We start from the raw sequence: 72,089 nt of genomic DNA, 5'->3' as shown, positions 1-72,089 counted from the left end.
GGAAAATGACTTTAGATTCACAGAAGGTCTCTTCAGAGTGGGTGTCTCGATTGTGATACTTTTGGGGTGTTTAAGAGGGAATACAACGACGTATGGGCCTTAGGGCGATGTGGTTTCATTCTAGAATCTTTTGGGGTGAGCCTTGGTTAAGGATCATGGAATTATGGCGAGGATGAGTGTCAACTTGAGGGTAATTCAGAAGGAACTCGGAGAAATAGGGCAGCCTAGTAGTAGGTTGGATCAATAGGGTAATGGTATGCTTGATTCTTTTGGTTCTTATGATGTGGTAAGTCTCTACATGTGTTTTGTATATGTACTCTTGGGTTTGGCGACTCGCGTGGCTTGGTTGAATTAGAGAGATTCAGTTCTGACGGCTTGATTGTGTGCAAATGGATTTCAAAGTGCTCTCGAGGATTTCTATCACGGTTAGAGGTGTATATTTCCTATCGGCGTGAGGAACATGTTCCGTATTGTGATTTCTTCCTGGATGAGATCAAATGGAAGTCTCATGGCCAATTGAGTATGTAGTTTGCTTGCGACTCAGAGTTGATTATGAGATTCTCGGACTTTTCCTATGATGGCATGATAGATGTGGCGGGTTATGCGGGATTGAGACTTGCATGTGGAAGATCACAGGTCCGTTTCGAAGGGAAGATCATAAATTCTTAGACAGTATGGATAGTTTCCAAAGTTTAGATAAATGCTATAACTATTTGGTAATTCTTGGGAAGGGTGCGCATTTCAGAAGGTGCACTACGTTCAGACTTGCGGATGCTTCATTGGTATTGCAGTACTCGCCTGGTTGATCGACTGCTGATATTCAGATTTTGCTATGTGGCACAGAAGAATTATAGAAGTATTCCTCATGGGATGATCATGTATGAGAGATGTGTTAGACATTCTGGCAATAGAGTTGGGATTGGATATGGTGATTCATGTGTTCTATAGACTTGGAGACCAGAAGTTCTCAGAAACAGATCATTTCGTGGTTGTGGAATGTGAATGTGTGGCCAAATCTAGCCAGGTGATAGAATGTGTTATGGTTCAGTCGTTGTGGACTTTCGGATGGTTATGTATCTATTTGTGGATGACCAGAGTGGATTTAGGGTCCATTTGCATGCCCAATGAGGATGTGTATTCTATACCGGGTCGGATTAGTTGACTTTGTACTGCAGTTGTTGAGGGATGTTCCATTCGGTTAGAGTTGAGGTTATTCATGTTCTGAGATTTTCTATGAGTTACCCTTCTATGCTACGAGGGGTTGGGATCCGTTAGTTATAGGCACACATGATGCGGTCCTATTTGGGCCTTATAGGGGAATTTGAGAGAGATGGATATTAGAGTGTTGAATAATTGATTGCACATTTGGTTATGTTCTTTATGGACTGTGGTATTGTGTTATTGGTTCCTCTGTGGTTATGGTCATGCACCTTGGGTACTTGGGGTCATATTGCGCGTGGTTGTTGATTTTGGGCATGGTGGCTTGAGGTATTCCATATGGACAGTATTTGGACGGGGTCATGCATTGTAATGGAGTTATGTTGAGATATGATCCTTTGTGTCAGATTCGTGTTTCGTGGTTATACAGTGTATGATGGACTCATGACATTGTGGTTATGGTGGTATTTGTTGAACTTGCGGGACGGTTCTCTCATTTGAGTCATTTTCCATAATTAAGTATATTTGAATTGTTTAGTATTGGTTATCCATTGATTGCACGATTTGTGGCTCTGTGTAGTATTGGTGTGGCGTGTCAGTAGAGTAGCTTGTATTTGATAAGAGGAGGTCGTCAGACCTAGAATGAGTGCTATCGGATTTGATTACGGTATATTTGAAAGGACAATGTCGCTGATCGGCTTAGAAATTGGCTATAGTTCTTGTCGAAAGAGAGGGAGCTCCATGGCTTGTTGATCTGATGAGTAGTTAGGAGTTTCTGCATGTTTCTTTCATCATCGGCAGTGTACGAATGTTTTTAAATGAGGTTTTGTTTGATATGAGGTTTATTACCGGCATTGGGTTGTTTTGAGCAACTACTGTGATCGAAATATTTGCTACGAGTATGCGAGTCGTGTGGTATGTCATGGGATTAAATCTTGGGTTATAGTTATGGCTTGATACAGCTTGTTCAGCCTCATACAGTGTGTGGAAGAGAGATTCGGGTTTTGTAGGAATTTCCAGGTGTTGGAAATTGGATTTTGTGGTTTACGAGATGAGGTTGAAGTAATAATTTTCAATTATGTTGTGTTGTCAGGACTATATGGAATAGGGTAATGTGGAATCACCCCTGGGTATGTGCATGATAAGGCTATGCGGCGGTTTGAGGGTTTTGGAATGACTCTAGGTACAGTTGAGGACGAACGTATGTTATGTTTAAATGGGGGAGGATGTAACGACCTGACCAATCATTTTGAGCATTTGCACTTCGCTTGGTAGTTTGAGGGCATGAGTAGCTCCATATGATGTATTATGACTTATGTGAATCGTTGGTTTTGGTTTTCAGGTTATTTGGAATCGATTTGGAAGAATGAATTTCATGATTGAAGCTTTAAGTTAGAAGAGTTGACCAAGTTTGACTTTTTTAGTATTTGACCTTGAATTAGAGTTTTGATGGTTCAGTTAGGTCCGGATGGTAATTTTGGACTCGGACGTATGCCCGAATTTGTATTTGGATATTTCTGGAAGGTTTCGGCACAAATTGACGAAAGTTGGAAATTTAAAGGTTTGGAAAGTTCATAGGTTTGATCGAGAGTTGACTTTGATGATATCGGATTCGAAATGTGGTTCCAGGAATTGGAATAGATTCGTTATGTCATTTGGTACTTGCATGAAAAATTTGGGTTCATTCCGGGTTGATTTGATATGTTTCGGCGCGAGTTTTGGAAGTTGAAAGTCCAAAGTTCATTTAAGTTCGAATTGAGGTGCGATTCATCGTTTCACGTTGTTATGTGTGGTTTGAGGCCTCTAGTAAGTGCAAGGTATATTATGGGACTTTTTGGTATGTTCTTAAGGGGTCCCGAGGGGCTCGGGTAAGTTTCGGATAGGTTTGGGTTGTGTTGCGCTTGTTTTATATGTTTCGACGTCGTTTCTTCAAGCATAAATGGTACCACATTAAGTAAATGAGCTCCAAATTTTGTTTTGATTGAATCATTAGATCCGTATAGTAATTGCGGAACTATAGCAACTGGAATCATCAAGTTTCGACATTGTATGAGGAATTTATGGTTATTTTACTAAGAATTGAGTTGCGAGATTTTGCAGATTAATTACGAAGTTGCCACTGAATTCGTATTTAAAATTCTGCACTATTTGCAAATATTGAAACCAACATATCTCCTTCATTATAAGGTCAAATAGACTGATTGAAAATCCTAACGTGACTGGAATTTCACAAAGAATCTATTGGAGGCATCAAAAGTGAGTTTCGGGATAGTTTGGCATGAGAAACGAGGCAGAACAGCTGGGCGGAAGCATATAAATTAAGGGTTTGTTCATTTGGTCATATTTTAAGTTGGGGGAGCTCGGATTTGGACGATCTTTGAAGTGATTTTCAACTCATAGATTGGGGGTAAGTGTTCTCTACTCAGTTTTGATTATATTTCATGAATCTATCTTCGTTTTTGGCAATTGGCTGATGATTTCAAAAGTGAAATTTGGGGGGTTTTGTCTAAAATTTCATAAAGTGAATTTTTGAGTTTTGAACATCTATTTGGAGTCGGATTTGAGTGAAACTAGTATGGTTGAACTCGTAATTGAATGGGTTGTTGTATTTTATAAGTTTAGTCGTGTTTCGAGGCGCGGGCCTAGGTTAGACCTTTTGGTTGATTTTAGGCTTTTGAGTAAATATTCGACCTTTATCAATTGGAATTGTTGTCTTCGGCTTTATTTGACATATTTGAGTTACTTTTGACTAGTTTTGAGCCGTTCATAAGCCAGTATGCGCGGGATGTCATTTTTGGAGCATCAGTTGGCATTCTCGGTGTTGGATTTGACTTGTTCGAGGTAAGTAACACTTCTAAACTTGGTGCTGAGGGTATGAACCCTGAATATACGTGATATGTGTTTGGTGTTGAGGTGACGCACATGCTAGGTGACGGGCATGTGGGTGTGCACCATGTGAATTGTGACTCGGTTATTTTTATGGTACTCTGTAGGCACCTAATCTTATTTGTATCCATGAAATCTCTACATGCTAGAGTAATTGAGCTGTGATCCATATTAGAAATCATGTCTAGGCTATATACTTATCCTGTTGGGACCCACTAGGGTCATTTCTACTGTTGAGTTACCTATTTTTATTGAAATTACATACTCAGTCATACGCATTCATCTACATATCATATCTTAGTCTCTGTTACCATTTATTGATACATCACATAATTATTTTTGGGCTGATCTTTCATGACATTGTGAGCCCGAAAAACTAGAGAGATTGATGACTGAGTGAGGCCGAGGGCCTATTTGTGAGTAATATTTATGGGAGCGGGCTGTACGCCACAGCATGTTATTTTGATTTATTCCATGATTGGCTTATTATAGCGCTTGGGCTGAAGGAGCTCCTCCGAATTCTTTACATACTCCCAGTGAGCGCAGATACCTGCCGAGTGCGAGTGCTGAGCGATTGGGATGATTGTGTGATTGTAAGGACTGAGTGGATGTAAAGACTGAGTGAATGTGAGGACTGGGTGCCTGGGAGGACTGAGTGAATTGATATTCTGAGAGTGTGCATATGGTTTTATCACTAAGTTGCATCGCATTCGACATGCACACTTGACATACATGCATAAAGATGTATTTTTCTCATGTTGTACGGTATCACGTCATTCATGATTTCTCATACATATTGACATGTAGGCATAGAGATGTATTTTCCTCATGCCATTTGAAAATGAAACATTTACCTGTTGAAAGCTTTAGAAAAAATTACAGTTTTCAAACTTACTCATACTTTTGATGTTTTCGGTGAAATATTTGGGATTTACTGTTATACTTGTAAAGCATGCCTATTTTTCTGTAACTGTGAATGAGCCGAGCATCATATCTCTCAGTTACTTAGTGTACCATTTTTTACTATATTGTTATGCATTGTTGTTCGTTATTAGAGTTGGACTCTGGCCCTTGTCCCAGCTCGTCAATGCTTTCAACCTAATGTTAGGTTTGTTACTTATTGAGTATATGGGGTCGGTTATACTCATACTATACTTTTGCACCTTGCGTGCAGACTTGGATGGTGACGTTGTTACGTATTACAAGAGCTAGCATTGAAGACGTACCGACATTCCGGTTATAGCTGCCTCTTGTTCATGGTAGCTCTAGACTTATGAAAAATCAGTTTATGTATAATTCGGATAGATGATGTATTTATTTTACACTACCTTTATAAACTCTAAATCTTAGAAGCTCATGATTTGTATTACCAGTCCTTGGGAAATGTATAAGATTCATATTTTTTTATTTATTTATTTGTCTCATTAAATTTCATTGAAATTGGTTTATTGTCAATTGGCTTACCTAGCGGATTGGGTTAGATGCCATCACGACTAGTTGGATTTTGGGTCGTGACATTCTCATGTCATAAAAAAGATAAATGCAAGGTTCAACAATCTTATCTAGTCAAGAGTGAATACTTCTCCATGAGAAGCTATTGCGGATAATAATTTCGATGAAATATCTGCTAGAGCACAAGGCATAAAACATGTCACTAGATTGCTTGTGACAAAACGTAGTGTGGAAGTTTTCCTTGTGGACATTGAATATCACCTTGAAGATATTTTCTCACACTTGGAAAAGAAGTTGGTATGGTAATGATATCATCATGTATCCTTTAAAGGCAAAAATATTTCATTATCTTCTTATATGTTTATTACAGTGAGTTTGCAAGTCCTTAAGTTAGTCACAAATTTTTTAACGGACTCCATGCACTTTCTGCTACTTCAAATTTTTACTAAGGCAAATATTTTTCCTCCCTAGTTTAAAATTTGTCTTTTAGACGGTGCTTATTCTTAACTTTGGGTAACTGCTTTAGACTATCGATCAACTTAAGAGTTTTCAATTTGCTTAAACATTTTCCAAAGTTTTAACTTGAGATTCCACATGTGATAAGTATGGCATGTTCTCTTGTATGGTTCTTTATTTTACTATGCTCCGTGGATTAAATACATAGTTTTACCCTTTGGATGATGACAAAAAGGGGAGAAAATATATAGTATAAAACTTGCCATATGAATATTTTAGATAAGGTGCATAAAGGCAAGGGGCATGACTAAGAAACCCTTAGAGTAAGGAGAAGCATTTACTTGCCATGGCATTTATACGCGAGAGAGAAAGTTCAACATGAGCTCGATATTTCAGGGAAGTAAGCAGTTTATCGAACTTATTGCTTATAAGCTTTTATTAAGTCTTCAGGGAAGTAACTAGTTTATCAAACTTATTGCTTATGAACTTTTATTAAGTCTTCAGGGAAGTAACCAGTTTGTCGAACTTATTGCTTATGAGCTTTTATTAAGTTTTTGATTAAATTTTTCATGTCTTGCACCCCATGGTTTGCCATCATCAAAAAGGAGGAGATTGTTAGAAGCAAGGTTTCACATATTGATTTTGATGATACCAAACCAACATAAGTTTTAATCAAAGAACATTTACTTGCGGTAAATTTATTTTTATACAGGTTTGTTAATTGAGGAAGGTTTTGGACAAAAAGGAAAGAAGATGTACGAAGACGTATAAGGCAACTAAGATCTAACCAAAATTAATAAGATCTGAACGTGATAGAAATTCTCTATATCAAAGTCAGAAGAGTCAAGAAAGGAAAGTTTTGATATATATTTTGGAATTTCAAGAAGCAAGTTTTGAGAAGGAAAGTCTGGATGCATGGAACACCGACAAAGAAAGATAAGAGAACTGTTTAAAAAGAAAATTAAAATTTGTCCTAGATTGATTGCATTTAAGAAGAAGCTAGGCGTGTGAAATAAATATATGGATTGTTGTCCATGATACGTACTCAAGCCTTCCTAAATTCAAAGTGGGAATTTTTAGTCAAGAAAAGTCTATATGGAATTAAGGTATTGATTTACTACACAACCATGGGAGAAAATATTTTTTATATTAAAAATCTACTGCCTTATGAAAGGGAGATTGGACAGAAGATTGGCACTCATCTAAAAAGGGAAGAAACTTGAAGTGGAAAAAAGATTGGTACTACACTCAAAAAGGAAAAGAATAAAAAGGAGATTCAAGAGAGATGGTTCGATGCTTGATAAGGAAAAGTACTAAAAGGAGGCTTGGTACTGCTATTAAGGAGGAATATGATCTAGAAAGTTTTTTGCTATACAATTGGATGCCTTAATATAAGAAAGTGTACACGACTTATGGAAAGTCAATCAAAAGATTTAAATATGCGCACAAAGAAGGATCTGCAACATTAAGTGTCAATTTCAAAGAGTGAAATAACTAGTCAAAGTCTAGAGATTAAGGAAGGAAAACATTAATTATGAGAAGGCAATCAAAAAGGAAATTGGCTCTACATTAGAAGATGATATGCTGACTCACACAATTTGTGGAAAGAATATATGAAAGAAGATTCCTCAAAATTCCTTAAAGAAGGAAAAGCTATTTTCGACACAAGGTATGGAAATATTCTTCCTGTGAGAATATAGCAGCAACTACAAAGAATTCAAGGAAGAGATTGTCCAAAAATGAAGGAGATTTATATCTTAGAGAAGTACCATATGGAGCAACGGTGAGAGATTCAAGAATACTATAAAAGAAGTTTTTTGACAATGAAAAATGTATCAGCTTCGCATACAATTTTCCTACTCTTTCTACACCTTAGTCAAGAACTGTATTGAGAGGTTGTGTCATTGTTAGTTTCTTTGGTGAGCGAGTGAAAATCAAAGTGTCGTTGTTGGTGAGCGAGTAAAAACCAACCCTTTGTTGTTTGTTTGTAAGAGAGTGAAAACCAATCCTTGTAAACGTTGGTGGTAAATGCTAGAAACCACAAAAGTTGTACTCAACCCAACTTACAAAGAGCTCTAAAGGATAACACTCTTGCAACCCAAGAGGACTGGATTTGGATACCACATTGATTCCGAACCAGTATAAAATTTTCTGATGTCATTTACTTTATCGTTCTCATATTATGTTCTGCACCTTAAATATTTCTTATAATTTGTACTTGGTTAAATTGAAGGACGAACGGTTTTGTGAAGACCGTCTCCATATCAGTCAACTAAGTCTAAATATAGATGATCAATTTTTTAATAAAAGTACAATTCACCCCTTCCCTCTTGTACTTTCAATTGGTATTAAATCATGTCTCACATCTTTATTTTGCTTAATAACAAGTGAGAAAAGATCCATGGCAGGTTATTCAATTACTGAAACTGTACTTCAAGAGGGTTACTCAACAAGAAGGCCAACGTACTTCAATAGTCAATACTATAACCATTCGAAAGAAAGAATGAAGGTTTATGTTTAATCAATAGATTATCAAGCTTGACTAATTATTCAGAATAGACCAAGGCCTATTCCGAATAACAATGATAGAAAGAAGCTTGTAAAAAAGGCATCCATATATGACTACACAAAAGAACAATTGGATATTATGCAAACAAATGCTAGAGCAATCAACATGCTCTATTGTGCGATCCGTGAAGAAGAATATAAGAAAATATCCACTTGTGAGACTGCTAAAGCTATATGGGACAAATTGAAAAATATCCATGGGGACACGATCAAAGTTAAGGAAATTGAATCCAAGTCACCTCTTAAAGAATCTGAAAATGGTGAAGATCGAGAAGATTTGGCCGTGATACCCAGGACAGAAAAAAAGAAGAGTAGAAAGAAGCAGAATAGAAAATCTCAATCCATCTAGAACCATCAAAAGAATCACAAGAATGAGGTTCAACAATAAGAGAACGTATGCCTCTACAAATGTGATAAACCTGGACATATGAAATCAAAATGTCTTAACTTCAAGAAGAAGAATCATAGAATCTCAACTTGGAGCGACAAGGATGATCAAGAAGAAATGACAAACATATGTCTCAAGGCTATATAATTTTCTCTTCGTTAAATTGAAGGACTAACGATTCTATGTAGATTGTCTCCGTATCAGTCGATAAGTCTAAATATAGTCGACCAATTTATTGATAAGCGTACAATTCACCTCTCTCCTCTTATACTCTCACTTATGTTTTATGGTAACTATAATTTACCAATACTTTATGCTAAACCAAATCATATTAATTATCATAATTAAGTTATAAACTAAGGCAAAAATGTATTAACTAATTATGGTTTAGTGATAAGAATATATTTGAAAAGAATCATGTATTCATTATTTAGTGACTTGGTGTAAAAAAAACAAAAAAGAGTACAAGTAAATTTTTAACTATGAGCAATTATAATTGAATGAAAATCAATTCTAGATTTGTCACGACCCGGAATTATCACCCTCGTGGTCGTGATAGCGCCTAATATTTTACTTACTAGGTAAGGAAATATTAGCTATATTTATTAATGGAAATAAACTGCACGATAGAGAAAGAAAGAAGTGAAATTTTTCCTAAAGCCTTATAGCCTCTGAAAGATACCGAACCTCCAGACTCTACCTAACTTGCTCATGACTTGTGAGACCTAATCAACCTAGTTCTCTGATACCAACTTGTCACGGCTCGGAATTCCCACCCTCGAGACTGTGATGACGCTTAACATTTCACTTGCTAAGCAAGCCAACGTTAGTTATATTTATTAACCATTTTTAACAATTCAAATCAAATAATAATAATAAAACTGAATAGTCTGAAATAGAGTGAATAAACTAATAAACAGCGTAATCCAAATACAATCCTAGAACTGGTATCACGAATACATGAGCGTCTAGAGTACTGCAAACAATGGTCTGAATAAAATACATAACTATATGAATCAAAATAAACAGGTAAGATGATATAAAAGGGGACTGCAGGGCTACAGATAGCGTGCAGTTATACCTCCAGTCTCCACTGATAGCTACATTCGAGTAATCTCACTCAGCACTGCTGAGACCAACTTCGGTATCTGCACAAGAAATGTAGAGTGTAGTATGAGTACAACCGACCCCATGTACTCTGTAAGTGCCGAGCCTAACCTCGACGAAGTAGTGACGAGGCTAAGGCAGGTTACTTACAATAATAATAATAATAATAATAATAATAATAATAATAATAATAATAATAATAATAATAATAATAATAATAATAATAATAATAATAATAATAATAATAATAATAATAACAGAAAAGACAGGAATGGAAATAAAGCAGTTAACGCATAACAACAAACTCAAAACCAACTACCAGAGAGCCCATAATAATCAGTCTTATAAACACATCTCAAAATAAAGAGGCAAATCCAACAGCCACAAACAAATACATCATAAACAATCCATTGTAGCGCGAAACCCGATCTTACCATATCATCATCTATCAATATCATAATCCGTCCTTATTCCGCCATTTTAATTCATTATCTTTCAATTTTCGTTGCGGCGTGCAACCTGCTCCCCAAACAATTTCAATCAATAATAGTAATTCAATAACCAAAATTTATAAGAATTTCGATATCAAGAGAGTAAATGTATGAGGCGATGAAGAATCACATAATAATCAAAGAATTTCTAACTCGAATGTCTCAACCTTACCAACTCATCGGTATCTATCAATTAACAACTCATACAAGTGAAACTACGTTATTGAAGGCAACAAATATTACAAAACTATTAGGTAAGTAATACATATGACAATTTGGATATACAAGTAAAGCAAGTAGAGATAGGTAGCAAGGAAGCATGAAATCATGGAAGGGATGGACAATTTAAGACAAGGATAACTAAATGACAAGTAACAATTATGGTATGGAAGTCAAATAAGCATGTAGCAATTAAGGAATAAAATAAGATATATTATAAAGTAACGAGAACATGGAAGCAGGTAACATAAGGGTGTATATACACTCGTCACCTTGCATATACATTATTTCCCACACAATTCACATAACATGTAGTTCAAGGTTTCCTAATTCTCTCAAATCAATGTTAGACCCAACACTTACATCACTCTGCAACTCAAACAATCAATCAACCATGGCCTTGCCTTTTGAGAAAACCTCCAAACCAACCAAATTTAGCTAATTATTGACCAAATTATTCAAAATAAGCTTTAGAAACTACCCACAAATGAAAGAGGTTCAACTTTGATCATTTTTTAAAAGGTCAACAAAAGTCTCGATTAGTCAAAACCAAAGATTCTGACAAAAATCCGATTACCCATTCACCCCCGAGCCCGGTTAGGTAATTCTTTTTGAACTCCGACCTCAATTCGAGATCTAAATCTCAGTTTTACAAAACCCCTAATTCTACCCAAATCCCTAATTTCTACCATGGAAATCCTAAATTTGATGTTGAAATATCATGAAGTGTAATGGGTAATTGAAAAGAAATGGATTAAAGTCACTTAGCAATGCATTTAGGAAGAAAAGCCTCTGGGAAAATCACCAGTTCTGAACTGCCTCAATCTTCTTAGGATCCACTTTAATGCCCTTTGCAGATACAACAAGTCCCAAAAAACTATTAAGTCTAACTAAAACTCACACTTTGAAAAATTGGCATACAACTGACTAACTCTCAAGGTCTAAAGTACCACCCAAAGATGTTGCTCATGCTCCTCGCGACTGTGGAAGTAGATCAAGATATCATCAATGAAGACGATCATAAAAGAATCCAAATAAGGCTTAAATACCCGATTCATCAAATCCATAAATGTTGTTGGCAAGCCAAATGGCATCACTAGGAACTCATAATGCCTGTACCGAGTCCGAAAAGTTGTCTTAGGGACATCTGATTCTCTAATCTTCAACTGATGGTAGCTAGTTCAATCTTCAAAAACACCCTGGCACCTTCAATCTAATCAAATAAGTCATCAATCCTCGGCAAGGGATACTTGTTCTTAAGGGCGACTTTGTTCAACTGCCGATAATATATACACATACTCATTGAACCACTCTTTTTCTTCACGAACAACACGGGCGCACCCTAAGGTGAGACATTAGGTATAATGAATCCCGTATTAAGCAAATCCTGCATCTGCTCCTTCAGTTCCTTTAACTCAGGTGGCGCGATACGGTATGGTGGAATAGAAATGGGCGGAGTGCCCGGAGCCAAGTCAATATCCCTGTCGGATGGCATCCCCAGCATGTCTGCAGGAAACACCTCTGGGAACTTACGCACAACAGGTATTGAATACATGGAAGGAACTTCCTTACTAGAATCACGAACATAGGCCAAATACGCAAGGCATCCCTTCTCGACCATATGTCGAGCCTTCACAAAAGAAATAACTTTGCTAGTAGAATGTCCAGGAGTCCGCCTACACTCTAATCAGTGAAACCCCGGCATGGCTAAGGTCGCCGTCTTGGTATGACAGTCCGATAACATCAAAGTTCACCATATCAAGAAGTAGGAGATCTACACTAGTCTCAAGGCTCCCAAAAGGAACCATACACGACTGATAAACACGATCTACAATAATAGGATCTCTCACAGGCGTGGACACATACACAGGAGCAGTCAAAGAATCGCGAGGCAAAATTAGATATGAAGCAAAATAGGATGCTTCTTTCATTCGTCAGTATGAGGTAGGTAGAGTCCTTTGCTCGTATGCTTGGCATTACTATAGTCGCACCAGTCTTCCTTCCTTTTTAGTGCACATGAAACGGAAACCATAATAGAGACTACCCACACGGTGATCAAAACTCTTCCTTCTCTGCTTCACTGTCAATTGATTGGTGCATGAACGAAGCTGTAACAGAGCATGTACGTGACGATCAAACACGGCTTTGCCAGCTGCCTGTGATAGGAAAAAGAAAACTTGATCACATAGTTCGTGCGGGGCATTTTCCACCTCGCCTTTGATCTTTTCCTTGCCGTGTAGGTAAAGCTAGAAGAGCCTCATTGGCCTGACAGCTGACAAGAAAAACCTTCCATTCTTATGTTTACACCATTTCTCTCTTTCTCGCATTGACCAGACAAAGGATTCAAATAAGCATCCCATGGGGCAGCCATTAGGAATAAGTAGAGCCCAGATCAAACAGAATTGAAGCATCTCTATGGCAAACCAGAACAATACTTGTGGTGAAGGTGTCAAATGACTCTACCTCAGGTCTAGCTGGGAATGCATAAAAACGAGGCTGGGCCCCATCACTCTGACCTTCGCCCCTCGGGCGACCCGTAGCTGGCTGGCCTCCACCTCTAACAACCTGATCCCTGTCTCAAGCTGGTTGTGCGGGCGGTGGAGAAATCGATGCCGGCATGATAGAACGAGAACCCTATTGAGGTCTGCTGCTCGTCAATCTAGGGCAATATCTCCTGATGTGACCTATGCCCCCACACTCAAAGCACTCTCTCGGCTGCTGAGATTGCTGAATTTGAGACTGACCTTAATAGCCCAGATAGCCACTATAGTAACTCTGAAGCGGTGGTGCACTGATAATAGTTGAAGGTGCACTGAATGTTGGCTGCTCAGGACAAGACCCACAAGAACCACGACCACCAGAAGCACTGTGGGTCTACCTGAAGAGCTGGTTGAATCGGCATATGAGGATGGCCTCTACAAAAAGAACCTCTACCTCGAGACAAGGCATCACTGAAACCACTGAAATGATGAAAACCACCGAAATGACGGGGCCTCTTATCAGATGTCGACCCTCTATCCTGACCACAAACCATCTTGATCCGTCTAGCAATCTCTACGGCCCTCTTGAAAGAAATATTATCCTTGTCTCCTTGGCCATCTAAAGCCTGATGCCGAAGGTAAGACCATCAATAAACCTCCTCACCCTCTCTCTAACTGTAGGAATCAACATAGTTTCATGATGGGCCAGGTCCACAAATCTAGTCTCGTACTGGGTGACGGTTATGCCACCCTACTGAAGGCGCTCAAACTTCCTACGATACTCCTCTCTCAGAGTTAAAAGGAATAAACTTCTCCAGAAATAGCTGCAAAAACTTATCCCAGGTAAGTGAAGGTGAACCAGCTAGTCTGCCCCGCTCAAAATACTTCCACCACCTCTTGGAATAATCGGTCATCTGCATTACTGCAAAGTCGACTCCATTGGTCTCAACAATACCCATGTTGCGCAACACCCGTGGCAACGGTCCAAGTAATCTTGTGGGTCCTTAGAGGGTGCACTGCTATAATTAACAAGGAAGAGCTTGGTGAACTTATTCAACCTCATCAATCCCTCTGAACACATTGCGGGCCTCTCCTCGGGCTGTGTAGCAACTACGGGCTGAACTACCCCAACTTCTCGAGCCGGCAGAGTTCGGTATAGGGGAGCCATCTTCTCCGGAGTGTGAGTGGCGGGAGTTTGTACTCCTCCCCCGGCTTGAGAGACGATTAGTGCCATAGGAAATGCCCTAATCTGATCCACACTCTCCATGAGTCCAACTAAGCGGACTAGGGCACCCTGAAGTACGGGGGTGGTAATGAATCCCTCTAGGACTTGAGCGGGTCCGACTTGTGCGGCCTAAATTGGGAACTATTCCTTATGGTCAGACTGAGGCTCCACCATGGGTGGTGCTACTACTCGTTCTCTAGGCTGAGCTCTGCCTCGACCCCAAGCCCTATCCCTGGTAGTGGCTGCAACAGGGGGCTCTGGCTCTTGCCCAGCTGTAGACGTTGTGCGAGTTCTTACCATCTGCAAGAGAACAAGAGTAGAATGGTTCAAACTTCAATAATGGAAATAAACTGCACGATAGAGAAAGAAAGAAGTGCAATTTTTCCTATAGCCTTACAGCCTCTGAAAGATACCGATCCTCCAGACTCTACCAAGCTTGCTCATGACTCGGAAGACCTAAGCAACCTAGTGCTTTGATACCAACTTGTCACGACCCGAAATTCCCACCCTCGGGACTGTGATGGCACCTAATATTTCACTTGCTAGGCAAGCCAACGTTAGCTATATTTATTAACCATTTTAAACAATTCAAATCAAATGATAATAATAAAACTGAATAGTCTAAAATAGAGTGAATAAACTAATAAATGACGTAATCCAAATACAATCCCCGAACTAGTATCACGAATACATGAGCGTCTAGAGTACTATAGATAATGGTCTGAATAAAAGACATAATTGTCTGATTCAAAATAAATAGCTAAGATGATATATAAGGGGACTTTAGGGCTGCAGACACCGTGAAACTATACCTCAAGTCTCCACTGATAGCTACATTCGAGTAATGTCACTCAGCACTACTGAGACCAACTCTGGTATCTGCACAAGAAGTGCAGAGTGTAGTATGAGTACAACGGACCCCATGAACTCTGTAAGTGCCGAGCCTAACCTCGACAAAGTAGTGACGAAGCTAAGGAAGGTCACTTACAATAACCTGCATGCAATAATAATAATAATAATAATAATAATAATAATAATAATAATAATAATAATAATAGCAGAAAAGACAGGAATGGAAGTAAAGTAGTTAATTCATAACAACGTACTCAATAATTATAATGACAGGATTAACAAGTCTTATAAACTCATCTCAAAATACAGAGGCAAATCCAACAGCCACAAACAAATACAACATAAACAATCCGTTGTAGTGCACAACCCGATCCCACTATATCATCATCTGTTAGTATCATAATCCGCCCTTATTCCGCCATTTCAATTCATTACCTTTCAATTTTCGTTGCGGCGTGCAAACCGCTCCCCAGATAATTTCAATCAACAATAGCAATTCAACAACCAAAATTTACAAGAATTTCGACATCAAGAGAGTAAATGTATGAGGCAATGAAGAATCACATAATAGTCAAAAAATCTCTAACAACTCGAATATATCAACCTTACCAACTCATCGGTATCTACCAATTAACAACTCATACAAGTGAAACTATGTTATAAAAGGCAACAAATATTACAAAACTATAAGGCAAGTAAGACATACGAAAATTTGGATATGCAAGTAAAGCAAGTAGAGTCAGGTAGCAAATAAGCATGAAATCATGGAAGGGGTGGACAATTTAATGCAAGGATAACTAAATGACAAGTAACTATTATGGCATCGAAGTCAAATAAGCATGTAACAATTAAGGCATGAAACAGGATATATTATGAAGTAACGAGAACATGGAAGCAAGTAGCATAACGGCGTATATATACTCGTCACCTCGCATATACGTTGTTTTTCACATAATTCACATAACATGTAGTTCAAGGTTTCCTAATTCCCTCAAATTATTCACCATGGCCTTGCCTTTTGAACAAGCCTCCTAACTCAAGTAATAAATCAACCATGGCCTTACCTTTTGAACAAGCCTCCAAACCAAACAAATATAGCAAATTATTGACCAAATGATTCAAAATAAACTTTAGAAACTACCCACAAATGAACGATGCTCAATTTTGATCATTTTTTAAAAATTTAACCCCGGACCCTCTTAGTCAAAACTCGAGATTCGGATCAAAACCCGATTACTTATTCACCCCCGAGCCTAGTTATGTGATCTATATCGAAATTTGACCTCAATTCGAGGTCTAAATCTCAATTTTACAAAACCCCCAAATTCTACTCAAATCTCTAACTTTTACCATGGAAATCCTAAATTTGATATTAAAATCTCATGAAATATAATGGGTAATTGAAACGAAGTGGATTAAAGTCACTTACAAATGAATTTAAGAAGAAAAGCCTCTAGGAAAATCGCCTCTAGAGTGTTTAGGGTTGAGAAATAGTGTGAAATGAGCTAAGTCCCATTTTTATCATATTTTATCCAGCCGCAAGTGTCGCAATTGCAAAGTCATGTTCGCAATTGTGAACGCCGCAAATGCGAGACAAGGGTCGCAAATGTGAACCATGACTCAGAGACACATAAGTCGCAAATGTAACAAAATGATCGCAAATGCGAAAACCCTCCTCGCAAATGCTACCACCATCTTCGCAATTGTGAAGCACACTAAAGAATACACTGAGTCGCAAATGCGACTCTGAGATTGCAAATGCGACCTCTGATAGTTCGCAAATGCGAACATCTTCCTCGCAAATGCGAGGTTAGCCATAAAAGCAAGGCTCGCAATTGCGAGTTAGACCTCGCAATTGCGAAATCTGCAGTGGAAAACCAACAACAGAGTGCAACAACTATCTTCAAACTTACCAAACTTATCTGAAACATGTCTTAAACTCACCTGAGCCCCCCGGGCTCTAAGAAAAACATGCACACATGTGTAACAATATCATACAAACCTTTTTGTGCAATCAATCTAGTAAAATAATATCTAACTCAATAAATCAGCCCTCAAAACGAATGAAATTTTAAAGTAAAACTCAAGAACACTAGAATCACATTTAAGCATCTGAATCATGTCAAATCACTTCCGAATTGAACAAAATTTTGTAGACAAGTATCAAATAGCAATACAAAACTATTTCAAGTTTCAACATCAAAATCCGAACCTGTTAGCGAAGAAGTCAACTTACGTTCAAACATAGTAAATTCTCAAACTTTCAAAATGTTAGTTTTCGGCAAAATAAGTCAAATCAAGTTAGGGGCCTCTAATTTCAATTCCGGGCATACGCCCAAGTCCAAAATTACAATACGGACCTACCGAATTCGTCAAAATACCGATCCGATGTCGTTTTCAGAAAATGTTGACCGTGGTCAACTTAAGTTATTTTTTAAAGCCAAAATTCATGTTTCTTCAAATTTTCACATAAAAGCTTTTCAAATATTGACATGGATCACGCACGCAAATCAAGAAATATTAAATGAAGCTAACGGATGTCTCAGAACAATGCAATTAAGGACTAATACTCAAAATGATCTATCTGATCATCACAAGATTCTTTTATATTTTTTCCTTCAACAATTGGGGATATGAGAAAAGGTATTACAATGTGAGGAACTAACCGAATCCTTACCAACAAAAGTGAATGTTCAAGTGGCCAATAAACTGAGCTACTAAGATTTTTCGCAAAAAAAAAAAAAAAAAAAAAAAATTTATCAGTTGAATGGATGATAGGTGCAAAAAGGGAAGATCTAGAGAAAGAGAGATCGTAACATTACTATCTTGACCTCTAAATACTGCTAAAAACTCAGTGTGCCCTTGGTTGAAATTAATAGTAATAGTTAGCTTAATCACTGAGTGGATCAAAACCACTTTGTTTAATTGAATGTCAAATATATATTAGATATACAACACGGGAGAAAAATTGAATAGAGTACCAATTAACTCAGAGAGCAAAATTACTATTTTTTCTTTACTGCTTCTTGCATGATTTTGGTACTTTATTTCATCTACAGTATCTTTATTTTATTTATCAAAAGTTTTTCGTCAGAGGTTTGAAAGACTATAATATCGCATGCCTCCAAAAACCAAAACAATGTTTCTTTTTGATAGGGGAACTTATGTCCTAAACGTGAAACGCATGTGTTGCAATTAATATTTTAATATAAGTGGAAGCAAAGACAAGCAATTTTTGAAAGTAAGTAAGAATTAAAATGATAGATATGCACGCGTTTTTGTTTTCCTAAAGTAAGAAAATTTTGTATTTAAAATTAATTTCAGAAAATGCAAGAGCATTTTGAACATTTTAAAGGTATTTTTGGCAATGGCGAAGACCAGGAATTTTGATAAGGATGTTCAAATTTGAAAGAAAGAGAAAAATTCCCTAACAAATGGTGTTCATATATGTTATATACCTCTACAACCTAATATATATATATATATATATATATATATATATATATATATATATACCCTGATTTTTGGAGGAAAGTGATAGTATATATATTAATATGTAAGCTATATATATTAAAGTGTAAGGAGCATGTTAAAATATTTTAATAGTAGAAAGAGTGTAAGTGCAACAGCCAAAAGTCACACGAGGGTAATATGTTTGCTAGATAGAAAATAGTATATATTAGTGTGTAACTCATGTAAGCTATCTATATTAAAGTGTAAGGAGCATGTTAAAATAATTCAATAGCAGAAGGAGGAGCTTGTTAAAATATTTCAATATGTAAGTGCAACAGCCAAAAGTCACATTAGGGCAATATATTTGACCGACAAAAATAGTACATATTAGTGTGTAAGCTATATATATTAAATTAAAGTATAAGGCGCATATTAAAATATGTCAATAGCAGAAGCAAGAAGGAATACAAGTGCAACAGCCAAAAGTCACATGAAGGTGATGTGTTCTCCCGATAGAAAAGGGAAACGAGATGAAACTTTAACTCATCTTAGCCATGGATAGGCACATGTAATGTAATAATAATTAGTGGTCCTACCGAGGGAAGTGGTTAGCAATTGTTATAAGGAAAGACTAGTCAGAAGCTCAATGAGGTGATCGATTAGAATTTTTTTTCCTTTTGTCGTTTCAATTTTTATATTTATTTTTCTCATTTTAATCTTTTTAATGAAAAATACCAATTACTTTCTTCATAAGAGTATCGACCACGAACATTTTTTTTTTTGTTTGGGTGGGGTGGGGGGGAGAACCAGTTGTAACAACTAGTCCAGGTTTCAATAGAGATTGGGAATGACCAGAACCCCTCCCACAAGTGTGGAATTTTATCTGGCCCTTCGGCGGGTCGTCCACTCTGTAGATCGTGTTCCTCCTGCCCATCTACAAACCCGTAGGAGAAGGGAATGGGTACCAACGATCCGGCACAGAGCTTTTTACCCCCACGAACACTTAACTTTCAAGTTGTGTGATATGAACGAAACAATGGTCTTTCACATATATTTTGCTTGTTTATGTTGGAGAAACTAATTGGTATTTGAAAAGGGAGTGTCCCTTATTGATTGGAAAGATTTCTCTGTTTCACTTTATTTATAATTGTTCTTTTAGTGGGCTAGGTAAAAATTGGGCATTTTCATATATACCCACTTTTGGGACCATCATTAAAATTATACATGCATTTACAACATTTTGCAAAGTGTATTCGCTTCAACTTCATAAATCAAACTTTAAGTTGTTCAATCTATTGAATGTAACTTCAAAAATTCGAATTTTAAGTTGTTCAATCTATGGATGCAACTTCAAAAATCAAATCTGAATCTCTTCTATCTTTTAAATGCAACTTCATAAATTTGAATATGAAGTAGTTTAATCTCTTCAATGCAATTTCAGAAATCAAATATAAAGTTCTTCTATCTTCCAAATGCAACTTCAGAAATTCGAATTTGAAGTTGTTCAATCTATGAATGCAACTTCAGATTTCAAATCTTAAGTTTTGAAACATAAACTTGTTCTTCGAATTTCAACAATTCAATACACGATTCAGTGCGCAAAGCTACTCCAAATGAGCTCAATTTGAAACATAACTTTTAAATATCATAAAGAACAAATCTCAATCATCAAATTGTCAAGACAATAAAAAATTTAATAAACTCATTTTGCAACTAAGAAGAAGAAACTCTAAACACAAAGAAGAAAAAAACAACAGTAAAGAAGAAAAGAAGAGTGTATGTATCCGAAGTTATCCAAAAATTGGGTCCGAGTTAAACTTCTTTTAAAAAGTGGATACAAAATTCAATGGGTGACTCAAAATTAGGAGCCACGTGAAACTTTTACTATATAAAAAAAAAAGAAGAGTTTTTTACACGCTTGATCCTTTTTTAACAATTATTTTAAAAAATAGCATCATTTATTGTTTATTCGATAAAGAACACTTTTTTTCATTATTAGCATATTATAAAAATTAAACTCAATATTTAATAACTTAACTAACTAACTAATCACATGAAATACTTTTTTTTCCATCTCCATTCTCCCTTTCCAACATTCATCTTCTTCACTCCATTTTTGAAAATCTGATGCATATGTGAATGCCACCTAAATTCAAGATGTATTGATTTATACGTCTTGTATACTTTGTATATCAAGTATCACTTTAATTCAAAATGTATTTTTATGTATATAATTTTTGTATATTTATTTGTGAAGTGCCATCTTATTTTAAGATGTGTTTTTAATATATATTTCAAATATATTTTATATGTCAAGTGCCATTTTAATTCAGGATGTATTTTTTATGTATATTTTTTTGTATATTTATATGCCATCTTAATTAAATTTAAGATATATATTTTTATGTGTATTTCATATGTCTAAGTGTCATCTTAATTGAAGATGTATTTTTTATGTATATTTTTTGTATATTTTATATGTTTTAATTCGATGTATATTTTTTATATATACGTTTTGTATATATTAACATATATTATTATCGAAGTAAGATCTTTATGTTAAGAAAGGAAGAAAGAAGGAAGAAAAAAGCTTAAGAAAGATAATTAAAATGAAAACGAATGGAACAAATTTAGAAAATATATTGGCTTCGGCATAAAACAAAATTAAGAAGATGAAGAAAAAGAAGGAAAGCTAATACAAGGAAAGCTAATTTGAATGGAACTTTCCATTCAAATTGCTTATGTTTACAAATTAATAATTAATATTCATACTTTAATGGAACTATGTGCTATAAATATAAATATTTTTCTGCCACAACTGTAATATTGAGTTTCATGCTAAAAATTTGTTATATTTCTTTTAAACTGTGATAATTATGTAAAGTTAAAAAAAAAAAAAAAAAAAAAAAAGTCCTACACGCACAAGAGAGTTGGGCTGCAAGAGAAAAAGGGTCGCTCCCCCCTTCCCGCAAAACGGACAGGAGGGTTGATCCAAGTCATCTTGTGAAAAATATTTATTTATTACTATTATTTTATTTTATTTTAACGTGAAATGGTCAAATCCAGGCAGTATAATATTATTTTTCAAGTTAGCCAGTATAGACAATTAGAGGATCATATCTTTAATACACTAGCTATAGATCATCAATCCTAATACACTGGCTAATCTTAATTAATAGCTTAGTTGGTTGGTTACGTAAACTTTTACATTATTGGTAAATGTTCGATTCTCCACCTTATAATTTTCTCTCAATCGCCTTTTCCGTCCCCCTGTGTATAATACAAAAAATTACCAAAAAAGTCTATAATACAATAGCTGTTATTTAGATGTTAATCTAACACCTTTTAAGCATGGTATTTTGGAGAGCTAATCACATAACTATGAAAACTCTTCCTCTTTCTCTTACCTCTTATAAATTGGGTTTTATTTATTGAAATTTTGTTGTTTTTGCGCTCTGAGTTAACTAGAAGAGCTTATTGAATCATGAGAGATATTCTATTTACTGTTATATACGGTCAAATACGAGTTTGCCCTTCGTATAATTAGTCGAGATTAGAATGTGATGAACCAAGGGTCTTCATTGTAACATCGAGATCAGAAGTAAAGCCAGGTTATCGAGCTCAAGATACCGAGCTCGAATCAATATCGAGCTGTGACATGAAGTAGTGTTATCGAACTCAAGAGTCAGAGACCAACCAATACCGAGCTCGAGTCAATATCGATCTCGAGATCCAGAGATCGACCGATACCGAGACCGACCAAGATCGATCTAAGAGATAAAGAGCCGTTGTAGCCGCACCAGGGAGAGAATCTCGGCGGAAATTAAGGAAAAGCTAATCAACTAATCTATCATGGGATCCCCACTATGTATTTTTTATTATATCTAAAGTAGGATTCTTTCACTATATTAAGAGTGGGTATTATTTCTGTAAAGGGACATTGAACATTCAGAGAAGAAAACATTGATACACTCTCATATTCAGAAGTTATTGAGATTTACACACACATAGTAAAGATTATCCTTCTTTGGGCTTTATGTTTTGGTTCATCTTGTTCATATAAATATCATTCCGCACTCAATTTCAGTTGGTTTTAATTTCTTTTTACAATCAATATTCGATACATTTTACTTATTTTCCGGTTCGTATCAATTTATACCACGTGTCCTTAGAACCGCGTATAAATTTAACGCTATCCGTTTTTCGGGTAAACAACTGTGTAGGTGAATATCGATAATAGTGGCTATTTGGTACAAATCTTTGTGAAACACACTATTTTACACTTGCTCTTGAAAGTATCTTTGATTTCACGTTGAAAGCGACGAATTCTCAATTAATGGCCTTACCTATCAACAACGAAGCTCGCCTTCAAGATGAAAACAACAACTTGATGCCCGGGTATGAAAGGCCACTCGTCGATCCCGTTGGAGCTCAGATCGAAGAGCCAATAGACGTTAATTCACATGTGGCCATCGAGGCAAACCAGCTATCCGACCCTGAAAATAGCATTCATGGTGGAACTCGATCTGCAGCTCGAAATACCCAAAACGTTGAGGAAAACGGAATCAGCTTGCGTATGATTTTTGAAATGTTGCAAGCTTAACAGGTAGCGATAGCTCAGTTGCAGAGCCAAACCCAGGCACCGAGCAGGCCCGAGCCCAGTCCACCCCGATAAGTCACCCACAGAATAGGGCCAGCTATAGTAAGGTCAAATGAGCAAGAATCGGGGACTAATACCGAAGTTATTAAGATGCTCGAGGAACTGACAAAACGAATAGAGTCGGGAGAAAGGAGGATTGAAGCAAACGACAAAAACGTAGAAACTTATAATTTCAGGATTGATCAGATCTCGGGGGCACCACCAATATTGAAGGGCTTGGATTCCAAATATTTTGTACAAAAGCCCTCCCCCCTGAGCGCGGCTCAAAACCGATCTCCAAGAAGTTCCGCATTCCCAAAATTCCTAAATATAATGGAACGAACGACCCCAACGAATACGTCACCTCTTACACATGTACCATCAAAGGGAACGATTTAGAAGACGACGAGATCGAATCCATATTATTGAAAAAAATTCGGTGAAACCCTGTCAAAAGGAGCAGTGATATGGTATCATAATTTACCATCTAACTCTATTGATTCTTTTGCTATGCTTACAGATTATTTCGTAAAAGCACATGCTGGAGCCATAAAGGTCGAGACTAGGAAGTCGGACATTTTCAAGGTAAGACAAAAAGATAACGAGATGCTAAGAGAATTCATATCTCGTTTCCAAATGGAACGAATGGATCTACCACCAGTCACAGACGATTGGGATGTTCAAGCATTCACTCAAGGTCTGAACTAACAAAGCTCGATAGCTTCACGACGGTTGAAGCAGAACCTGATCGAGTACCCAGATGTTACCTGAGTTGATGTTCACAATCGGTATCAATCGAAGATTAGAGTCGAAGACGACCAGTTGAGTTCTGGGTCTGTTATGAAAAGGGACATCAACCGAGAACAAAGGCCGATCAGGGACCGATACCGGCAGTATAGTGGAGATTATAGGGGTAATGAACCAAGACGTAATCTCGTACAAAACAGTAAAAGAAGTGATCGAGGCCAAGGGTCTCGGGGGCTGATGAACAGGAATGGGTTCGACAGGCATACTAGACCTAAGGAAGCACCACGATTATTAGAATATAACTTCAACATCAATGTATCCGCCATTGTGTCGGATTTCGGACACATCAAAGATACTAAATGGCCTCGATCTCTGCAGACCGATCCAACCTAGAGGAATCCAAATCAAATGTGAGAATATCATGGCACTCATGGCCACAGAATGAAAGATTGCAGGCAATTGAGAGAGGAGGTAGCCCGGTTATTCAATAAAGGGCACCTTTGAGAATTTTTAAGTGACCGGGCCAAAACCCATTTCAAAAACAGGGATTTCAGAAGACAAAACGAACAAGAAGAGCCACAATACGTCATCCACATGATCATCGGTAAGATCTATAACCCCCAGGGGCCGGTGCTTAAATGCACTAAGATGTCGGTCAAAAGAGAGAAGCGATCTCGGCCTCAGGGTTACACTCCTAGAGGAACCTTGTCCTTTAGTGATGAAGACGCGAAAGGAATCATGCAACCCCATAACGATACACTGGTAATATCTATACTTATGAATAAAACTCAAGTTAAGCGTGTGTTAATTGATCCAGGTAGTTCGGCCAACATTATTAGATCGAAGGTCGTAGAGCAGCTCGGTCTACAGGACCAGGTCATGCCTGCAACCCTGGTTCTAAACGGATTCAATATGGATGTGAAACTACTAAGGGAGAGATAATTTTGCCAATAAACGTGGTCGGGACCATCCAAGAAATGAAGTTCCACGTGATCGAAGGCGACATGAGGTATAACGCTCTTTTTGGAAGACCGTGGATCCACAATATGAGAGCTGTACCCTCGACCCTCCACCGGGTTCTGAAATTCCCAACATTGGAGGGAGTCAAAATAGTCTACGGAGAGCAAACGGCCGCAAAAGAAATGTTTGCCGTTGATGAAGTAATTCCTATATCTTCACTATCATCGACCAAAGGATCGGATTCGAAGGGGGAACTGAATACCAAATAGCAATCACAAACGTCAGCCTCGACCTAACTATGGAATCAGAAGACTAGTGAAGATGATGAATATGGGGTCCCTCGATCCTTCGTGGTCCCCAATGATTCCGACGCTACCCAATCAACGGTCAAAGAACTGGAGCAAATCATGCTGGTCGAACATCTGCCCGAACAAAAGGTATACCTGGGCACGGGGTTAAATCCCAAGCTTAGGAAAAAGCTTATTCAATTTCTTATAGCTAACATGAACTGTTTCGCTTGGTCCCATCTTGATATGACAGGGATCCCACCAGAAATAATTACTCATAGACTAAGCTTGGATCCAAAATTCCATCCGGTAAAGCAAAAAAGAAGGCCCCAGTCCGAGGTCAAACATGCCTTCATCAAAGATGAGGTAACCAAACTTCTTAAAATAGGATCCATTTGACAAGTAAAATACCCCGAATGGCTAGTAAATGGTAGTCCCTAAAAAGGGAAACAAACTTAGAATGTGTATAGATTATAAAGACCTGAATAAAGCATGCCCTAAGGATTCTTTTCCTTTGCCTAATATCGATCGTATGATCGATGCCACGGCCGGCCACGAGACTCTCAGTTTTCTCGATGCCTACTCCGGGTACAGTCAGATACAGATGAACCCAGAGGACCAAGAAAAGACCTCGTTCATCACTAAGTACAGTACTTACTGTTATAACGTAATGCCATTCGGTCTAAAAAATGCTAGTGTAACTTATCAACGCCTAGTAAACCGAATATTCAAAAAACAAATAGGAAATCAATGGAAGTTTATATTGATGACATGTTAGTTAAGTCCCTGCGAGTAGAGGACCATTTAAAGGATTTGCAGGAAACATCCAACATACTAAGAGAGTACAACATGAAACTCAACCTCGAAAAATGTGCATTCGGGGTTGGCTCGGGAAAGTTTCTTGGTTTCATGGTATCCAATCGAGAAATCGAGATCAACGCCGATAAAATAGAAGCTATCGAGGATATCACAATAGTAGATAATGTAAAGGCCGTGCAGAGGCTAACGGGATGGATAGCCGCCCTAGGACGATTCATTTCGAGATCCTCAGATAGGAGCCACCGATTTTTCTCACTACTTAAGAAAAAAAGTAGCTTTGCATGGACTCCAGAATGCCAGCAAGCTTTGGAGGAGGTGAAGCGGTATTTATCGAGCCCGCCGCTTCTTCATACCCCGAAAGTGGACGAACAACTTTACTTATACTTAGCTGTCTCAGAGATAGAGGTAAGCGGAGTCCTAGTCCGAGAAGAACGAGGTACGCAATTCCCTATTTATTATGTCAGTCGGACCTTAGGTGAAGCCGAAACTAGGTATTCAAAGTTAGAAAAATTAGCGCTTGCTTTAATAAGCGCCTCTAGGAAAGTAAAACCATATTTCCAGTGTCATCTGATACATGTTGTAACAACTTATCCTCTTCGGAGTATTTTGCACAAACTGGAGCTTTCAGGTCGATTGGCTAAATGGGCCATAGAAATCGGCGAGTACGATATTGAGTACCGATTCCCAACCTCTATCAAATCTCAAATCTTGGCGGATTTCGTGGCTGACTTTACGCCGGCCCTCGTACCGAGATTGAGAAAGAACTATTGATAAAATCGGTTACCTCCTCGGAAATCTAGACCCTCTTTACGGACGGTGCCTCGAACGCAAAGGGGTCCGGACTAGGCATCGTACTAAAATCGCCCAGAGGTAATATAGTTAGACAGTCTATCAGAACTGCAAAATTGAATAACAATGAGGCCGAGTATGAGGCCATGATTACAGGTCTCAAACCAACCAGATGTTTGGAAGCGGAAGTCGTAGATGCTAAGTGTGATTCCCTCCTCGTGGTCAACCAGGTTAACGGGACTTTCAAAGTTCGAGAAGATCGAATGCAGAGGTACTTGGATAAATTACAAGTGACTCTACATCGATTTAAGGAATGGACTTTACAGCACGTACCCCGAGAACAAAACAGCGAGGCCGATGCCCTTGCAAACTTAGGCTCAACGGTCGAAGATGATGAACTCAACTCGAGGACTGTCATACAACTCATAAGATTGGAGATCGAAGAAGGTCACACCGAGATAAACTCCATAAGTCTGACCTGGGATTGGAGAAACAAATATATAGAATACTTCAAGAACGGGAAACTTCCTTCAGATCTAAAGGAATCGAGAGCTTTGCGTATAAAGGCAGCACGGTTCACCCTGTCCGAAGCCGGTACACTGTTTAGAAGGACGTTCGATGGACCATTGGCAATATGCTTGGGACCAGGAGATACCGATTATATCCTACGGGAAATTCACGAGGGCACTTGTGGAAACCATTCCGGTGTCGATCTGCTGGTTTGCAAAACAATCAGAGCAAGGTATTATTGGAACGATATGGGCAAAGATGCGAGTTCATTCGTTCGAAAATGCGACAAATGCCAAAGACATACGCCCATGATTCATCAACCCGGGGAGCTAATCCACTCAGTCCTATCTCCATGGAATTTCATGAAATGGAAAATGGACATCGTCGGCCCACTCCCATCGGCCCCAGGTAAAGCTCAGTTTATTTTGTTTATGAATGATTATTTCTCTAAATGGGTTGAAGCACAGGCTTTCGAGAAAGTCAGAGAAAAAGAAGTGATAGATTTAATTTGGGACCACATCATATGTCGATTGAGGATGCCATCCGAGATTGTATGTGATAATGGAAAATAATTCATCGGCAACAAAGTAAATAATTTCTCGAGGATCACAAGATCAAAAGGATCCTATCAACTCCTATCATCCCAGCAGAAACGGGCAAGACGAATCGACCAACAAAACCATCATCCAAAATCTTAAGAAGAGATTGACCAATGCCTAAGGAAAATGGAGAGAAATACTACCCGAGGTCCTATGGGCATATCGCACAACATCGAAATCTAGTACCGGAGCAACGCCATTTTTGTTGGTCTACGGCGCCGAAGCTCTGATCCCGGTTGAGGTCGGAGAACCTAGCATCAGGTTTCGATATTCAACAAAGGATTCGAATAACGAGACCATGAACACGAGCCTAGAATTATTGGGCGAAAGACGAGAGGCCGCTCTCATCCGATTGGCCGCCCAAAAAAAGCGGATCGAAAGATACTACAATCGAAGAACCAATCTTCGATATTTTAAAATCGGGGACTTGGAACTAAGGAAAGTTACCCTCAACACCCGAAATCCGAATGAAGGGAAACTGGGTCCGAACTGGGAAAGACCATATCAGGTTCTCAAAATTGTCGGAAAGGGATCCTACAAGCTCGGCGTGATAAACGGCAAACAACTACCGAGCAATCGGAACGTATCACACCTAAAACGATACTACTGCTAAGGTACGACCCTCCCATGTTCATTTGTATTTCGAAATTAACCCTTGCAGGTGATCGACCAGAAACATGGATGGATTATTCGACTCGAAGCCTTTAGGCCTGAAAGCACGCATTGCATTCTTTTTTCCTTAGACCGTTTTTGTCCCAAATAGGTTTTTCGGCAAAGTTTTTAATGAGGCAACCATTGATCGTGCTAACTTAGAACAATTCAACAGTATCCGAGGCCTCTTTACAATCAACCTCGAATACTGGGGGGCATTGCCCTCAAATATTTCAAGTTCGATGCAAGGAAGTTACTTCATGACAACAGGTTCTCGATAGGAAAAATTGTAAGGGCCAAATGGTCAAATGAACCATGTCTGTGGTGTTTTCTTGAGCCCTGGCACAAAACATGAACACATGCATAATGACTTATAAAGGGAAGTTTCTTCTTTACCGATATCTTATATCTCGAAAACGTTTCTTCTATTTCGTGATTAGGGATTTCCAACCGAAAAATCAACGAGATCGAGCACCATAAAGCCTAAGGGCTACATCAGTTCGAGTTCGAGCAAACACTCACTCGACCATAAAGCCTAAGGGATACATTACTTCAAGTTCGAGTAAACACTCACTCATAAAGCCTAAGGGCCACATTAATTCGAGTTCGAGCAAACACTCACTCGACCATAAAGCCTAAGAGCTACATCGGTTTGAGTTCGAGCAAACACTCACTCGACCATAAAGCCTAAGGGCTACATCAGTTCGAGTTCGAGCAAACACTCACTCGACCATAAAGCCTAAGGGCTACATTACTTCGAGTTCGAGTAAACACTCACTCATAAAGCCTAAGGGCTACATTAATTCGAGTTGGAGCAAACATTTACTCGACCATAAAGTGTAAGGGCTACATCAGTTCGAATTCGAGCAAACACTCACTCGACCATAAAGCGTAAGGGCTACATCAGTTCGAGTTCAAGCAAACACTCACTCGACCATAAAGCCTAAGGGCCACATTAATTTGAGTTCGAGCAAACACTCACTCGACCATAAAGCCTAAGGGCTACATCAGTTCGAGTTCGAGCAAATACTCACTCGACCATAAAGCATAAGGGCTACATCAGTTCGAGTTCGAGCAAACACTCACTCGACCATAAAGCCTAAGGGCTACATTGCTTCGAGTTCGAGCAAACACTCACTCGACCATAAATCCTAGAGGCTACATTACTTTAAGTTCGAGCAAATATTCACTCGATCATTAAGCCTAAGGGCTACACTAATTTGAGTTCGAGCAAATACTCACTCAACCATAAAGCCTAAGGGCAACTCTTAATTCGAGTTCGAGACAAAGGGTGGATAATATCGAACCTTGAAAATCCTAATCGAGCAAATCCCTTATTCATTGCTAAGGCACAACGGATTTTATATGATCAAACAATGGTCGTATCGACCTAATTCGAGAGCTTAAAGGGCCATCTTATTTTTGAGTTCGAGAAATCATCCTCACTCAATTAAACCCTAAGGGTCACCCTACTCCGAGTTCGAGCAAGTACTCACTCGACTAGTCCGACTTCGATCAAATTGCCTAAAGCCTCGAATTTATGAACAAAATTTTCATAAGGCATGAATGAAACAAAATTTTCACAAGGCACAAAATGAAATAAAGGCAGGTCAGAAAAGAAAGAGATCTTTATATATATGAAGATATTTACATGGTCCGATCAGGACCCTACACAAAATATCAAAAATGAAAAATCCTAAGGTTCCTGATTTTCTCCGGGGGCCGTTTCTTCTCCATCGAGGTCCTCCCTACTCTCGAACTCGCTTTCGCTCTCATCATCATCGTCGTCATCATTGGAGGCCAGGGCTGCAGCTTCGATTTCATGCTTTTTAGCCTTTATTATCTCGTTGGCAAGATCGAAACCTCGAGCGTGGATCTCTTCGAGGGTTTCCCTTCGAGATTGGCACTTGGCGAGTTCAGCAATCTAATATACTCGAGTTTGAGCGGTCTCGACTGCCTCTCTCGCTTGTACTTGAGAGGCTTCAACATCGTCTCGGTAGACGGCCACGATCGCATCTGCCTCGGCTTTAGCCTTTTCGGCTTCAGATTTGTCCTTTGCAAGTTCGGAAGCCAACCGAGCTACGAGCTCTGCTATTTTCTTTTCCTGAGCCGAGCTCTTCTCTTTCATGCCCAAAGCTGACTTTCGGCCGATGACAATATGGATAAAGCAATCTCTTTTTCTGCAGAAAAGCGGTCCATACCTTCTTTCTAACCCAAGGTCTCCGCCTTCATCATATCGACCTCCTCGCGGAGCTGCTCAATCACCTCAATCTTCTGCTGCAGTTGTGAGATTGAAATATTAGCCACCGTTTTCGAATCGAGCCCATGAGCTTTTAAGATTTTCATTACCTGCTCGATCAGGTCGAACTGATCTTGGTGATCCTTGGCCAACTCAACTCGGAGGTCCTTGATTTCCTCTTCTTTTTTCCCACAGAGAAGTTTAAGGGCATTTCTCTCCTCCGTGAGCCCTTGAAGGTCGGCCTCATACCGACTCAGCTCAGCTCGAGAATGACAAAATGCTTCCCAATGAAGCGCTGAGGCCTACGTAGAAAGGACACAAAGGTAATACCAACATGGAGAGTTAAGTCTTACCCGATTCAGAGCTTGTTGCGCTTCGTTGAAGAGGTTTGAGGCCTCGCCCGAGTCCTTCCTCGAGACCTCCAAGTCACTCAGGCTGGTAGCATCTTCGATCCCAATAAAGTAATCACGGAAGGGATCCTCCCTTCCGTGGACTTCTTCGATAGAGAGGGTCTTCAAGGCCCGAGCCTCTTGAATCATCTCCTCGGAAAATGAGGGAAGCATTTGGGAGCCTCCAATTTCTATTGCCCCAAATGGATCACTCGGGGCATTCTTTGCATCTCGAGGGGCCTCGAGACCAGCCCCTACAGCCGTTCCCACCGTTGGCTCATTATGGTGGGAGGCATCTTCAATCCTCGATGACTCGAGGACTTCGCCCGAGTCTCTTCCCGAGACCCCTTCATCTCGAGATGGAATCTCTGCAGACTTCACCGATTCAATGGCTTTTCGGGCCTCGGTGCTCATTCCTACTCGGGCTACCATCCCAGAGTCGTCTTCTTCCTATCCTTCTTCTTCATCTCTTAGACGCCGAATAGAGTCTTCGGTCATAAGGATGATGTTCTTCCTCAGCTTACGAGCTGCCCTCTTCTTAGGTTCAGGATCCTCGGGGGTTGAGGTTATTTTTCTCTTTCTGACCTTCACTGGTTTCGGTGCCGGGATCGAAGTCTCCCCCTCACCAGATAAGGACCTCATGACATCATCTTTTCCAAGGCCTGTATGAAATGATACTAAGTAAGAAATGCTTCAAACAAAATCGTCAAAGACGTAGAAAAGGGTCTTACCATGAGTTTTGGCCTCCCATCGGCTCTTTGATAGATCGCGCCATGAGCGCTCGGCATACGTAGAGGTCGAAGCTAGGTTACGAACCGAGCTCTTGAGGTTAGGAATTGCACCGAGCATCTAAGCGATCGCTACATCACGGAAAAGGATATCGATGAGAAGAAGCAAATGAGCAAAATAATTAATAGGAACTAACTGGGGATTGTACTTACGCTTCATATTCCATTTCTCGGGAAATGGTATCTTCTCGACCGGGATTAGGTTGGAAGTCCTCACTCGAACGAACCGGCCCATCTAGCCTCGGTCCTTGTCCTCGTCTATGCTCGAGAACAATACTTTGGTAGCCCGTCGCTGGAGTTTTATTAACCCGCCTCGATAGAGGCGGGGGCTGTAAAACCTGATGAGGTGGTCGAGGGTGAAAAGCATCCCCTCGACTTTTCTCACGAAGAAGCGGATCAGAATAAAAATTCGCCAAAAATAAGTATGGATTTGGCCTAAAGTTATTTGGTATTGGCGGCAAAAATCAATGACAACGGGGTTGAGGAGGCCTAACGTGAAAGGGTAAGTGTAAACACTTAAAACCCCTTTCACATGGGTAGTAATATCTTCTTCGGAAGCCGGGATTACCACTTCTTTGTTCTCCCAGTTGTAATCTTTCCTTACCTGTTTAAGGTATCCCTCAGTAATCGAGCACATATACCTCGATACTGGCTCGCATCAACCGGGGACCAACGAGGATTTGTCGGTCTTAAAATAAGAAGTGAGAACACACCCCCCGGGAATGCACTCCTCAGGTCGTGGCTCCACCAGTGTTTTATCGCCGGCCGACTGCGATGATGAAGCATTTTCTTTTTTAGGAACAGTTTTTGACGTTTTCTCCATTTTGGATTTGAAGATTAAAAATAGAGGGAGATGATAAGATTTGTTGATCTAAGAAGAGGTTAGCAGTGAAAATCGCATGAAGAACTCAGAAGATGTAAAAAAGAACTTAGTAAATTTGGAGATTGGAAATTTAAAAGTAAAAAATGGTGAAGAGAGGAGCTATTTATAGAGTTGGCGATGACGGTTCAATATCAGTAGTGTCCGACCATTGTCTGACGCACATATAATGCCTTGGTAACTGAACCAACGGGATATTTATCACGTACGTTATGGTCGGGCTCGATAAAGACGTCAGTGTGCATCTAGTCATGTCGTTGAAAAATCATATCGTTTTTCGCCACATTCTTTCCGAGAAATGAGGGTACTATCTGTATACGGTCAAATCCGAGTTTGCCCTTCGTGTAATTTGTCGAGATTGGAATGTGATGAACCGAGGGTCGTCATTGTAACATCGAGATCAGAAATAAAGCCAGGTTATCGAGCTCAAGATACCGAGCTCGATTCAATATCAAGCTCGAGTCAATATCGAGTTATGACATGAAGTAGTATTATCAAACTCAAGAGTCAGAGACCAACCAATACCGAGCTCGAGTCAATATCGAGCTCGAGATCTAGAGATCGACCGATATCGAGACCGGACAAGATCGAGCTAAGAGATAAAGAGCCGTTATAGCTGCACCAGGGAGAGAATCTCGACGGGAATTAAGGAAAAGCTAATGAACTAATCCATCATGGGATCCCCACTATGTATTTTTTATTATATCCAAAGTATAATTCTTTCACTATATTAAAAATGTGTATTATTTTTGTAAAGGGACATTGAACATTCAGAGAAGAAAACATTGATACACTCTCATATTAAGAAGTTATTGAGATTTACACACACATAGTAAAGATTATCCTTCTTTGGGCTTTATATTTTGGTTCATCTTGTTCATATAAATATCATTCCCCACTCAATTTTATTTGGTTTTAATTCCATTTTACAATCAATATTCGATACATTTTACTTATTTTTTCCGGTTCGTATCAATTTATACCACGTGTCCTTAGAACCGCGTATAAATTCAACTCTATCCGTTTTTCGGGTAAACAACTGTGTAGGTGAATATCTTATTCTATTCATTGTGTGGCGAGATAGCCTTGATATGCCTCAAGCTAAATCCTATGTGCTCCATATTATTTATTTATTTATTTATTTATTTTTGTAACAGATTAACCAAATTTGGTGTTTAACAATAATCCGCTCTTCATAACTCTAGTTAACTTAAAATAATACAAACCTAAAAAGTTTTCCATTACTGTAAAATAATAATAACAAGAAATAATGTAGATCATGTCATTATTTAGTAATAATAACAAGAAATAATGTAGATCATGTCATTATTTAGTAATTAGTCTATACACAGGAATAAATGTACATTAGCTTGGAACATGCAACTTCTGCTAAAGCTTATAAGAACATGGAAGCCAATAACTAGTTTAATTGGTTTTGTTGACAAGTGAAAAATCACTCAAGCAGAGCTCAATGTCAGGTTCACTGCCATGAGTCATGATCAAAGCTTTGGCTGGAGGTAGATTCTTGATTTGCCTCAATCCTCCTACAACGGGAGGATAATATTTTTCTGGTAGCCATATTGCTTTAGGTGAAGAGGGGAGGAACCAGCTGGTGTAGCTGGCCTGCTTGTGAGGGGACTCACATTTCCTGATGGCCGGCCGTCCGCTGCCATGTTCTTATAGCCGATGCCACATTGTCACCAAAGATAACCGGTTTCATTGTTGACCCCATCTGCAAACATTTCCAATAATTAATGAACAATATTCAAGATTGTTTTCCTATTTAACTATGAAATAGGAGTCACCCTTTGATAGTTAATTGGATGAGTTTAGGTTAGCGTAAAGGATATTTATACATTTAGATCACTTATAATAACAACCTAACAAAATTAGTAACTGACATGCTACCACATGTTAAAATGAATCTTTACATTTACATTGTCAATATATACATTTAATGTAATGAATTTTTACATTGTCAATATATATATGCATATATTATTATATCCTGATTGAGTCATTGTTCAAAGGGACAGAGATTAAAAGTTGCAGTATTGAGAAGTGGAAATTGTATGAGAAATGCTACATATTAATTCGTTTCAAGATATATTGAACGAAAAAAGTAAAATAAGAAAAATTAATCCAGGAGAGAGGGAAGAGGATACCTGAGTAACCAAGGCATATAGCGGGAGAGTCACATAGCTACATGATGTTTTGTACTTCAATATCACACAAGAGAGGGTGATTCGTGTGATGTTCAATTTTCGCGTGCACTGATTATAGAAGGATCTGGTTCTTCTAAGTGTTCCTTATACTACTATTGCAGAAATAGTAAATGCGGAAAGTAAAGAACACAAGTATTTTTACGTGGAAAACACCCAGCTCAAAAGGTGAAAAAACCACGATTTACTACTCAGTAGGATTTTTCCCAATACTTCACTAAATCAATGAGCCAAAACATCATTTACAAAACTCTTTGTAAACCTAAGAATTAACTCTAATCTCGTTGTGGCAACCAACCTCTAACTGTTGCGACAACTTCAAGTTAACTCTAACTTGAATACTCAGAGTACCTAATACAATTACTTCTAGATAAAGCTGAAAGGTACAACTTGAAAACACCTACAACAATTGAACTAGAATAATAGATAGACGCTTGGAACTGGTTCATGTAGCTTCAGGTTCGCATACTTGATTCACACAAGAATTGTTTGCAAAATGCCTTGCTATTTTTCTCTCAACTCACGTTTAACTTCAGCGTTTGTGTGTGCCTGTAGAATGAGAATATCATGCAATATATAGAGTTAGTAGAATAAGAAATAACTAGAGTTCTAATACTACTCTTCCTTGGTACTGGAAGAGTTCTAGTTATCCTCAACTTCTAACTCCTCCCTTATCTTGGATAGTGTTCTATTTGAGTAAGGAATCATTCTCCTTATAAACTATGCAACCTTTTTGATCATGAAATATCAGATATAACAAGTTAAGCTTATCTCCTTCACGTGCATCCCTCATGCTCGAATCTGCTCGTGTCTGTGTACACAGGGGATGGACCTTGTTCATGCCTGAGTTCCTTTGTCAATCTTCAAAACAAACTTTACTTGGGCCAACAAATTCTCCCTTTTTGATAATGACAAACTCTGTGTTTTTCATAAGCGTAGGCCCTGTTTCGACTCAGCTCAACATCTATACAATATTAGAACATTTTACCTTTTTAAAGTCACTTATCATCAAGGATCAGGTTCATTAGGTTATAAACATCACAGTCCAAAGTTAAAGCACAACCTAATTCCCCCTTTTGGCATCATTGAAAAGTTGCATAATAATGTTAGATAACCAGATTTTAATAGAAATTACTCATGGCCACTAAGGCTACTTCAAATGCAATCATGGAGTCAAATATCATCGATCAATCTAAGGATATTAGCCATCTAAGAAATATCAACAAATAATTAGATCAAAAGTAGTGAATTTCATTGATTGATAAGATCCTACCATAAAGCATAAAAAGAAATAAAAACACTATATCATGAGCAAAAGGAGCAAAAAAATCCCAAACTGGGTCACTGGTTGATCTACACTAGGCTTGGGAAGGACCAGGTTCTTGGTTTTTTGGCTTGGAGTAGTTTCAAGATATCATGAAGAATGCCATCATTCTTCTCTTTTTCCTTTACAAGCTCAGCTCTGAGAGCATCTTTCTCAGTCTCCACCTCTGCTAACCTCTTCTTCAGCCTATCAATCTCAGCATCCTTAGCCCCACTTTCTTGCACCAAAGGCTCGCACTTTGCTATTCACTGGTACCTTTTTGGATAAATCAGGTTCTTTAGGAGTGGTTTGGACTTCATAGTCACAAGCAGTTAGAATATTTTTCCTTTAATGATCCTTGCTTGTACCAACCTCCTATTTTTTGATGGGTACCTTAAAGTGTGCAAGTACAACCGTGAGAATAAAGCCATATGGTATGACATGAGTTTTGGTGCCATTCGGAACCTATCAAGAAGTTGGATGATGAATCTAGGCCAATTTATTTGCCTCCCACTGTCCAAATATTCCATAAGGACCAGGGGTATGAATGTGGAAATGTACCTCCTTTCCTACCTTGACAACACACATTTGTTAACAAATTCGAACAGTACTTTGTGGGGTATTTTCATCTCACTTTTGTAAATAGCCTTGGGCTCAAGCTCTTCTTCATTTTCACCAAACTTCCTAGTAATGGCAAGGGCAGTAGGGAGATTCTCTAGACTTGGCCATTTGAGCTTCTTATAATCATTGTACCCTTCAGCAGGTACACCTAAGATCTCTCCCAATTCTTTATCATCAAAAGTCACTATCACCCTATTTATCACACTAGTGACCCTACCATCTTTGATCTCACAATTTTCCATGAACTCTACAATCTCAGGCCTGGCTAGCCTTCCATCCATCTGAAGGACCATGTCCTTCGAACCTTGCAATTGTAACTTCTCCAGCAGCAGTAATATACCTTCCTCCTCCAAGTCCCTAAGGAGTTTGACTTTCTGGATGGTTCTCTTCCCAAACTTAACCATCTTGTCCTTCTCAGCATCAGAATCTTCCTCTCCACTCCATTCTTCTCCCTCCACGATTTTCACTTTTCTTGATTTCAATGCAGGCCTGGTTCTTTTAGTCAAAGTATTTGGCTCAACAGACTTTTTTTTTGAAACATACTTCTTTGTGGAAGTCTTGAATTTCTTAGCCTTTGTAGTCATAACCTCCACCTCTTCTGTCTCATCTTCATCCTGAAGAACGAGGTCCATCTGGTCAATTTCAACAGCCTCAACAGGCTCAACCACTTTTTTTTTCCTTTAGCATCAGCTTTTCTCTTACTTTCTTCTAAGGCCTTTTCCAGTTCAGCCTCACTCTGCATCTTCTGATTCTTTGTAGCTCTTCCTCTTGTAGGAGGAATCTCTACAGGAATAGAAGATGCAGCTTTTCTCTTCTTGTTTGCCCTAGCAGTACAGGGAACTTTGACTCCTGAACCCCGTTTCTCTTTGGGATTGTAATTGTCAGTCACCTTTTGCAGTAATTCTTCGAGGGGTTCCTGCTCAGATTGAACAGGTTCTTGAGCCGTCTTCCCCAATCTAATTAACCCCTCAGCAGCTTCTCTAGACCTACTTCCCCTTTTTCTTTCACTCTCTGCTTTTTCATTCAATTCCTCAGTCCCTCCTTCCATAACTCTAATTTCTTCAGTCTGACCAACATGGGTGGGTAAAGATTCAGTCACTCCTTGTCCTATTCCCCTTACATCACCTTGAGCTCCCCCACTCTCATTTTTTTTTCTCCTTTTATTTTTACCACCCATTTTCTCAGACTCAGCAGTCTCTACCCTAGCCATTTTTCCTACCAGAACAAATCTAGTTTCCAGATTTTCTGTAGCTTCAGAGGTAACTTCAGATGTAACTTTAGGACCAGATTTTACCTGCTCTGTTTCATATGAAACAGTTTCTTCCCCCTCAAATGCAGATTTGAACGAGTCTTCAGATTTTTGGTGTTCAACTCTTTGACTTGCCCTTAACTGCTTATTAATTTTCTTTAGTTGTTCTTTTCCAGCAACAACCTTGTGAGCCAGCATCTTGACCCTCCCTTTCTTAAATGTGGGTGTGATTTCCTTGGGTGGTGATGAGAGATTCTCAGAGGGTTTGCCATTTTTTGTGTTTAGGAATTTGAGAAAATGAATTTGTGTGTGTTTGGAAGATGAGAGAAGAGAGAAATTCTTGACGGCTTGAAAATTGAGAATTGAAGAAACAATAAAGGCCAAATCAATTTAAAGAGGTGGAATTTAATTGGGTAACAACTACCTTTTCAGAAGTTCAGAATTTAATTGAGTTGACATTTGTGACTTTCCCTAGAATCTAGGCATTTATTGCATTTTTGGACTCCTTTGAATGAAACTGATTCATTTCGTAATGGATAAGCTTAAGGAGGTTAGGATTAAATGGGACTCTCCTCTTGATCATAATCCAAATATAATTATATCAAAATATGCAGAGTGGAGAATACGTAACGAGTATTCTTTATGAACCAGGTTCTTCACTAAGAAAGCTCTTGTGTAAATCTGAATTTTTCCAAGAAAATAGAGATAATATCATTAGAGATTTAATGAGTCATTTTAGCACATGACACAAGAATATATTGATGAAAGTATGAAACTAAGAAAAATCTAATCTAATTATATACAAAAATTCATAATTTTCTAATCAAGTTTTGAGTTAGAACTGCTTCCGTTTAGGTGATATTAATCATCCCTAATTCTAACCTATTCCTTTCAAAGTGATCTCTACTTAGAGCTTTTGTGAAGATGTCATCTATTTGCTTGTCAATAGCACAAAATTCCACAGTGATCAAACCCTTCTCATAATTGACCCTCAAAAAAGGATACCTAACATCTATGTGCTTAGTTCTCTTATGATGAACCGGGTTCTTGGTCATACTAATTACACTAGTGTTATTATAAAATATGGGGATACAACCTACATCAATTCCAAAATTTATTAATTTTTGTTTGATCCACAACAATTGAGCACAACATGAGGCAGCAGCAACATACTCAACTTCAGTAGTAGATAAGGCCATAAAATTTTGCTTTTTGGTGGCCCAAGATACAAGACATGAGCCAAGAAAGTGTGCCATACCTGAAGTGCTCTTTCTATCCACAAAAAAACCTGCATAATCAGTATCAGCATATCCCACTAGATTGAAATTACTACTTTTTGGATATCATAGACAAAGGTCAGTGGTGCGTTTTAGGCATCTCAAGATCCTCTTGACAGCAGTCAAGTGAGACTCATTTGGATTTGCCTGAAATCTAGCACAAAGGCCTACACTAAAAACAATGTCAGGTCTGCTAGCAGTGAGATACAACAAAGAGCCAATCATTCCTATATACAACTTCTGATCAACAGATGAACCAGGTTCATCTACATCCAATTTGTGGCTATTGCAATAGGAGTGTCAATTTCTTTGGAATCTTCCATTTTAGGCCTTTTAAGTAACTCTTTCACATACTTTTGCTAATGGATCATAGTTCCATTTGAATTTTATTTAATTTGTAAGCCTAAAAAGAAATTAAGCTCACCCATCATACTCATTTCAGTTTCACTCCCCATTAGTTTAGCAAATTCCTTACTTAACTTATCGGTAGTTTCTCCAAAGATTATATCATCAACATATATCTGAATTACCAAGAGATCTTTACCTTTTTCTTTAAAGAATAAAGTATTCTCAATTTTACCTCTCTTGTAGCCATGCTCAAGCAAGAATTTTGATAATCTTTCATACCATGCTATTGGAGCCCGCTTGAGCCCATAAAATGCCTTGTCAAGCTTGTACACATGATCAAGACATTTCTTGCTTTCAAAGCCCGAAGGTTGCTTGACAAACACTTCTTCTTTTAGATAACCATTGAGGAAGGCACTTTTGACATCCATCTTATGGAGAGTGAATTCCATATAAGCAGCAAAGGCTATGAGGAGTCTAATTGCCTCCAATCTTGCAACTGGAGCAAAAGTCTCATCATAGTCTATGCCCTCCTCTTTACTATATCCTTGAACAACCAATCTTGCTTTGTTCCTTGTAACTATTCCATCTTCATCAAGTTTGTTTCTGAATACCAATTTTGTGCCAATTATTGATCTGTCCTTGGGTCTTTGTACCAGATGCCAAACTTAACTTATCTCAAATTGGTTGAGTTCATCTTGCATTGCATTCACCCAGTCTGCATCCTGCAAAGCTTCAGCAACATTTTTAGGTTCCATAAGAGATAGAAAAGCGTCAAAAGCACAAAGATTCTTCAATGAAGATCTGATTTTAATTCCAGAAGTTGGATCAGTAATTATGTTCTCAATGGGATGAGAACTTTGATACTTGTAAGGTTTCACAACCAATTGATTTCCCTTAGATGTTCCTTCAATATATTGTTGCTGAGAAATAGGTTCATGAATAGGTTCCCTTGAGGTTTGAGGATCACTTCCCCTTTGTTCAGTTCCCCTTGTCAAGTTGCCCTGGGTGGAAGGACTTGTTCCATCACCTGTTCCTACTTCTGGTGCAGCTTCAGTTTGGGTTGTGGTTTCATTTGAGTTTCTCACCAGCCCAATTGTTTCATCATCATGTTCCTGTCTCTCAGAAAGAATGTTAGTTTCATCAAAAACCCACATGTACACTTTCTTCTACACACATAGTTCTTTTGTTATAAATCATATAAGCTTTACTATGTGAAGAATATCCCAAGAATACTCCCTCATCACTTCTGGGATCAAACTTGCCTAGGTATTCTTTACTATTATTGTGCCCAAAATATTTGGATCCAAATGCCCTAAGATGAGATATGTTTGTCTTTCTCCCTTTAAGTAACTCATAGGGAGTCTTCTCTACAAGAGGTCTAGTCATGTACCTATTTATGATGTAACATGCAGTGTTCACAGCTTCTGCCCAGAAACTATGGGGCAGTTTACTAGAAAGAGGCATAATCCTAGCCATATCTTCAAGTGTCCTATTCTTTATTTCAACTACTACATTTTGTTGTTGAGTTCTAGGAACAGAAAAATTATGATCTATGCTATGCTCATCACAAAATTCAGCAAATTTAGAATTCTCAAATTCAATACTATGATCATACCTAATTGATGCAAGTTGATTACCTAGTTGTTTCTAAGTTTTTCTAACAAAAGAAATGAACATGTCAAATGCTTCATCTTTAGATGTTAAAAACAATGTCCAAGTAAACTTAGAGTAATCATCAACAAGCACTATCACATATCTCTTACCACCTCTGTTGAATGTTCTCATTGGTGCACAAAGATCCATATGGACTAGTTCCATCGTCCTGGTGGTGCTTACCACTTTCTTGCTTTTAAAAGAGCATCTTACATGCTTCTTCCTTGTACAAGCTTCATAAACTTTATCTTTCTTGAATTAATGTTAGGCGGTCCTATCACTAAGTTCTTGGAGACTAGTTTATTAAGTTGACTTAGATTGGCATGTACAAGTCTCGTGTGCCAAAGGAGGGGATCGTTATCCAACACACTTAAGCAAGTGAGTTTATATTCTAAAAGGGTGGACAAATCTACAACATATATGTTGTTCACTCTTTTTCCCTGCAAAACAATCTTGTCAGTGGTACGAAGGTTAATCACAAAGCGTTTTGTAGAGGTGAACGCTACCATGTTACCTCTATCACACAATTGTGATACACTTATTAGACTGTACTTTAGTCCATCTATCAAGTAGACATTCTCAATAGAGTGAGAATAAGTCTTACCTACCTTTCCAACCCCAATGATCTCACCTTTATTCCCATTTCCAAAGGAGACATTACCTCCCTTAAGGTCCTCAAGTGAAAGGAACTGGTTCTTATTTCCTGTCATGTGCTTTGAGCAGCCACTATCCATGTACCATATTTGACTGCTCCCCTTCACTTGGACCTGCAAAAGGAAATCAGGGGTTAGTCTAAGAAACCCAAACTAGTTTGGGCCCTTTTCTATAAGCAAAAGGGTGAATCAAATTCTTTTTATCCCAACTTGGTACCTTATTCTTCCCTTGAACAAATTCTTTGTTCTTTTGACTTGCCTTTTCTTTTGCAGTGCATTCACTTTTATTGTGACCTGTTTTACCACAGCGTGTACAAATCTTGTTCTTAGGAAGTGTAAGGTACTTGCTTTTGGGATCCCATTTAGGTGCCAGATTCCTAAAGACAAGTCCTCTTCTGTTGCTACTATGGTGTTCCTGTAGCCATAAAAGTGCATCGGAGGACCTGATCCATTTACAAGTTTTGTCTAGCTCATGCTTGACCTTGCTTAGATCCTCATTTAGGATTCTTACCTTCTCATCCCTTTTATACAACTCATCTTTTATTTTTCCTACATTTTCTTCTAGAGTGATTTGTGTATGATCAACTGTCTTTTTACCTGTTCCTAATATCAGTTTTAGATTTTCAGATCTAAGTTCTAGAATAGTTGAGTCAAGTGCATGAACCTAGTTCTTTAATACAGTATTTTCACTTACAGTCTCATTAACCCTAAGTTCCAGGTTTTTGCACTTAGCCTTCAAAATCACACATTCTTTAGACAACTATTCCTTTTCATTGTTTATATCCTTAGATTCATCAATTAGTTCTAGAAGTAACTCAGATAACCGTTCTTTAGACAGCAATTTAATCTTGTCTTTGAGATGAATTACACTAACCTCAGTTTCTTCATCAAATTCTCCAATGGCCATAAGTGCTTGTTCATCTCCGTCATTATCATCTGAGCTTTCTCCCCAAGCAACGACCATAGCCTTGGTTGATCCTTTTCTTTTCTTGGGTTGAACCTGTTCCTTCTTCCTATTCCTTCATCCAGTTCTTTCCTTCTTCCATTCAATTTCCCATAAATGATAGTTCTTGATGTGGTGATCAATCTTTCCACACTTGTAGCAGCCATCATTGGTTTGCTTCTCGGAAGATTTTGACTTGCTATAGCTTCCACTTCTTGAAGAACCCTTTCCTCTCCTCAGGTACTTCTTGAAGTCCTTGGTGATCATAGCCATTTCAACATCTTCTAGATCAGAACCTTCAGTGATTCTGAGTGCCAACCTCCTTTCCTTCTTAGGTACATCCATTTTCATGGTCTGTCTCATAAGTTTATAAGCAGTAAGATTTCCAATTAATTAATCCAATGGGATAGTGGCAATGCTCTTTGATTCCTGAATGGCAGTGATTTTGCTTTCCCAAGTGATAGGAAAAACCCTTGTTAATATCTTTTCGACTCTGTCTTCTTTAGGAATAATCCTTCCAAGAAACTTTAACTTATTTGTCAAAGTAGTAAACCTTGTGTACATATCTTGGATGGTTTCTTCTTCCTTCATAGTAAAGTTCTCATACTGAGAATACAGTAGAGTTCCTCTGGATCTCTTCACCTGAGGTATTCCTTAATGAGCCACTTGTAGAGTATCCCAAATTTTCTTAGCAGTGGTACAGCTTTGGATTCTACTGTACTCATCTGGACCAAGTCCACAAACAAGTCATTTCTTGGCTTTAGCATTCTTCTCCCATTTCTTCAAGTCCTCAGCAGTGCAATCCACTCTTGTCTTTGGCACCTCTACTCCTTCAGCATTTATCTTCAAGGTAGCTAGTGGACCATAGGTGACAATGTCCCATAACTCATAGTCCTCTCCTATAATGTGATCTCTCTTTCTGTTTTTCCACCAAGAGTAGTACTGGCCATTGAAGAGTGGTGGCCTTACAGTGGATTGCCCTTCCCAGTTTCCAGGTGGTTCACTCATCTTGATCTTCTCCTAAGGTGTTAGCCTCTTTAAGGAGAATCCGCTCTGATTATAGAAAGACCTAGTTCTTCTAGAAAGACCTAGTTCTTCTAGAAAGACCTAGTTCTTCTAAGTGTTCCTTATACTACTGTTGCAGAAATAGTAAATGCGGAAAGTGAAGAACACAAGTATTTTTACGTGAAAAACACCAGGCTCAAAAGGTGAAAAAATCACGACCTACTACTCAGTAGGATTTTCTTCAACACTTCACTAAATCAATAAGCCAAAACAACATTTACAAAACTCTTTGTAAACCTAAGGATTAACTCTAATCCCGTTGTGGCAACCAGCCTCTAACTGTTGCGACAACTTCAAGTTAACTCTAACTTAAATACTCAGAGTACCTAATATAATTGCTTCTAGATAAAGCTGAAAGGTACAACTTGAAAACACCTACTACAATTGAACTAGAATAAAAGACAAACGCTTGGAACTGGTTCTTCTATCTAGTTCATGTAGCTTCAGGTTCGCACCCTTGATTCACACAAGAATTGTTTGCAAAATGCTTTGCTATTTTGCTCTCAACTCATGTTTGACTTCAACGTTCGTGCGTACCTGTAGAATGAAAACATCCTGCAATATATAGAGTTAGTAGAATAAGAAATAACTAGAGTTCTAATGCTACTCTTCCTTGGTGGATGAGTTCTAGTTATCCTCAACTTCTAAATCCTCCCTTATCTTGGATAGTGTTCTCTTTGAGTAAGGAGTCCTTCTTCTTATCAATTATACAACCTTTTCGATCAGGAGATATCAGATATAACAAGTTAAGCTTATCTCCTTCACGTGCATCTCTTATGCTTGAATCTGCCCGTGTCTGTGTATACAGGGATGGACATGATTCATGCCTGAGTTCCTTTGTCAATCTTCAAAATAAACTTCACTTGGGACAAACACTATAGAGCACTTGAATGAGAGCCCTAATAAGATCAAAATGCATCAATAATATGCTCCTTAATTTATGGCCACATGCAATAAGGGGGAATATTAAAAGGGATGAATGAGGATTTAGTCTTTGTTTTGTTAGGTAAAAGTAGAAAGTTATACCATTAGAATTATATAATGAATTTTTCCCCAACTCTTGTTACTAGTAAGAAGCTCACCCCCATGGAGAGTGATATGGCTATGTCTGTCGCATTCTTGTGGAAGTAAGATGGTAAATTAAATTTCCACTGCAAAAGTACGAATAATGGTTAGGATTAAAAACCTTTCACGGTAGAGCAGTCTATATACATGTGTCAGTTTTAATATCCAAGAAACAGTGAAACAAGAAAGAAATTATTGTTTCCTCTTTCTTTCTTTCTTTTTTTTTTTTTTTTTTTATATATCTTTTGGGGGGGGGGGGGGGATTGGTTGGAGGTCTTAAAATAATATACTAAAACTTGTAATTTAGTCCTAACATGGACCCATTATGAATTTTTATCTTGCGGGAGATCCATGCCGCATGAGGAATGAGTCAGTGCACTAAACTTTAAATTTGTCTAGAATGTATCATATTCATCTTTTGTTAAATATGTAGATCCACTGAATTGAAAATCATCAAAAAGGAAGTTCTTATTTAATGTTGTTGACTCTGTTGGCAGATTAAGTTAAAGTTTACATTGTTGCGTACGTTACCATTCGTTGTCCCAATTCCATCCTCGACCACACCTCATCCTACCCTTAAAGGAAGGAAAGCGAAAGAAAATGAAACATGTAGAAATACTTACCCAGCTCCAAGCAAAGAAAGCAAGTTGTTATGCACTCTGCAAAACCAAAAAAAAACCGACAAAAATATTTGAATTATCAAAGTATCAATAGTCATATTGAAGTAGTAATATTGTCAGAACAATTTTCATCTTAGTCATGCCACATATTATTATTATAACTATTCTAAGCAATAGAATGTGAAATTACTCAAGTATTATTAATTCATAGTTACCTGAAAGAGAACAAAGTGAATCAAGAAGAGTAAAAGAGCAGGGCGATTGAACCAAAAAAGATCATCCCCTGGTTCAACTAATGGTGTCCCCTTCACAATATCTCCTCTTTCTTGAATTCTTAGTCCCATTTTTGTTATGATCACTTGCAATTTTGTGCCCACCAGTAGTATTATCTGCAAATATATTCCACTATTACTTTAGACAAGTAAGTTGTACGTCCCACATAAAACCCTAATCAATTTTTAGAATTAGATAATTAAATTAAAAAAAAGGGGGGGGGGGGGGGAGAGGATGGAATGACTTACAATTAGGGGAATGATTGGTAGCCAATAGTATGAATACCAACTTGAGGAACTAGAAGTCTTTTTTATTAGTCGAAAATTAAGCATGGACAAGGGAGATGCATGAAATAAAATATAAAAATAGGGTATTGCAAGAAAGAATGAGCAGCTCAAAGTGGGGTCATTCTTGAGAATTTTTAAGAGTTTGGTCATTTTCAATTGTTTGATGATTGATCCAATTTTATGCAACAATTGTTAAAGGGACCATTATAGTGCTGCCAAAATTGATCCAGTTTTCTGTGTCTACATCTACAAGAATGGGTCAAAATCATATTGTCCGGGGCTAGATCCAGTAATGTTTTGTTTCTACTGATATTTAAATTCCGATCTTAGGTGGTTTTCACTGATTTCATTAAAAGTAAGGGCTACACCTTTTGGTAACTAGCTAGATTTGAGTAAGAATCGTTTTTGTCTCACTTGTATTTAAGCTGCCTAAATCTAACCTTAACTACTCATTTGCCACCACTAGTTACAATAACCATGCCAAAGAAAAGTCTCTAATTAAAGGAAACAAGCTTACCATTGGTATTTGTCAGAAAGTGAATAATATATACGAGTACATTATTTTATTATTTGAAGAAAATAAGGTGTAGTAAGAGAAGAATCGTAATAGTTATGAGAATATATGATTAACTAACTAACCTTATCCCCACGACATCTGCGAAATCTTCTTCAAGTGCTCTATTGATATACAACTGAAAATCGAAATTCTTTTCTCGCTGAGGTGCTAAATGTGCCTGCCATAATTATCCAAGTCATCAGATCAAATTATGATGGGGGCTAAAACTTTTATAAGTAGCTCAAAACTTATGTTACTCGGACTCTTTAAAAATGTTGTTGGGTGCGTGTCAGATCCTCCAAATTTAGTGCATTTTTGGAGGATCCGACACGGGTACGTGATCACTTTTGGAGAGTACGAACAACATAGCTCAAAACTGAATTTTCCATAACTGATATTTTTAAGTTGCACCAAACTTACCATAACAAAGCCATGTCTGAGGGTAAGATAATCTACTTTTTCAACTGATGCATAGAACTGTCTGAAGAAACAAACCTAGAACAAGCCATGATCCCATTAATCAAAACAAATATTTTTATTTTAAAAAAAAATACTAGCTTTTATTGAAGAAAATATATAAAAGGAATAGAAAAAGATTGCAGCTAGATCATACTATCCAGAGAAGAATTGGCGAGTTGCTCCAGAAATGCAAATGTCTACGTCCAAATGATGTTTCCCTTGCAAATCTATATCTCTCAGGATCTGCAACAAATAAAAGGCCACATATGTTTTTGTTAGGATCGAAAATCCAGGTAGTACAGAATTTAGCCAAACAACGGTATAATGACAATAACAAAGACAATGGAAGTTAATAATAACGGCAATTAAAGAATATAAACAAAACACAAATTTAACGTGGTTCGGTCAAGGTGACCTACTTCCACAAGCGGAGAAGAGCAATTTTACTATACCAACAAGAGTACAAAATTAGAGTAAATACTCTAATTAATCCCAAATACCCCAAGAGAATAACCTCACAAGATCACTCCAAAGAAAGGGTTCACACAAGTGTTTCCCAACACTCACTCTCTTACAAAATACTCTATAATGAAATAAAGGAGGGGAAAGAAAGACAAAAGTGAAAAGCTCTTGAATTGGTGTGTTTTCAAATGAGGAGAAACTCCTCTATTTATAGCAAGAAATCCTTGGCCTAATAATAGATATTATATCATGGCAAATGTCATAATCCATAAATTTGTTATAATGTATATTATGTCATGGAAAATATCATGAACCACAAATTTGTTATAATGGATATTATGTCATGGCATATGTCATAAAAAATTGGCCATATTACAAATCTCCACCTTGGCCTAATTTCGGCTTATATATAGTAAATTTGCTCCACATTCTCCGCAAAAACCCCAATGGGAAAAATCATTCTTCATAAATGCCAATCAAGTTCAGGCAAAGCTTGAACTTGGACACTGGAAGAGGTTTTGTGAACATGTCAGCAGGATTGTCTCTAGTGTTGATCTTCTGAACATAATCTTTTCTTTCAGCAATGGTTTCTCGGATGAAATGATACTTTATATCAATGTGCTTCGTCCTCTCATGATACATTTGATCTTTAGTCAAGTGAATGGCACTTTGACTATCATAGAAAATGGTAATACCACTTTGGTGTAAACTGAGTTCCGCAAATAGACCCTTCAACCATAAAGCTTCTTTGATCGCCTCGGTCACTGCCATATATTCTGCTTCGGTAGTAGATAAAGCTACTACATATTGTAATGTAGCTTTCCAACTAATAGCGCAACCACCGATGCAAAATACATAGCCTGTCAGTGATCTTCTTTTGTTAGGATCACCTGCATAATCTGAGTCTACAAAACCAACCAAAGTGTTAGTATTTCTCCCAAACTCCAAATATGTATTTGAAGTACCTCGCAAGTATTTGAGAATCCATTTTACAGCATGCCAATGTGCTTTACCAGGGCAAGCCATATACCGGCTTACCACGCTCACCGCTTGTGAAATGTCTGGACGTGTATAAATCATTGCATACATAATACTGCCGACTGCACTGGAATAACTAACTTGTGCCATGTACCTCTCTTCTTCCTCTGATTGCGGGGACTGAGCAGCTGATAACTTAAAATGAGCAGCAAGAGGGGTACTAACTGGTTTAGCATCTTTCATGCCAAACTTCTCCAAGACTTTCTCCAAGTACTTCTTCTGGGTCAGAAATAGCCTGTTGACTTTTCGATCTCTTTTGATCTCCATGCCAAGAATTTTCTTAGTTGCTCCCAAATCTTTCATCTCGAATTCACTTTTCAGCTGACTTTTCAAATTGTTAATTTCTTTTAAATCCTTAGCAGCAATGAACATGTCATGAACATATAATAATAGGTACATAAATGAACCATCATTTAACTTCCGGAAGTAAACACAACTAGCATACATGCTCCTCGAATAACCATGACCCAACATAAAGGAATCAAACCTTTTATACCATTGTCTTGGAGACTGCTTTAATCCGTATAAGGATTTCTTCAACAAGCAAACAATTCACTCCTTTGGAATTCACCTCCAAACCACTCGTATCTATTAAAAATGACTCAATAATATCAAATATTGCTAAAGGAATTAATTTTTCATAAATTAAATTTCCCAAATTTTTGTCCAAAAACTCGAAAAATCGACCCTGGGCCTACTTAATCAAAACCCGAGGTTCGGACCAAAATCCTTTTACCCATTCACTCCTGAGCCCGAATATGTAAATAGTCTTGGAATCCGACCTCAAATTGAGGTCTAAATCTCCAAATTTACGAAATCCCTAGTTTCTACCCTAACCCCTAATCCTACCATGAAAACTCTAGATTTTAGGTTGAAAATTCAAGAAATGTAATGGGTAATTGAAAGAAAATGGTTTAGAATCACTTACCAACAATTTGGGGAAGAAATGACTTTTGAAAAATCGCCTCTCACCGTTTGGCTTTTGAGAAAAATAATTTTTTGGCTAAAATTCCGTTATTGGATTTTGTTAAGTGCTGGGCGACAGTGTTCATCACAATCGCGAGAGCACTGTCGCGTTCGCGAAGGGTACTGGCTGCCAAGCCTTCGCATTCGCGAGACCAAACTCGCGTTCGCGATGATTACTCCCCCCTAGCCTTCGCGTTTGCGAAGTATGGCTCGCGTTCGCGATGAAGGAACGAACAACTCCTCCCCAGGTCCCCAAATGCTTCGCGTTCGCGAAGGGTAAGTGCCCCATCACTTCGCGTTCGCGACCAGGCCTTCGCGTTCGCGAAGAATAAAACTTCAGCTGCCGAGTTTACTCTTCGCGTTCGCGAGAGTAACTTCGCGAACGCGAAGAAGGACATGCCAGAACATAGACTCTGCAGAAAAACCAAATTTCCAAAGTCCAAAACATCCCGTGGCCTATCCGAAACTCACCCGAGCCCTTTAAAATTTCTATTTTCTCAACTGGACGTTCGAATCATGTCAAATCAACTCTGTTTCTCACCAAATTTCAGAGACAAGTCTTAAATATCATAATGAACCTATACCAGGATCCGGAACCAGAATACGACCCGATACTGACAATGCCAAACATCAATCACTTCTTAAAAATAATTAATTTTCATCAAAAATTCATATTTTGAGTTAGGGACCTCCGAATTCGATTGCGGGCATATGCCCAGCTCCCATAATTTGATACGGACCCTCCGGGACCGTCGAAACACGGTTCCGGTCCCGTTGACCAAAAATATTGACCGAAGTCAATTAAAATCAACTTTTTAGGTAAAACTTCTTATTTTCATAAGTTTTCAACATAAAAGCTTTCCGGAAACCTGCCCGGACTGTGCACGCAAATCGATGAGGGTAAAATGAGATTTTTAAGGCTTAAGAGCACAAATTCAGGTTCTAAAATATAAGATGACCTTTTGGGTTATCACAATCTCCACCACTAAAACAACTGTTCGTCCTCGAACGGACATAAAAAAGTACCTGGGCTGGTGAAAAGGTGGGGATATCTACTCCGCATATCGGACTCGGACTCCCAAGTAGCTGCCTCTATAGGTTGAACTCTCCACTACACTCGAACTGAAGGGTAACTCTTTGATCTCAACTGGCAAACTTGCTGGGATAGAATTTCCACCGGCTCCTCCTCGTAAGTCAAATCCTTGTCCAATTGGTTAGAACTGAAATCTAACACATGGGACGGATCGCCGTGATACTTTCGAAGCATGGACACATGGAATATCGGATGAAAAACTAATAAACTAGGTGGCAACGCAAGCATGTAAGCCACCTCTCCCACTCTTTCCAGAATATCAAAAGGTCTAATATACCTAGGGCTCAACTTGCCCTTCTTTCCGAACCTCATTACACTCTTCATGGGTGATACCCGAAGTAACACTCTCTCTTCGACCATGAATGCAACATTACAAACTATACGGTCGACATAACTCTTCTACCTGGACTGAGCTGTACGAAGTCGATCCTGAATAATCTTGACCTTATCCAAGGCATCCTGTACTAAGTCTGTGCCCAACAATCGAGCCTCTCCCAGCTAGAACCACCCAACTCGCGACCGACACCGCCTACCATATAATGCCTCATAGGGAGCCATCTGAATGCTCGACTGGTAGTTATTGTTGTAGGCAAACTCTGCAAGGGGCAAGAACTGATCCCACAATCCTCCGAAGTCTATAACACAAGAGCAGAGCATATCCTCCTAGATCCGAATAGTAGGCTCGGACTGCCCGTCCGTCTGAGGATGAAATGTTGTGCTCAACTCAACCCACGTACCCAACTCACGCTGGAATGCCCTCCAAAAGTACAAGGTAAATTGCATACCTCGATCGAAAATGATAGACATGGGTACACCGTGAAGACGGATGATCTCCCGAATATAAATCTCTACTAACCGCTCCGAGGAATATGTAACTGCCATAGGAATGAAATGCACTAACTTAGTCAGCATGTCCACAATAACCCAAACTGCATCGAACTTCCTCTGTGTCCGTGGGAGTCCAACAACAAAATCCATAGTGATACGCTACCACTTCCACTAAGGAATATCTAACCTCTGAAGTAAACCACCGGGTCTCTGATGCTCACACTTTACCTGCTGGCAATTTAGGCACCGAGCTACATAGTCAACTATGTCCTTCTTCATTCGCCTCCACCAATAATGCTGCCTCAAGTCCTGATACATCTTGGTGGTGCCCGGATGAATAGAATACCGGGAACTGTGGGACTCCTCAAGGATCAACTCACGAAATCCATCCACATTAGGCACACAGATACGACCATGCATCGTCAAAACTCCGTCATCTCCAACAGTAACCTGCTTGGCACCAGCGTGCCTCACTGTGTCTCTAAGGACAAGTAAATGAGGATCGTCATCCTGCCATCTCTGATGCGCTCAAACAAAGAAGACCGAGCAAATGTACAAGCTAGAACATGGTTGGGCTCAGAAACATGTAACCTCACGAACTGGTTGGCCAAGGCCTGAACATCCAATGCAAGGGGTCTCTTACCCACTGGAATATATGCAAGGCTACCCATACTAGCTGATTTTCTACTCAAAGCATCGGCCACCACATTGGCCTTCCCGGGATGATACAATATGGTGATATCATAGTCTTTCAATAGCTCCAACCACCTTCTCTGCCTCAAATTGAGTTCCTTCTTCTTGAACAAATACTACAAGCTTCGATGATCAGTGAATACCTCACATGGCACGCCGTGAAGATAGTGCATCCAAATCTTCAGCGTGTGAACAATGGCTGCCAGCTCTAGGTCATGAATAGGGTAATTCTTCTCGTGAACCTTTAGCTGCAGTGAAGCATATACAATAACCTTGCCACCCTACATCAATACCGCTCCCAGACCAATGCGAGATGCGTCACAGTATACTGTATAAGATCCTGAACCTGTGGGTAACACCAATACTGGTGCCGTAGTCAAAGCAGTCTTGAGCTTCTGAAAGCTCGCTTAACACTCGTCTGACCATCTGAACGGGGCACCCTTCTGGGTCAATCTGGTCAACGGGGCTGCTATGGAAGAAAACCCCTCCATAAATCGACGGTAATAGCCCGCCAAACCCAGGAAACTACAGATCTCTGTAGCTGATGCGGGTCTAGGCCAGTTTTGAACTGCCTCAATCTTCTTAGGATCCACCTAAACACCATCTACTGATACAACGTGACCCAAGAAAGCAACTAAACTAAACCAAAACTCGTATTTTGAGAACTTAGCATATAATTGGCTGTCTTTCAGAGTCTCAAGAATGATCTGAAGGTGCTGCTCATGCTCCTCTCGATTGTGGGAGTAGATCAAGATATCATCAATAAACAAAACCACAAAGGAATCCAAGTAGGGTTTTAACACCCGGTTCATCAAATCCATGAATGATGCTGGGGCATTTGTTAGCCCAAATGACATCACTAGAAACTCATAATGCCCATACCGAGCCCAAAAGGTTGTCTTAGGAACATCGGATGCCCTAATCCTCAACTGATGGTAGCCATATCTCAAATCAATCTTTGAAAAACCTTGGCACCCTGAAGGTGATCAAATAAATCATCAATCATCGGCAATGGATATTTGTTTTTGATGGTGACTTTTTTCAACTACCGATAATCTATACACATCCTCATCGATCCATCTTTCTTCTTCACAAAAAAACATAAGTGCACCCCAGGGCGAGACACTAGGTCTAATGAAGCCTTTATTAAGCAAATCTTGCAACTTCTCCTTCAATTTTTCAACTCTGGCGGGGCCATGCGATATGGCAGAATGGAAATAGGTTGAGTGTCCGGAGCTAAATCAATGCATAAATCAATATCCCTGTCGGGTGGCATCCCCGGCAGGTCTGCAGGAAACACCTCTGGAAACGCACGAACAATCGGCACCGAATCTATGGAAGGAACCTCCGCACTAGAATCGCGGATATGAGCCAAATAAGCTAGACACCCCTTCTCTACCATATGCCGAGCCTTCACATAAGAGATAACCCTGCTGGCAGAATGTCCAAGATTTCCTCTCCACTCTAATCGAGGCAACCCCTGCAAGGCTAAGGTCATTGTCTTGGCGTGACAATCTAATATAGCATGATAAGGTGACAACCAATCCATACCCAGTATGACATCAAAATCAACCATGTCGAGAAGTAGAAGATCTACATGAGTCTCAAGACTCCCAATGGTGACCACACACGAACGATAAATACGATCTAAAACAATAGCATCTCCCACTAGTGTGGACACATTCACAGGAGCACTTAAAGAATCACGAGGCACAACCAAAAAGGAAGCAAAATAGGATGACACATAGGAGTTGGTAGATCCCGGATCAAATAGAACTAAAGCATCTCTACTACAAACTGAAACAGTACCTGTGATTACAGCATCAGATGACTCAGCCTCAAGCCTGGCTGGGAAAGCATAACACCGGGGATGGGCCCCACCACCCTGAACCACGTCCCTGAGACGGCCTCTAAATGGCTGGTCTCCACCTCTAACTGCCTGACCTCCACCTCTAACAGTCTGGCCTCTACCTATGGTTTTCTGACCCCTGCCTCTGGCTGGCTGAGCAGGTGGTACAGCAACTGGTGCCGGAACCATGGCACAAGAACTCTAATGTTGTGAGCTGCACGTTGCCCGAGGGCAAAATCTAAAAATGTGCCTCGGATCACCACAAGTATAACATAACTTCGGTTGATGTGACTGCTGACCCTGTCGACCTGAATAACTACCCTGATAACTCTGGAGTGGAGGTGCACTAATAGGAGCTGGTGGTGCACTGTAGGCTAGCTGGTCAGAATAATGCATCTCAGGGCCACGACCACCTAAGGCACTGTGGGATGCCTGGAGCGCTGAATGAGACGGCCTGGGAGGATGGCCTCTACCAAAAGTACTCCTTCCTCTAGATGAGGCACCACTGAACTCACTGGAATGACGCGGTCTCTTGTCAGACCCCTGACCTCCCTGAGTAAGAACCAGTTCGGCTCGTCTAGCGACATTTGCAGCCGCCTGAAAAGAAATCTCACTCCCCGTCTCCTTAGCCATTGTAATCTGATAGGCTGAGCAAGTCCATCAATAAACCTCATCACCCTCTCTCTCTCTCGGTGGGAAGCAGAAGAATAGCATGACGGGACAAATCCATAAAACGGGTCTCATACTGAGTAACAGTCATACTGCCCTGCTGGAGACGCTCAAACTGATGGCGGCGTTCCTCTCTCAATGTGATAGGCAGAAACTTCTCTATGAAGAGCTGAGAGAACTGGTCCCAAGTAAGAGCAGGCGACCCTGCTAGTCTGGTCAACAAGTAATCTCTCCACTATTTCTTAGAGGAACCCGTCATCTGAAATGCAGCAAAATTGGTCTCCACTATACCCATATTCCGTAAAACCTCGTGACAGCTGTCAAGATACTCCTGGGTGTCCTCTGAAGGAGCACTACTGAAGTGAACAGGAAAGAGCTTGATAAACATGTCTAATCTCCATAAGGCCTCAGAGGACATAGCTGGCCCATCTCCGACCTGTGCCGCAATAACCGGCTAAACTAATCTGACTGGCTGAGTGGCTGGAGCCTGATACAGGGGATCTATCTGCTCTGGAGTGGGAGTGGTAGGAGTCTGGGCTTCTCCTAGAGCCTGAGAGACTGCTGGTTCCATGGGAAATGTTCCAGTCTGGGCCACACTTTCCATAAGGCCCACCAAACGGATCAAAGCGTCCTGAAGTACTGGAGTGGCAATGAACCCCTCCGGAACCAGAGCTGGTCCGGCAGGAACAGTCTGGGCTGGAACCTTCTCGTCAAGCTCTATCTGAGGCTTCACTACTGGGGCTGCTGCTCGGGCCCTAGGCTGAGCCCTGCCCCTGCCCCTGCCTCGGCCTATGGCATGGCCTCGGCCTCGACCTCGACCTCTGCCCCGCGTAGGAGCTATCATTGGAGGCTCTGGCTGCTGCTCAGCGGAGGAAGTTGTACGTGTTCTCGCCATCTGCGAGAGAATAAGAGTAGAAGAGTTCAATCAGTATTGAGCAAGAAAGATCGCACGACATAGAAGAATATAAGTGAAACTTGTTCCTAAACTTCATAGCCTCTAGAAGATAAGCACAGATGTCTCCGTACCGATCCTCCAGACTCTACTAAGCTTTCTCGTGAATCGTGAGACCTAGGCAACCTAGTGCTCTGATACCAACTGTCACAACCCGAAATTTCCCACCGACGGGACTGTGATGGCGCCAAACATTTCACTTGCTAGGCAAGCCAACATTAGAGAATCATTTACCAATTCCTTATTTCCGTTCAATAATTAGAAATAATTAACTACGATGAAATATAACAAGTCGGAATATCATAAATCTATATTAACTACTACCACCCGTATCTGGAGTCATAATTCACGAGCATTCTTGAATTTATAACAAGTAATAGCCTAAAAGAGATACAACTGTCCGAATGAAAGAAAACAGTAAGACATAAAGGATAGATGGGGACTTCAAGGTCTTTGAACGCCGACAGTTCTACCTTGAGTCTCCGGACAGCGGACTAGTAGCAAATCTCGATCAACCTGAGCCGGTATCATAATGTGCACAGAAAATGCAGAGTGCAGCATCAGTACAACCGACCCCATGTACTGGTAACTGTCGAGCCTAACCTCGGTGAAGTAGTGACGAGGCTAGGACAAGACACTCACATATAACCTGAATAGTATAATCATGCTAGTGGCAACGACAGTAAATAAAGCAATAATGCGAAAATAATGGGAAGGGAACATACAGTGGGGGAATACAACATAAAGAGTGAGAATAATGAAAAGATAGAATTAAACAGAAATCCTTAAACGAATTGAGTAATTAAAACAACAAGGAAAAATGCACGGCATCGCCCTTCGTGCTTTACACTCTTCCTCACAATATAATTAAATTATGCACGGCATCACCCTTCGTGCTTTACACTCTTCCTCACAATATAATTAAATTAAGCACGATATCACCCTTCGTGCTTTACACTCTTCCTCACAATATAATTAAATTATGCACGGCATCACCCTTCGTGCTTTACACTCTTCCTCACAATTCATAGAATCAATAACAATGGATAGACAGAAGTTTCACAAGAAATCAATATTTCATCAATGATTACTTTCACAATTTGACATCTCGACCTCGAATCAATATTCGCAATTTTATCAACCTTGGTGGGACCGGATACAAGTCTCCCAACATTTTAACAACAACAATAAGCATGGATAACAAGATTTAAGACTACAAATTTACAAGAAATGGAATTTCACTCGCATGCTATGACTCGACCACAATGTATAGATGCTCTTCACCTCAACTATACGTCGTATTCAACAACAAAACATGTAGCAAATACTCAATACTTACCTCGTTCCGAAGGCCACTTAATTCTCAATCACAACATTTTCTTTGGAATTCACCTCCAAACCACTCGTATCTATTAAAAATGACTCAATAATATCAAATATTGCTAAAGGAGTCAATTATTTTTCATAAACTAAATTTCCCAAATTTTTCTCCAAAAACTCGAAAAATCGACCCCGGGTCCGCTTGGTCAAAATCCGAGGTTCGGACCAAAATCCTTTTACCCATTCATCCCCCGAGCCCGAATATATAATTAGTCTTGGAATCCGACCTCAAATTGAGGTCTAAGTCTCCAAATTCCCGAAATCCCTAGTTTCTACCCTAACCCCTAATCCTACCATGAAAACTCTAGATTTTAGGTTGAAAATTCAAGAAATGTAATGGGTAATTGAAAGAAAATGGTTTAGAATCACTCACCAATAATTTGGGGAAGAAATGACTATTGAAAAATCGCCTCTCACCGTTTGGTTTTTGAGAAAAATGACTTTTTGGCTAAAATCTCGTTATTGGATTCTGTTAAGTGCTGGGCGACAGTGTTCATCGCATTCGCAAGAGCACTGTCGCATTCGCGAAGGGTACTGGCTGCCAAGCCTTCGCGTTCGCGATGATTACTCCCCCCTGGCCTTCGCGTTCGCGAGGCATGGCTCGCGTTGGCGATGAAGCAACGACCAACCCCTCCCCAGGTCCCCACATGCTTCGCGTTCGCGTTGAGCCGGTCGAATTCGCGAAGGGTAAGTCCCCCATCACTTCGCATTCACGACCAGGCCTTCATGTTCGCGAAGAAGAAAACTTCAGCTGCCCAGTTTACTCTTCGCGTTCGCGAGAGTACCTTCGCGAACACGAAGAAGGAAATGCCAGAACACAGACTCTGCAGAAAAACCAGATTTCCAAAGTCCAAAACATCCTGTGGCCTATCCGAAACTCACCCGAGCCCTCGGGGCTCCAAACCAAACATGTACACAAGTCTAAAAACATTATACAAACTTGCTCGCGCGATCAAATCGCCAAAATAACACCTAGAGCTACGAATTTAGCACCAAATCAAATGAAATTCTCAAGAACACTTTAAAATTTCTATTTTCTCAACTGGACGTCCGAATCACGTCAAATCAACTATATTTCTCACCAAATTTCACAGACATGTCTTATATATCATAATGAACCTGTACTGAACTCCGGAACCAGAATACAGACCCGATACTAACAATGCCAAACATCAATCACTTCTTTAAAACAATTAATTTTCAGACTTTTAATTTTTATTAAAAATTCATAACTTGAGTTAGGGACCTCCGAATTCGATTGCGGGCATACGCCCAGGTCCCATAATTCGATACGGACCCACCGAGACCATTGAAATACGGATACGGACCCGTTTACCAAAAATATTGATCGAAGTCAACTAAAATCAACTTTTAAGGCAAAAATTCTTATTTTCATTAGTTTTCAACATAAAAGCTTTCCGGAAACTTGCCCGGACTGCGCACACAAATCGAGGAGGATAAAAATGAGATTTTTAAGGTTTAAGAGCACAAATTTGAATTCTAAAATATAAGATGACCGTTTGGGTCATCACTTTTGGATACATGAACTTTCAGGCTTTCAGCTAGCTTGTTGGTGAGGTTTCCATTTTCGCATTGTAATTGCTGTAGTTTGTATAATAAAAATTTTGTTTATTAAAAGAAATTGTGGTCCAAAATCTAACCATTATAGAATTGGTACTCAATTGTCTTAGATTCATCCTCCCAAGCTCTCCATGTCCTCATCTGCATTTCAACGTTGGTCAAACAACCACAATCATATCTTGAATTAGGCCTATTTAGTCTTAAAAATTCCTATAATAATTTATATAATTGAGTTAAGAGAAAACAATAGCAATAGATTGCACAGCCGTCGAATGCCTTTAAATGAAGGTTTGTCTTTTGATATTTTAAATCAATGTTCTAAGGGAAAAAGAGTATCTCACAAACAAACCCCTGTAGTTGAAATCTAGTTCGAAACTGGTGAAAAAACAAAATTTTGCATATAATAGCTTCTGCTTTTGCAAATGAAGTTCACAAACAAACAATTCCTTGGTCATTTGGGAGATGAACCATTTTTTAAATGAATATTAATAATTACTATTATCAATTCATTGATACATATATAGATATATGTTTAAGTTAGTGAGAAGTTACCCTTAGTTTGCCAAATCCCAAAGTTGTAATACAATATAACACAAAGATAAAAATGTGGAGCTGGTGAATTGCGTATTTTGAAGCAAATTGGATTTTTCCCTGCATTTAAATCAGGATAAAACAGAAGTTAGCAAGTCAATTAATTTTATATGGTCCTGTCAGATTACTAACAAATATAATTATCCGGCTTGAACAAAAAGTCCTCATATCTATATAAGGCATTTCTCCGGGTTAGTTTTCACATGATTATAGAACTTTATCCCCTATAATAAATCATGAAATATTTTTTGTCTCATTAAATTCATTGATTCTGTATAACTATAATAATAAAGTCACAGAATTATTTATTGTCATATTAAAGTAGTTGAATTTTACCCATTATAACACTTAAGTCCCAAAATATTACTCGTATAACAGTAAAGTCACCTTCATGAGTAAATTTTGTCATTATAGTGTATAAATTAGCGATTTTATACTAATAGTGAGTATACTTTCACCTACTTTAAGGTAACAAAAAATAGATTTTTACAGTACATAATTTTGTAACTTTATTGTTTACAATGAGTAAATTTTAATTACTTTAATGTAAAAAAAATATTTATGATTTTATTAATAAATTTGAATAAAGTTCAATGACCATACGAAAATATTAACTCATGAATATTTAGGAAACAAAGATTAAAAGAATACCTTAGTTCTACATGGGTCGAGAAAAATCAAGAAAGGTAATAACTGTTATAAAATAAAAACTGTAAAGTAAAGATAAGTATAAAGAGAAACTGATATATTATTCAAATTTCAAACTTATGTACATAATGAACTGAAAACTCCTCTATTTATAGAAGAAAGGAAATAGCTGCAGGGCTTTTCAGGAAGCAGCTGCAAGGCTTTTCTTTAGCTGCTTGTAAGTTGTCTGCATGAGCTGCTTGCAACCTGCATGTTTAATAAGAAACTGCTGCAAATCATTTCATTGAGCTGCTTGCAACATGCCTGCATCAGCTGTTTGTAGATAAATTTCAACAGAGTACTAAATGGATAATCTTCTTCAGGAAGATTATCTATAACAGAGTAATAAATGGATATCCACAATATAATTATTTTCATAACACTCCCCCTTGGATGTTCATTAAAAGGTATTGTGCCTCGTTAAAACCTTACTAGAAAAAATTCAGTGGAAAAAATCCTAGTGAAGGAAAAAGAGTACACATATTTAGTAATACGCATTTTTAGCTGCCTCATTAAAAACCTTATAAGGAAAACCATGTGGGAAAAAACCTTAGTAAGAAAAAAAGAGTACATCGCGTATTTTACTCCCCCTGATGAAAACCTTGTTTCAAATATTTGAGTCTCCGCATTCCAATCTTGTTTACCATCTTCTCAAAAATTGAAGCTGGCAAAGATTCAGTGAATAAATCTGACGGATTGTCACTTGAACGGATTTGTTGCACATCAATGTCACTATTTTTCTGAAGATCGTATGTGTAGAATGATTTTGGTAAAATGTGATTCGTTCTATCTCCTTTTATAAATCCTCTCTTCAATTGGGCTATACATGCAGCATTATCTTCGGATAAAATTGTGGATCTTTTATCACACTCCAAATCACATTTTTCTTGAATAAAATGAATCACCGATCTCAATTATACGCATTCCCTACTTGCTTCATGAATAGCTATTATCTCAGCATAATTTGAAGAAGTAGCAATAATTGACTGCTTTGTGGAGCGCCATGATATGACAGTACCTCCACATGTAAACACGTACTCGGTTTGAGATCAAGCTTTATAGGGATCAGATAAATAACCCGCATCTGCATAACCAACAAGATCTGCACTACCTTTGTTAGCATAAAACAAACCCATATCAAGAGTTCACTTTAAATATCGCAAAATATGCTTAATCTCATTCCAATATCTCCGAGTAGGAGAAGAGCTATATCTTGTTAGTAAATTAATAGAAAATACTATGTCAGGCCTTGTAGCATTAGCAAGATATATAAGTTCACCAATTGCACTGAGATATGGTGTTTCAGGAACAAGGAGTTCTTCATCCTCTTCTGGAGGTCGGAACGGGTCCTTATTCACTTCAAGTAATCGAACAACCATTGGTGTACTTAATGGGTACGCTTTATCCATGTAAAAGCGTTTTAAGACCCTTTCTATATAGGCAAATTGATGCATAAAGATCCCGTTTGTGAAATGTTCAATTTGCAGTCCAAGACAAAGTTTTATCTTTCCAAGATCTTTCATCTCAAATTCTTTCTTAAGATATTCAATTGCTTTTTGGAGCTCTTCTGGAGTTCCAACAAGATTTATGTCATCAACATAAACAACAAGTATAACAAATTCTAATAGCATTTTCTTTATAAAAATACATAGACAAATAACAACATTTATGTAACCCTCTTTCAGTAAATATTCACTAAGGCGATTATACCACATGCGACCAGATTGCTTTAAATCGTACAAAGATCTTTATAATCTGATTGAATACATTTCCCGAGATTTCGAATATGGTTCAGGCATTTTAAATCCTTCAGGGATTTTCATGTAAATCTCATTATCAAGTGACCCGTACAAATAAGTTGTAACTACATCCATCATATATATTTCAAGCCTTTCACGTAAGGCTAAACTGATGAGATATCGAAATGTTATGGCATCCATAATGGGTGAATATATTTCTTCATAATCGACTCCAGGTCGTTGTGAGAATCCTTGTGCGACAAGGCGAGCCTTGTATCTTTAAACTTCATTTTGGTCATTCCTTTTTCGCACAAAAATCCATTTATGACAAACTGGTTTTATACCAGCAGGTGTTTGGACTACTTGTCCAAAGACCTCTCTTTTAGCAAGTGCGTTCAATTCTGATTGAATTGCCCCTTGCCATTTTGGCCAATCAGATCTTTATTGACATTCTTCGACAGATCAGGGTTCACAATCCTCACTATCTTGCATAATGTTAAGTGCAACATTATAAGCAAAAATATTATCCACCACTATTTCAGATCGATTTAAATTAATCCCATCACCAGTAGAACTTATTAAAAGTTCCTCGCTCACTTGAGTCTCGGGTTCAGTGATTTCTTCAGGAATCTCAGAACTAATCAGATCTTGGGTCTCTTCAGGAGATCCCTTTATAGTATCGTTTTGATCATTTCTCAATTTTCTTTTTCGAGGATTTCGATCCTTAGAACCCAAAGGCCTACCACGCTTCAGGCGTGATTTATGTTCACTAGTTCTTATGCTAATAGATGGTCCTGCTGGGATATCAATTCATATAGGCACATTCTCTGCAGGGATATGTGACTTAGTTATCCTTTTCAAATCAGTAAACACGTCTGGAATTTGATTTGCTATATTTTATAAATGGATGATCTTTTGGACCTCCTGATTACATATAGGGGTACGTGGATCAAAATGAGATAATGATAAAACTTTCCACACAATTTCTCTTTTGATTTCCTTTTTCTCTCCCCCTAATTGTGGGAAATTTATTTCATCAAACCGACAATCTGCAAATTGAGCAGTAAATAAATCTCCCGTCAATGGTTCAAGATAGCGAATAATAGAGGGTGATTCAAACCTAATATATATTCCTAATCTTCTCTGCGGGCCCATCTTACTGCGCTGTGGTGGTACTACTGGCACATATACAGCACATCCGAAAATTCGTAGATGGGCAATATTTGGTTCATGTCCAAAAACTAATTATGACGGAGAATATTTATTATAATGTGTCGGTCTGAGACGGATCAGTGTTGATGTATGCAAGATAGCATGGCCCCAAATAGTAGTGGGCAATTTTATTTTCATAAGTAGTGGTCTTGCTATTAATTGCAGGCGTTTAATAAATGACTCTGCAAGGCCATTTTGAGTATGAACATAAGCTACAGGATGTTCAACTTTTATCCCAACTGATAGACAATAATCATCAAAAGCTTGAGATGAGAATTCTCCAGCATTATCAAGGCGAATAGCCTTTATAGGATAATTTGGAAATTGTACCCTTAATCGAATTATTTGGGCTAATAGCTTTGCAAACGCCAGGTTGCGAGATGATAATAGGCACACATGAGACCATATTGAAGATGCATCTATTAGGACCATAAAATATCTAAACAACCCACTTAGTGGGTGAATAGGTCTACATATATCCCCATGTATACGTTCTAAAAATGCATGGGATTCAATGCCAACCTTCATTGGTGATGGTCTAGTGATCATTTTGCCTTGATAACAAGCATCACAAGAAAATTCATCATTTGTAAGAATCTTCAGGTTCATTAATGGATGCCCACTCGAATTTTCAGTAATTCGCCTCATCATTATTGATCCAGGATGGCCCAAACGGCCATGCCAAAGCACAAAAGTATTTGAATCAGTAAACTTCAGGTTTATGATAGAGTATATTTCAACTTTACTAATCTTTGAATAGTATAAGCTAGAAGATAAAGTTGGTAACTTTTATACAATGTACTTATGGTCAGAAACATTCTTTGTAATACAAAGATATTCCATATTCATTTCATCTATCGTCTCAACATGATACCCATTTTGGCGGATATCCATAAAACTCAATAAGTTTCTTCGGGACTTGGAGGAGAATAATGCATTGTCTATAATAAGTTTTGTTCCCCTAGACAGAAATACAATAGCTCTTCTGGAGCCTTCAATCAAACTTATATTATCAGAAATTGTAGAAACATTTGCTTTTTCCTTATGCAAATAAGAAAAGTATTTCTGATCTTTGAATATGGCATGAGTTGTTCTACTATCAATTACACAAATATCTTCATGATTGGTCTTTGATCCAAACATAATTTGAGGATTATCCATATTCTTCAAGATGATATAAATAAAATAAATATGATAGTAAACATTATTATCAAAGCATAAGTTTTATTTATGTACAACTATTACATAACCATACTATCTACTACAAACAACAAAAATTAAAATATTTACATCTCTACAGATTCACTACCGATCACATGACTTGTTTCTCCTTCTGGGAGTGCAAAGTAATCAGCTACATCCAAATGTATGAAGTCTAAATTATCTTCAAAAATAAAATTTGTTTCAGCATTTTTCTCTGTTTTCTTCAGGGAGGCTTGATACAGCTCAACCAGGTGCTTTGACATACGACATGTACGTGACCAGTGCCCTTTTTTCCCACATCTATAGCATGCATTATTTGGCTTTTCTGCTTGCATCGCTTCATGCTTTTGTTCCTTCCTTTTCCACTGCTGGTGGTGAGCAGGGTTCTTTGGTACATTATTATTATCATGATTAGAGTTTCTTCCCCGACCATGGCCATGACCATGACTGAGGCCACGTCCTCTTCCACGCTTAGCTTGGTGGAAGTTCGTCTCATTCACTTCAGGGAATGGACAAGAACTAATAGGTCGGCTTTCATGGTTTTTCATTAATAGCCCATTATGTTGATCGGCTACAAGAAGATGTGAGATAAGTTCAGAATACTTTTTGAATCTCATTTCTCGATATTGTTGCTGCAGGAGCATATTCGAGGCATGAAAAGTGGTGAAGGTTTTTTCCAACATACCATGATCAGTAATATTATCACCACATAATTTTAATTGGGAAATAATTCTGAACATAGTAGAATTATACTCACTGATAGATTTAAAATATTGTAGCCTTAGATGAGTCCAATCATAATGTGCCTGTGGAAAAATAACTATCTTCAGGTGGTCATATCTATCTTTTAAATTATCCAACAGTATGACTGGATCTTTAACAGTAAGATATTCCATTTTCAGGCCCTCACCAAGGTGATGGCGTAGGAATATCATTGCTTTGGCACGGTCTTGGGTTGATGCCTGATTTTTGTCCTTGATGGTATCTGCCAGACCCATCGCATCAAGATGAATTTCGGCATCAAGCACCCAAGACATGTAGCTTTTGTCCGATATATCCAGGGCTACAAATTCAAGTTTAGAAAGATTTGACATTATTTAGAAAAAGAAAGTTCGTACCTGTGATACTTTCAAAGTATTTGCTCGAGATGGCAGAGTCTCGTACTGATAACGTGTTATAAAATAAAAACTGTAAAGTAAAGACAAGTATAGAGAGAAACTGATATATTATTCAAACTTCAAACTTATGTACATAATGAACTGAAAACTCCTCTATTTATAGAAGAAATGAAGCAGCTGCGAGGCTTTTCAGGAAGCAGCTGCAAGGCTTTTCTTTAGCTGCTTGTAAGTTGTCTGCATGAGCTGCTTGCAACCTGCCTGTTTAATAAGAAGCTGCTGCAAATCATTTCATTGAGCTGCTTGCAACCTGCCTGCATCAGCTGCTTGTAGATAAACTTCAACAGAGTACTAAATGGATAATCTTCTTCAGGAAGATTATCTATAACAGAGTAATAAATGGACATCCACAATATAATTATTTTCAGAACAATAACCTACCTTGTAAGTCTGCAATTAGCATTATTCCATCCATCTCAATTTCTTTTTCTTTTTGCCATTCGTCAATTGTTGATATATTTGACCAACTTTCAAAAATTAGTAAGCTGTAGTTTTAATTATTTCATTCTTGAAAGTAAAATTTAAATGTTAGTTTAATAATCTATGCAAATAATATACTTATATTCCCTCCATTTCAAAAACAATGAAATTGTTTTTTTTAGTCAGTTTCAATAACAATGAACCCTTTCTAAATTTGGAAACAACTTAACTTCAAAATTTCTGGTTTACTCTTAATGAGATGATTTATAGCCACACAAATAACTATGAATTATTTTAGACCACAAGTATAAAAAAAATAAAATCTTAAACTCCTTGTCTAGTCTAATAGGTTTAACAAATTGAAACGGACCAAGTAGTTGTAACTTTCACATAAAAATATAAAAGCATCGCCTACGTTTTATTAATTGAATCGTAATAGCATGGGTCCTATTTATTTTATGCAATTTCGATGTTCTGTTTGGACCCCTCTGTATTTTTTTTTCGTAATAATGTTTCTATTAATGAATTCAACCACCTCGTTGTTCTAGTTTCTTAAATAAAAACATAAGAAAACGACAGAAATGTATTATAGTCGTTTCATTTTATAAATTAATATGATGATATTTGATTGGATATAAAGGTTAAGAAATAAATAAATAAATAAAAGTAGAATTTATGGCCTTAAACATGCGATTTTTCTATAGGTAATGGCTAAATTGTTTAAAGTTAAAGTATTTTCAAATATAAAAATATAATATGTTATTATTTTTGTAAGCATACTAAAAAGATACTCCTAATATACATCAAATAGAACAAAGGGAGTAACCAAATTTAAATAAATTGCAATAAAAGATACTCCTAATATGATTGATTCTTGGAAGTGAGATGTGATAAATATTTTAGGATAAATAAGATTGATAAAGCATTTACTGAAACTTGTAATTAAGTTCAAAAGTTTTCTCATGTAACACGCAACTTGAAATACAGACAAAGTTGGGTATTTCACAGGGTACCGCAAACTTTTTTGTAATTATGATATTATACTAGGAGTATTTACCTAAAATTTAAATTGCTATATATGTAATTTTTAAGTTGTACCCTTAACCTTTCTTAAATGACTCCTAGAAGTTCACCAGGCAAGGAGAAAGCCGTGGAAATGGTTGACATCTTTCATCTTTAACCATAAATATACTTTTTAATAATTAGTAGGGGAAACTTTATTTCCTTAATAGACCTATCTGGCCCAAATTCAAATTAATCGCCAGTGGACTGGACAACTGACACAAATTAAAATGGCTAATAAAAAAAAAGGAAAAAGAAAAAAATACTCTTTACCTTTCCAAGATGATGAATGATTTGTTCAATGAACATGGAGATGGCAACTAATATGAAGCAAACCACAGCGACAGCCCATGTTGGTGTTTTGGCCAGTGGACGTTCATCACAAGTAGTAATACAGCTCGTTGAAGCCATATCAGATTCAAACAAAATTTAATTGATGGAAATAAATTCTCAAAATGTTAAAGTTACTAGTACGTTATTACTTAGCTTCAAAGATAAGCATGGAAGAAATTATATTGCGATAATCAAGCTTTCAACAATAAACTAAGTAATTGTCTTTACATGATTTCTAACTGATATTCGTGTAGACCTCTATCTTCTCTGCCGAGCATAAGCAAAGTCAGTAGTAAAATTAGCTGAGTCATGACCAAATGTCGATATAAAAAAGAAATGATACTCTATATACGTTTGTCCTTATAAACATGTGTGACGTTTTGTGATGTAACATGTTTGAATCGTGTCCGAAAGTAAGAAGTGGATAGCAAATAATATCATACCAGTTTGAAAATTCAGAACAGAGATTACTCTTCCGTAGTAGCTTTGGCATATGTCAAACTTACAAGGGATTCGTACTTGACCATTTTCATCTTAATTTGAATTGATTAATGACCACCAGATTTTGGCTTTAGGTGTCTACACATACACACATTCACAAAACAATCAACCTTAATCAAATCAGCTAACTTATAATTTTCTTCTCTTAATTTTCCATTTTGGTGTTGCGTCTTACAGTTTTTTCTTTCTATTTTTTGTTGAATTTTGTTATCGACGCGACTACACCAAATTATACTTTATGTCGTATCGTTATCTTTTTTTATCTCATTTTGCCCATCATTATTATTAATCTAGTCTTACAGTACGCGCGTTGCGCGTATACATATATTATAAGAACAAACTTCTTAAAAATAACTTAAATGATATATCTAATAAATATATTGTTACACTTAAAGTTTTAATGTTGATAATAGCAAATACCTAATTAATTCTAATCTATGCGGGAAAGAAATGCAAGTGCTGAAATTGATAAAAGGAAGAGCAATCAAGCAAGTGCCGAATTTAGCAAAGTCCGGAGCAAATCAATCAAGACAAAAGGAAGAGCAATCAAGTTCGAGAATTAAAAAAATCTCCGAAGAAAGAAATAAGAGATCATGTTTGACAGAGTTCATATTTAGACAACAAGCAAAACAGAAGATGGAGTATTTGACAATCAATTAACTACATGTCGTTGATTGCTCCTGAAAGTTAGGAAAATATAAGGAAAGAAGAGCATAGTTGAGAATTGAATCCAGCCTTCTTTTACGAAGTGGATTCAGAGGCAACCCTTGGATCATATCTCATAGAATATTCTTTGCATCAATCAATAGACAGTCTGTCCAAAATTTGCAACGACTCTGATGATAAGAATAACTCAAGACCTACCTATATGAAGAATTGAAGAACAAAAGAAAGGATTATTGTGATGACCCGATAGGTCATTTTTATTTTTAGATTTTATTTTTATATTCTGAGACCTCGAAAAGCTCCGTTCAGTCTTTCTCGATTTGCGTGCGCAATCCTTGTCTTTTTTAGAAAAAATTTTATGTGCAAAATTGATGAAAATATGAAATTTAGTCTTAACAATTAATTGAGTTGATTACGGTCAATATTTTATGTAAACAGACCCGGATTAGTATTTTGACAATCCCAATGGGTCCGTATCATGATTTGGGACTTGGGCGTAAGCCCGCAATCGAACTCGGAAGCCCCTAACTTAATTTAACATAAATTATTGAAAACTAGTAATTTGAAGGTTTAAAAGAATTTCTAAGTTTGACCGTAGGTTGACTTTGTTATTACCGAGTTCGCATTACGATTTCGGAACTTGATATAGGTTCATTTCAGTATTTATGACTTGTCTGCAAAATTTGGTGCAAAACGGAGTTGATTTGACGCGATTCGTATGTCGGGTTGTAAAATTACATGTTCTTGAGTTTCTTTGAAAATATCATTCATTTTGACGTTCGATTCGTAGTTCTAGGTGTTATTTTGGTATTTTGATCGTGCGAGCGAGTTCGTAGGATATTATTATACTTGTGTACATGTTTGGTTTGGAACCCGAAGGGGTCGGGTGAGTTTCGGATAGGCTACGAAATGATTTTTGAACTTAGAAGAATGATGGTTTTGCTGATATCTGATGCCTGAGATTTTGTGTTTCGTGATCGCGAAGGTGCTCTCACATTAGCGAAGGGGATTTGGGCTAGGGAAGGAATTTACTCTCCGCGAACGCGAGTAGTTGTTCGCAAACGCGAAGTACTGGGGGGGGGGGTCTACCCTCCGCGAACGCGACATGTCCTTCGCGAACGCATTGTGTTAAGAGGGGGGACTGGGGATTGAACTTTTACTCTACGCGAACGCGGGCCCAGAGGCGATTTTGAAGAGAAATTTCATCCCTACTTCGTAGGTTAGTGTACTTTAACTCATTTTCTTCCATTTCCATCAACACCCATTGATTTCTAACCTTAATCTATGCTCTTTCATGGTAGGAAATTATGGATTTGGATAGAATTAGAGGTTCTTGTAAAATTGAGATTTAGACCTCAAATTGAGGTCAGATTTCAAAACTAATTACATAATCGGACTTGGGGGAGAATGGGTGATTGGGTTTTGGTCCGAATCTCGGGTTTTGACCAAGCAAGTCCGGGGTTGACTTTTGTTGACGTTTTTCGAAATCATTAAAGATTGAATATTTTTCACTCATGGGTAGTTTCTAAAGCTTATTTTGAATTGTTTGAACGATATTTGGTTAGATTCGATTGGCTTTGAGACGAATTTTAGAGGAAAGACCCCGGTTGAGCTTTGATTTGATTGCGGAGCGAGGTAAGTGTCGCGATTAACCTTGACTTCAGAGATTAGGACTTGTTTGCCTATTTGCTACGTGTTTAGTATGTGGGTACAACGTATATGTAAGGTGACAAGTACTTATGCGTTGTTGTTGGGTTAAAGCATGCGGGTGGAATTTGTTTCCTTGTGATTTATTGCCTTTTTAATTATGATATCCATGCTTAGGTTAGATTATTACTTATTTGATCATTTTTTTCGTAATTATTGCTTATATTGTTGAGTATTTTGAAAGTTGAAGTTCGGTTTCTTGGCATCATATTTGACGTTAACTACATTCTCCGCATTATTTATTTCCCGAATTTATATTATCTTCATTACATGGTAAGGAAGAGTGTTAAAGTACGAAGGATGATATCGTGCCATTACATTTGTCTCATTTATTTATTAATACATAGTGAGGAAGAGAGTTAAAGCACGAAGGGTGATGCTGTGCCATTTATATCATTTATTCATTATATTATGGCAAGGAAAAGAGTAAAATCACGAAGGGTGATATCGTGACATTCATCTCATTTATTCATTGTTACATGGTGAGATCGAGAGTAAGAGCCTTTTGGTGATACCGTGCCATTTTATTTTTAGAGTAAGAGCACGAAGGGTGATGCCGTGCCATTTTATTTTTACTTATGTCATCATTTCATGGTAATGATAAGAGTAAAAGCACGAAGGGTGATGCCATATACCATTTTTATATCATTATCTTATCTGTCTTCATTGGTTGATGATTTATTTGGCTATTACGTGATGTCATTCCTGTCGTAGTTATCGTATCCTTCCCCTTTCGCATGTCCCCTCCGGGTTTGTACGTTGTTAATCTTTGTTTTTGTTACTACCTCATATATATATATACACACACACACGTACAGTTTTATTTACGTAGGTGTCTTGTCATAGCCTTGTCACTACCTCGTCGAGATTAGGCTCAATACTTACGAAGTACATTGGGTGGGTTGTACTCATACTACACTTCTGCACTTCTTGTGCATATTCTGGTATTGGTCCCAGTGGTGGGTGAGGTGTCAGCTCGGATCATTGCATTCAGAGACTTGAGGTAGATCTGCTTGTGTCCGCATACCTTGAAGTCCCCTTCCTCTTCCCTCTTCCCTCTTTTATTGTTCATTTTCTTCGAAACAGTTGTATTTATTCTGGACTATGTTTGTAGAACTTCTAGTTGCTGGTGTACTCGTGACTCCGGATCTTTAGGAGTAGATATTATTACATGACTTATATTGGTATTGTATTATATTGGGTTCCTATCTCTCGTTATTTATCATCATTTTGTTTAAACTGTTAAAATTTGGATATTTAACTATCTCACGTCGGCTTGCCTAGCAAGTGGATGTTAGGTGCCATCACGACCCCGAGTTTGGGATTCCGGATCATGACAAGTAGGTATTAGAGCACTAGGTTGCCTAGGTCTCACGAGTCATGAGAAAGCTTAGTAGAGTCTGGAGGATCGGTACGGAGACGTCTGTACTTATCTTCCAGAGGCTGTGAAGTTAGGAAAAAATTTCACTTCTTTTTTTCTCTATCGTGTGATTTTGTTCCTATCATTGATGATTGAACCATTCTATTCTTGTTCTCTTGTAGATGGCGAGAACACGCATAACATCTACAGCCGGATAGGAGCCACAGCCCCCTATGGAAGCAACTACCAGGGGCTGAGGCCGAGGCAGAGACAGAACTCAGCCTAGGGCTAGAGCA

The 72,089-nt window shown here is 38.3% G+C and overlaps 1 pseudogene; it reads right to left on the bottom strand.

Moving 5' to 3' along the window:
- Nucleotides 1-34,457: 34,457 nt before the first annotated feature.
- On the bottom strand, nt 34,458-67,637 carry LOC107787757 (MLO-like protein 2; annotated as a pseudogene).
- Nucleotides 67,638-72,089: the final 4,452 nt, after the last annotated feature.

The sequence above is a fragment of the Nicotiana tabacum genome, chromosome 13 (assembly GCF_000715075.1).
Source record: "Nicotiana tabacum cultivar K326 chromosome 13, ASM71507v2, whole genome shotgun sequence".
Lineage (NCBI taxonomy): Eukaryota > Viridiplantae > Streptophyta > Magnoliopsida > Solanales > Solanaceae > Nicotiana > Nicotiana tabacum.
This window is presented reverse-complemented; position numbering and strand designations above follow the sequence as displayed.